Raw genomic sequence first — 55637 nt, 5'->3', positions numbered from 1 at the left:
GCTGACAACAAGGATAGAATCAGCAATATATTATTTTTCATTCTGAAGGTAAGATCTTTTCGAATGCATTAGTGGTAGATCAAACATTTTTAATAGAAAACCATAAGGCTCCAGGTGCCTTAATTACTCACCTTGATTTTGCTGTGGGTCTTGTCATACTGATCAGTTTTTGCTGTCTCCATTTATTTCTATTATAGTTTTAAAAGAAATCCCTAAAATCTTCATAGCTGACCCATAATTTGCTGCTAAAATTCTTCCGCCACTATTACATCAATATGAGAATGAAAAATAATATGTGATGATTGGGCCAAAGGCATAATAGTAAAGTTAGCCATGTAGGGACCTCTTAATTACTGCAACAACTGGCAAGGTATAAACCACCCATTTTGATAATTCCAAGTAAATTTGTGGCCAAAATATTTATCCGAAGAATAATTGACGCAATCGGTCAACAGCTAAAAGAGGAGCAAGCAGAATTTCTCAAATATTTGCTGTATGTTTCCTCATCGAACTATGCCACAGTGCAGAATGGCAAAGACAGCTTTACATCAACTTTATGGATCTCTCAATATCTAGACCGCTTTTCGTAATGAACAGCAACACACATTTATTTACCAATATTCACAGCACCTGATACCAACAGATAAGACGGAGATATTGCGTTCTCTTTTCAATTATTTGCACTGTCTACTACTTTTCTAACTCCTATTTAAGTGTCGTTATAACATGGAAGAGACAGATTGTAGGTTGTTTCAATTCAATTAATTTATTATCACGTTGTTATTCTGGTGTTTAAAGTTGGACTTTTTTTTTCCTTTTGTCATAGGCATTCATTTTAGATGGGTATTGTTTTTACATTTGCTTTCTGCAATATCAGAAATAATACATGATAAATTTGTTTCTAACTCAAGTTAGTATTGAATAGTCCCAGATGTGTACAAAGTAAGGATGTATTTTTCTGGCGTCTAATCTCGTTCAGGAATTCTTTCCCAAATTGATGTGATATATACAAGTGGAAAATATCGATGAATTCACAAAATATTATATTCAAACTTAAACTCAAATCTCATAAACATGTTTAACCCCACCGCATTTTGCGCCTGTCCCAAGTCAGGAGCCTCTGGCCTTTGTTAGTCTAATGTATTATTTTTAATTCTAGTTTCCTGTGTACAATTTGAAGTTTAGTATGGTGTTCATTATCACTGAACTAGTATATATATTTGTTTAGGGGCAAACTGAAGGACGCCTCCGGGTGCAGGAATTTCTTGCTGCATTAAAGACCTGAATGATTGAAAGATTGTAAATATAATTTTAGATATTCTAATATTGTAGATATACCTAGGGTCCGAACATCAACCTATGGTAAGAACTCTTTTAAATACACAGCTGCTGTTTTATGGAATGATCTACCTGATGATTTTAGAAAAATTGCTAATTTTAGTCAGTTCAAAAATATTTTAAAGTCATGGAATGGAAATGACTGTAAGTGCACAGTTTGTGCAGACTTTTAGTTTATATATTATGCAAATTTATTTACCATCTAGATCATACCCCATTTTTCAAATTTTTATGCTATGCATTTTGCCAGCTTTTTATGCCTAGTTTACACTTATATGCTTTTAGCTTTAATACCTAGCTTATGCTCATATCCTGCTTTTAGTGCTTCATTTTTGTGCTGTGAAATTTATTGCATGTGTATTATATTATGTGTTGTATTGTTATAAATGTTGTATTGTTAAAAATGTCTCATATGTCGGTTAAAAGCTCATTAGAGCTTATGTTTGTCTATGTTTGTATACCTTGCCGACTCTAAATAAAACTTATTTATTATTTATTATTACCTGTTGGTGACCTTCTGCTGTTGTCTGTTCTATGGTCGGGTTTTTGTCTCTTTGACACATTCTCCATTTCCATTCTCAATTTTATAAATTCTGTGAAAAAAATGTGTATTGACAATGAACAGTTTTATTTAGTAATAAAAATGTCAAACCAATCAAGTCAGTCTCTTTAGACAAAATGTTGAGAAAATGAGTGAGGGGTATAAAAAAATATTTTATCAAAATCATGTACATCTCATGTCAATTTTTTGTTTTCTAATTTCTTATTTATGTTTTTTTTTTTTCAATCATTTATATTGTCTTAATTTTGTATGCCATAACCATTTAATGTAAATGTGTTTGTGCGAATAAAATATTGTCTATTGTCTATTTATAACAAAGAAGTGGAAATAATATGCATTTGTTCTAAAAAAAGAGAAAAATCCAAAATTGACAGCATAGGAATTAAATGGGCCAAAAATTTAGAGGCACTTTAATGGATAAAAACAGAGGATACCGAAAATCTGACAAAATGTGAAAAAAAAATTCGTAGCAAACTATCTTTTGAAAAGAGACTCAACTTCTAGGAGAAACAAGTCTCTTGAATTCAGACTACATCAAGTTTTCATGTAGTTGACATTTATTCCCAATATAATTGAAGTACGTTATTGTATATGAAAAGGTTTGGGTATTTAGCAAATTGTTAAGAAGTAATCTCCCTTGTGCAGATAGGAAAACAGCCAATTTGACAATCAATGTTGTTATTAGCGACGAAGAAAGTAGTTCATAAATTTCAACGGATGAATATATGATATAAATGAATGTATTAGGATGTTAATTTAACTATTAATAATAAAGATTATTGTTTTGAATATAAATATTGCTATAAAATATCCCCTTAAATGAATTTTACATGATAATCTGAACATGAAAATGCACTACTTTACCCGCGTAATATTAGCACGTGTCAGTACATCGGCATGTAAACAACTTGCACATTGTAATTTCGCTATCTAAAAAGTCATCATGTCGAGGGCGGCTGGTACACTGATTACAACAAACAATGCAACCTTTATTCCCCCAAGGTTCATGCCTGGGTAAGCAAACATTCAGATATTCCTTTCTTTGAGTTTTAAAATACATTTGAAAGATGATTAACATCCTCATCACTACTCGAAGGATCAATCTGATTGCAATCAGTACAACTTCAGGACAACACCTTTAAAGTTTATGACGTTTTTATGTTAAACTATACTGACTCTAATTAAACTATAATACAGATAAAGGTTAGTCTGCATTTTTAATGGAATATTGTTATTAAGGACAAAAATAAAAAAAATAGTCCAGCTCTATTTTTTTTTATTACTAGGGTTGACATATTTTAGCTTTTGTTATGTTACATGTAACGTTAGGTGTTTAAATAACAGCCACACTGTACATGATCTAATCAGATTTTATTTTTGAAAATATGTTTATGTTTATATTGTTAAGTATATTAAACTGTTAAATATAATTTTCTCATTTTTATTTATTTTTCACATCTCCGTTTACAAATTATTATGCTTAAGTTTTGGGATCCCTATACACCTTATCGCTATTTGTCTCCCATTACTGGATATCACACAGGTTCCCTATAAATTTTGACGTCATAAAACAAAATATCTGACGCCACAATGGAAAAGTGATTGTTGTATGCATCAAAAGTTCAAGCGCCCGGGTCAGCTGGGATTAGCAATAAGGTGTATTCTTTAGGGATAGGATTCATTTTATAATATGGTTGCGGTTGGGTTCTAGGATTGGGTGCAGTTTTAGGGTTAGGTATGAGTTGAGGTAAAGTTTCTACCTCTACACTGTCATTAGGTTGACTTATAATCCTGTCACTGTTTGAGGATAGAATTAAGTATGGTTAAGTCTGGCTCTATAGAGATCCGATATGTCACTTCTAAAGTAAAAGAAGGCCACAAGTTGGTAGTGTAGAAATTTGAAAATAGTGACAATTGTAGACAAGGAAAAAATATACACTTTTTGTCTGCTCTTTGGTCGGGCTGCTGTCTTCTTAACACATTCCCCATGTCCATTTTCAACTTAACTATATGGCTATCTGTAAACAGCACTAAGATTCGTGTATAAAAAAAATTTAAAATTTCTAAAGCCACACTGAATTGTTGAATGATGTGACAGATGCCTAAATAACGATCAGATCATTTAACATATTGTTTGCACACATAAAATTGGTTGTGTCAGTCAAGCATAACATTATTTTACATGGGCATTGTATTTTTGAGGCCTATATTTGGACTATAACAAAAAATTAAGAAAGCACTCTTTAATTTTTAAATTATTAAATATAATAATATAAAGAATTTATGTCATTGAGATAGAAGCCGAACTACAGAAATACCCAAAATACATTAAGAATGTAATCTGGTCTAGATAATATTTTGGTTTTTCACTGTGTCGTCTACTAGATCTATTATACTGTTAAGGGTATGTCTCTGCAGCATGTTTTGACTTTCAATTAATGTTTAGGATCAACAAAAACCATGAGTACAGGGTGAATAATCTAGGCCATTTCTGGTATAAAAAAAAAAAAATAATCTTTTCTTAACTTATTTATTCAACAATGAAATACAAATGCCTAATTATGTCAAAGTTACACAAAACAAAGTGAAATATATAAGTTTAACCAGAGTGGAAAACCGTGGCATTAGTTGGGTTGAGTTGGATATTAAATCCATTGATGTCTTTGACACAGATGTTAAATATACAGAGTCCAATATATACTAAATGTACCTGCTATTGTTTATTTAAACTGGTGTATTTTTTTTTACAGGTACCAAGGTCACTGTCCAACAACAAAATATGATTATGGTGAAACATATGGTGAAGCAACATCAAAGCATTTCCAAGATTACCGTTCCCGAGTTTTAAGTGCATCAGCTGACCCTTACTGTCGCGGCGGTGACTTTCCTACATACTACACACACAGACCAGAAACAGTCATTAGCAATAGAGCAAGAAATAGGGACAGATGGCTATTAACACCAAAATATTCATTAACAAATGTAGATTTTGACAGAAAAGAAGAATTAAAATCATATGACAGGGTAAAATTCAATATACTAAATTTTATTTTAAACCTTCTTTATAAAAATATGCATGAAAAGACATTGTGTTTTAATTTAGACACTATATATTGTTTTATTTTACCAATCATAGGCCCATAAACATTGATTCATAAGACAAATACTTTTATAAAACATACAAGTATATATTTAAATTACTGCACAAAGTTACATTTGTAGGTTGTTGACATTAGACACAGAATAAAATAACCTTTGTGGGTGGGGATGAAATTTGTCTCTTACATTATGTTATAACAGAACTTTATTAACAATAAGTTTTAAATGTGGCAGTTGTAAACTTGTTACAATTAAGTTTTAAATGTGGCAGTTGTAAATCAAAATTGGACACGAGTATTGTAAATGTTTGATGAAAAAAATATTGTTTAGTAAACAGTTTATGTTCTCCCTTTTTTAGTAAACAGTTTATGTTCTCCCTTTTTTAGTAAACAGTTTATGTTCTCCCTTGTTTAGTAAACAGTTTATGTTCTCCCTTGTTTAGTAAAAAGTTTATGTTCTCCCTTTTTTTCAGCTTGCACAGAGACATAGAGAACATTATGTTGACAAATCCGGAACAGTTAAAAGAACTGCACACTTTAATATACCTAGTGATGCTGAAGATCAGTTACGTAGAAATGTTAAGTTGTAAGTTATGGGTGTACAAACTGCTTGTCTTTGTTTTATATATGTATGCTTATTAACTGCACAAAGCTTTAGCTTATGACTTAATATTGAGCACATAATTATCTTTAACCTTTAACTTGCACGTTTTCTTTTCTCAGACACTTATGTTATTTCCTATGGGATTAAGGATTAGATAAAATGTTGGAAGTTGCAAAATTTAGGCTTTAAAAAAAGACATGGACTAGTACTATTACAATAATGAATTTATGATTTTTTTTATTTATGAGTATGACTGGCTGCTGGATGCTTTCTTTATAAAAAAATAACTTATAAATGAGAACTTTTCAGAAAATGAAAGACACTCATACATACATACCATATGTATACTAAATGTTTACTCTTATTCAAGGCCAAAAATGTTGGTTTGTTGGTGTGTGTATCGCCCTTAAAAGGCAAAGCGTAGATAGTTAAGTGTTGCTAATGTTTTATTAATATATAGTAGTTTGTTAATGTTTTGTACGCTTTAGTTCTATTTTTTCTTCTTTGTTGACATTTTTGCTGAGTCTGGTGCAATCATTTGTTAAGTTTTCTAGAGTTTTATCTATGTTGTCTATTATATGTAGCCTTAATACTAGTAGTCTGTACTTTGTAGCTTTTTTCCCACTCTTAAAATTAAATTTGACCAATATGCAATAATACAGCTAAATTCTCTTTAGATATTACTAATAACATGCCAAATTAGTTTTCTGAACATATTAAACTCTAAGGAAAAAATGTACTTTTTCTAGTTATATTCAATAGACTGTGTTGTAGAAAAAAAATAAATATACTATTCTTGTGCCTGCTTAGATAATAATTTAGCCAAAATCACTAAAAAGTAGAGTAGAGTACATTTGTATTAAGGTAATTTGGTAATATATTATGTATATATATAAAATCTACATGTACATGTATGCATGTCTAGCTTATAGATGTTGTAGATTAATGTAGAATAGTCAAATGTACACCCATACGATAAACAAAACAAATCTTTTTGTAAACATTTTTTATTTAAGAATTTAAGACTGAACTTCAAAAGTTAAAAAAAAGCTGTTAAAACATGTATCTTGATAATAAGTGGGAAATAATTCTATATTATAATGTCACACAAATTTAGCTTTTTTTCAAAATATTTCATTTGTTGCACATTTTTAGCATGAGCATTTGAAATGCAATGAACTTTGATTATGAAATCACATTGTGTGTGGCATTGCAAAAGCACTTTTGAGACAAATTTTAATTTATAAAACACGAAGTGTAATATGTTTTTTGCTAACCATCTGTGTGTTTGAGTTTGCACGCTGATTTGATCGTGTGGTGTGTGGTAATGGTCTAAAGAGATACCTGAGTTCACATGTGGTGAGTACAATGGTTAAGTCTGAAACAGATCTCTCATTCTTCTTGTTCTTCTACTTTCTTCTTACCGTCAATTAAAATGATTGGCCTTACAATCAGTACATGTATAAAGCATATAACATGTCACAAGTTCGTTTTCAAAATTAAAAGAAAACACTATCTGGTTAAATAGTTACAATCAGAATAAATAGTATTTCATCAGTTAAGATATCTCAACTAGTTTGGATTATAATAGAAAAAAAAGCAACCATGAAGAAAATTAAATATAGGTCTGGCTACAGGTGAAAAATAAATACTCATGATTGTGCTCAGTCCAAAAGAGCTTTCTAGACTATCAAACTAGAGGTGGCAGATTGCAGAATTTGGAAAAATCTAACTGTATTTTTGAATCGGCTGTAATAAATTCCAACCTTTCAATTCAATGTATTTTATTGTTCAAATATCAAACTCACATTTAAACAAATTCATTGAAAAAAACCTAATCAGATATGATTGATAACAGAGTGAGTTTTTTAAGACTTATTTCTTGAGCAATTTTGAGAGTTTCTGTGTATATATATTATTCATAAACTGAGTTAACCATTGTTTTAAATTATGTTTGATAAAGTTGTCACCTAAATCATCACCTCCTGCACTTAAAATGAGCACCGACAACCACAGGACTGTCTAGACATATTTTTTCAGTCGGTCACAAAAGTTTATCAATACACTTTATTGTAATCTTTTATAGTAAACTAAACTGATGTAAGATTTGACTGAATATTAATTGATGATATCATGTCAACATGTATCATTTGTTTTGCACCACAACCATTTCGGGAGCAAATATAGATGACTATAAATTATCTCCAGAGAATTTTTGTTTGTGGGTATACAGTTAGAAACAAGCAGAATGCAAGGCTGGTACAAGCATTTCTATCTCGTCTCAAGCCAAGTAAAAATAAAATTTATGCTATGAACTTTTGAGAAAATGTATGTTTGTTCTCATGTTATGTACTGCAACTCATAAAAGTGTTCAAAGTCAAAAACTTTGGAAGAAATCAGTAATTTTGTATTTTAAGCAGACAACTTAACAGTAGTTCACACCTGCAATCTTTAGTGTAGCCGAAGATCAAACCCTTAAAGAAACAGGTTACAAATAAGATGGCATAGAGTCCTTAACTCAATAAGCACATTTACAAGGTCAATTTTTACATTGTGAAAAACACTGCAGTGTACTAATGTTCTGTAGAAAATTGAAAGCCTTCAACTGTTACAGTGGAGTGCCTCATCATTTGTTTATAAAAGTGTGTTTCAAACTATTGTGGGACTCTGGTGTTCTTGTTAAATCAATATTCTTTGAATTCTTTAAAATTTAATATCGTTCCAACTGTTGCTGATGTTTAAAGAACAAGATTTTTTGATACAAAAAACAAACTTGTCCCAAAAATATATCTTCCTGATATGTGGTCTGAAATATACACCTTTAATAGTAAATAGTTTCATACATAATTTTATATTTTTCTTCATTATTTATGAAATTTTAACTGTATAACTCTGAAGCAGACATTGGAATAACACATTAAAACCCACGCTGTGGTACTTGTAGTAATAAAACGTATTCATAGTTTAGTTTATGCATAATTTTTGAATACTAAAATAATCTTTTTTTTATTTCTAACAGTGTTATAATGTCTACCCGACATTCAGATAACATCAATCTGCCATACCTAGACCATGAGGCTAGAAGATCACCTCTTATACGAAGATTTGCTGACAGAAGTTCCCAACGAGACAGAGAAATGAGGGATGTTTGTTTTGAAAAGCGATAATAGGATAGACAAATTAGTTATGTTGTTTTGATATCCACACTTTATGTATTTGCTTCATTTCTATAAAAATTCTATAAAGAGATTTGAACTGAAGGCAAAAATTAAGAAAAGCAAGAAACATTTCATATTATCAGCTTTGTAATCTTGCTGCAAGCTTCAGTAGTTAAATTTCTATATATGATCATTAATTGATGAAAATTACAATATGAAAACAGATCCCAAAAAAGTGTATGCTAACTTGTACATGTAGTAAATTATAGAAGAGAAACCTTTAAATGGAAATTATTTATTGTTTAAAGTATTTGTTTATTTTGTTTTTTAAAGAATTTACTATTGTTGAAATGTGATAAGAATTTTTACTATTTTTTATAAATTATATCTTTACAATGAGTTTACAATTTTTTCATAATATATGTTATATACAATCTATCCTTTCCTATACATGTAAATGAGAATTTTACAGTTCAACTGGTGGTAGATCTGAATGTCTCAAAAAGGTCACAATAAGGAGTAATTGTACATTTTATATACTGTTTTTAGTAGATTTGTAATAGTTATATTGTTCTGCTGTTTTGATTTTAAAGGCAAATTATTTTCACTTAAGAAATTTGGTCAAACATATTTTTCGCCTAACAATTTTCGATATTTGACCAAATAATTACTGGAAGAACAATATTAATTTAAGACAAGAAAAATTGTCAGTCATTTACATTGTGCATAATTCTGTGATAATTACCTGTTATATGATAATAAATTTTAAGTGTCTGTATTCAATTGTATTTTCTATCAATACTTTTAATACACAGAAAGGATTACTGGAATAACCTTATACATTGGACAGTACAGCAAACCACGTAAAACACAAAATACTTTGAAAAAATACACCTTAAAAACCACAACACGTGGTCAAGATAGCCTCACAGAGTACATGTGGTGGGGGAAACCATTTTATGTACACAAAACTCATGTGCCTTAATTATCTTAGCCATATTTCATATAATTCCAGAATTCACCAAAAAAAAGTACTATGGAATATAGATGATGGTAAATACTAGGGATGTCAACTCGGTGAATAATTTCAAATGAAATACTTGTTGGTTTTATTAAGTTATACTTGAGTACTCGCTCAGGAATATAATTACAACATGGAAACACAAAAATATGTACTTTACATTCTGTGGTTTGTTGTTCAACATTAAAATAGCTCACAACCAGCTTTTTACTTACTTACTTAATCCTCTTCATGTTCTTGAACACATAAGGCATCAACAAGGGACCTCCAACTCGTTCTATCTTTCCGCGATTTTTTCTATTTGATTCCAGGTGTAACCATGCCTTTTTATCTCTGCTGCTATATCTCTTCTCCATGTGCCTTTCGGTCTTCCAGGCTTTCTTGTCTCTTGTGGTGTCCATGTCAATACCTTTTTCACATGCCGGTTGTTATCCATTCGCAGTATATGTCCAATATATTTCCACCTCCTTCTGATGATCTCGTTCACTATATTCTTCACACCTGTTCTTTCTGATAGTTCACTGTTTGAAATAACATTTGGCCATCTGATGTTAATTATTCGTCTCAAACAGCGTCCTTCGAATCCTCTAATTTGACTTTCTACTTTTTTGGTTGTTCTCCATGTTTCTGAACCGTACAACAGAACTGATCTAACATTGCTCACATACAATCTGATCTTTGTCTTCCTGGATATTTTGTTGTTTTTCCATATGTTATTCAGGTTTTTGAATGCAGAAGCTGCTTTGCCAATACGGATGTTAACTTCTTCTTCAATATTTCCTTCTGCATTTACTCTACTACCAAGATAATTGAATGAGTTTACTTGTTCCAGTTCTTTTCCGTTCACTGTTATTGCTTTATTGTTCTTTGTACCTATCTTCATCACCTTAGTTTTCTTTGCATTTATCTTCAGTCCTACTTTCGCTGCCTCTGATGTAACTTTATCTGTCTTTTTCTACATGTGTTCATGTGTATGAGAAAAGAGGCTGATATCATCAGTAAAGTCCATGTCCTCTAAGAATGTTGTTAGTCCCCACTGTATACCATGATTTTCAGTTGTTGTCTTCTTCATTACCCAGTCAACCACCAATATAAAGAGAAAAGGAGATATTATGCATCCCTGTCTTACTCCAGATGTTATTAAAAACCAATCTGATAGTTTTCCATCATGTTTGACTGCACATCTAAAACCATCATACATTTCCATAATGATGTTAATTATTTTCTGTGGAATTCCATACATACTCATGATGTACCAAAGTGACTCTCTATGGACGCTATCAAAGTCTTTTTCAAAATCCACATAATTTATATATATGGGTGACCTCCATTCTAGTGCCTGTTCTATAATATTTCTCAGTATGAGGATGTTATCTATACATGCACGGTTTGTTCTAAATCCACTTTGTTCTTCCCGTAGAATGGAATCGATTTTGTCTTTGATTCGTTCTAAAATTATTCTACAAAGTATCTTACCAGGCACTGATAGTAAAGTAATTCCACGCCAGTTGTTACAATCTGTAAGGTTACCTTTCTTTGGTAGTTTTATGATGATACCATCTTTCCACTGAGTAGGTAGTATTTCTTATCCCATATTTCATTCAGCAAATCACGTAGGATGTTCACGTTGAGATTTATGTCTGATTTTAGTACTTCTGCTGGTATGCCATCTACCCCAGGAGCTTTGTTGTTTTTAAGTTTTTTAATGGCTGCTTTGATCTCCTCATCTGTTATGGGTCCCATTTCTATTTCTATTGGTCACAACCAGCACGTACTGTTTACAAAAAAGAGTGAGAATTAGAGGTTGAATTTTTCATTGAGGGTAACAAGAGGATGCAACAAATTATTTTGTTTGGATCATTTTCTTGTCAACTATTGTTTGGAATAGTCAGTTTTGCAACTTTGTAAATTTGTCTTGCAGATGAAAATATTTGCTCTGATGGTACTGGTGTGACAGAATGGTTTGCCATGTTATGTTTAAAGTGCTTGCCTAGGTATAGCCCACATATTTTCCCGGGCATTTTGAATAACAATTTAGCACAAGCATTCATAACAAAATGCATGTTATTTACCAGTATTTAGTTTTCCCCGATTTTGGTTGGTTATATAGTGAATCACTGAAGTGTGACAGTAGCAATCACCCTCTTAAGCAGCCAGTGGGCCCCCACTTATGAAAATTTCTAGATCCCGTTCTGCAACTGAGGTGAATACGTCTGTCTGGCAGGTATCATCTGACCTTTACCTCATTTTCATGGTTCATTAGTCAATGTTCAGTTTTCATTGTTGAGTTTGTTTCTTAGATACTATAAGCAATAAGTCAAATATAATTAAATGTATAGATTGACAGTACATGTCATTCTGGCATGGTTCATTGGTCAATGTTAAGTTTCCTTGGTTAAGACTGTTTCTTAGAAACTATAATATAGGTCAACTATTTAATTCTTAGATGGATTGTTAGTTGTACATGTCTGTCTGGCATGGTTCATCAAACCTTGACCTCATTTTCAAGGTTCATTTGTCAATGTTGTTTTTCTGGTTATGACGGTTTCTTGAAAACTTTATTGAATGATTGTAAGTTGTACATGTATTTCTCATTTGGTTTATCTGACCTTGCCATCGTTTTCTTGGATCATTTCAAGTTTATGTGTTCCTTGTAGTAAAACTGTATATTTAGGACTATCAACATATAATCAAGAATTAGTAAAGAAGGTGAGACATTTCAGTGTGTGCATTCTTGTCTTGTTTAATTGTTTTATTGGTCATTTCTTGGCCTTTTTATAGCTGATAATGCAGTATGGGTTTTACTTATTGTTGAAGGCCATACAGTGACCTATAAGTTTTAATTTTCTGAGTCATTTGGTCACTTGTGTAGAGTTGTCTCATTAGCAATCATACCAAATCTTCTTATTTTTATAATTAACTTACCTGAAGATTTATCTGTTTTCCTATTATTAAGATCACATCTATGATTTATGTCTAATGATATTTGTATCTTGTCATATATGTTATATTTTAAAAAGAATATCATGGTATGATTGTCAATGAGACAACTCTCCTATAACAGACCAGTCAAATCAGAGATTCTGCTCCTGTGCCAAGTACACTATATTTAGTAATGGGTGGAAAGCTAGGATGACTCTCCTATAACAGACCAGAAATCAGAGATGATGTTCCTGTGCCAAGTACACTATATTTAGTAATGGGAGGAAAGGTAGGATGACTATCCTTTAACAGACCAGTCAAATCAGAGATGCTGCTCCTTTGCCAAGTACACTATATTTAGAAATGGGAGAAAAGGTAGGATGACTCTCCCATAACAGACCAGCCAAATCAGAGATGCTGCTCCTGTGCCAAGTACACTATATTAAGTAACGGGAGGAAAGGTAGGATGATTCTCCTATAACAGACCAGTCAAATCAGAGATGCTGCTCCTGTGCCAAGTACACTATATTTAGTAATGGGAGGAAAGGTAGGATGATTCTCCTATAACAGACCAGTCAAATCAGAGATGCTGCTCCTGTGCCAAGTACACTATATTTAGTAATGGGAGGAAAGGTAGGATGATTCTCCTATAACAGACCAGTCAAATCAGAGATGCTGCTCCTGTGCCAAGTACACTATATTTAGTAATGGGAGGAAAGGTAGGATGATTCTATAACAGACCAGTCAAATCAGAGATGCTGCTCCTGTGCCAAGTACACTATATTTTGTAATGGGAGGAAAGGTATGATGATTCTCCCATAACAGACAAGTCAAATCAGAGATGCTACTCCTGTGCCAAGTACACTATATTTAGTAATGGGGGAAAGGTAGGATGACTCTCCTATAACAGACCAGTCAAATCAGAGATGCTGCTCCTGTGCCAAGTACACTATATTTAGTAATGGGAGGAAAGGTAGGATGATTCTCCCATAACAGACCAGTCAAATCAGAGATGCTGCTCCTGTGCCAAGTACACTATATTTAGTAATGGGAGGAAAGGTAGGATGATTCTCCCATAACAGACAAGTCAAATCAGAGATGCTGCTCCTGTGCCAAGTACACTATATTTAGTAATGGGAGGAAAGGTAGGATGATTCTCCTATAACAGACCAGTCAAATCAGAGATGCTGCTCCTGTGCCAAGTACACTATATTTAGAAATGGGAGAACAGGTAGGATGACTCTCCTATAACAGACAAGTCAAATCAGAGATGCTGCTCCTGTGCCGAGTACACTATATTTAATAATGGGAGGAAAGGTAGGATGATTCTCCTATAACAGACCAGTCAAATCAGAGATGCTGCTCCTGTGCCAAGTACACTATATTTAGTAATGGGAGGAAAGGTAGAATGACTCTCCTATAACAGACCAGTCAATTCAGAGATGCTGCTCCAGTGCCAAGTACACTATATTTAGTAATGGGAAGAAAAGTAGGATGATTCTCCTATAACAGACCAGTCAAATCAGAGATGCTGCTCCTGTGCCAAGTACACTATATTTAGTAATGGGAGGAAAGGTAGGATGACTCTCCTATAACAGACCAGTCAAATGAGAGATGCTGCTCCTGTGCCAAGTACACTATATTTAGTAATGGGAGGAAAGGTAGGATGATTCTCCTATAACAGACCAGTCAAATGAGAGATGCTGCTCCTGTGCCAAGTACACTATATTTAGTAATTGGAGGAAAGGTAGGATGACTCTCCTATATATATTGAGATAAGACGTGGCACGGTACTTGTCTATCCCAAATTCATGTATTTGGTTTTCATGTTACATTTGTTATTCTCGTGGTGTTTTGTCTGATGATTGGTCTGTTTCTGTGTGTGTTGCGTTTCGGTGTTGTGTCGTTGTTTTCCTCTTATATTTAATGCGTTTCGCTCGGTTTTGGTTTGTTACCCCGATTTTGTTTTTTGTCCATGGATTTATGAGTTTTGAACAGCGGTATACTACTGTTGCCTTTATCTATAACAGACCAGTCAAAACAGAGATGCTGCTCCTGTGCCAAGTACACTATATTTAGTAATGGGAGGAAAGGTATGATGATTCTCCTATAACAGACCAGTCAAATCAGAGATGCTGCTCCTGTGCCAAGTACACTATATTTAGTAATGGGAGGAAAGGTAGGATGATTCTCCTATAACAGACCAGTCAAATCAGAGATGCTGCTCCTGTGCCAAGTACACTATATTTAGTAATGGGAGGAAAGGTAGGATGACTTTCCTTTAACAGACCAGTCAAATCAGAGATGCTGCTCCTTTGCCAAGTACACTATATTTAGTAATGGGAGGAAAGGTAGGATGATTCTCCCATAACACACCAGTCAAATCAGAGATGCTGCTCCTGTGCCAAGTACACTATATTTAGTAATGGGAGGAAAGGTAGGATGATTCTCCTATAACAGACCAGTCAAATCAGAGATGCTGCTCCTTTGCCAAGTACACTATATTTAGTAATGGGAGGAAAGGTACGATGACTCTCCTATAAAAGACCAGCAAATCAGAGATGCTGCTCCTGTGCCAAGTACACTATATTTAGTAATGGGAGGAAAGCTAGGATGACTCTCCTATAACTGACCAGTCAAATCAGAGATGCTGCTCCTGTGCCAAGTACACTATATTTAGTAAAGGGAGGAAAGGTAGCATGACTCTCCTATAACAGACCAGTCAAATCAGAATGCTGCTCCTGTGCCAAGTACACTATATTTAGTAAAGGGAGGAAAGGTAGCATGACTCTCCTATAACAGACCAGTCAAATCAGAATGCTGCTCCTGTGCCAAGTACACTATATTTAGTAACGGGAGGAAAGGTAGGATGACTCTCCTATAACAGACCAGTCAAATCAGAGATGCGGCTCCTGTGCCAAGTACACTATATTTAGTAACGGGAGGAAAGGTAGGATGACTCTCCTATAACAGACCAGTCAAATGAGAGATGCTGCTCCTGTGCCAAGTACACTATATTTAGTAATGGGAGGAAAGGTAGGATGACTCTCCTATAACAGACAAGTCAAATGAGAGATGCTGCTCCTGTGCCAAGTACACTATATTTAGAAATGGGAGGAAAGGTAGGATGACTCTCCTATAACAGACCAGTCAAATCAGAGATGCTGCTCCTGTGCCAAGTACACTATATTAAGTAACGGGAGGAAGGTAGGATGATTCTATAACAGACCAGTCAAATGAGAGATGCTGCTCCTGTGCCAAGTACACTATATTTAGTAATGGGTGGAAAGCTAGGATGGCTCTCCTATAAAAGACCAGTCAAATGAGAGATGCTACTCCTGTGCGAGTACACTATATTTAGTAATGGGAGGAAAGGTAGGATGACTCTCCTATAACAGACCAGTCAAATGAGAGATGCTGCTCCTGTGCCAAGTACACTATATTTAGTAACGGGAGGAAAGGTAGGATGACTCTCCTATAACAGACCAGTCAAATGAGAGATGCTGCTCCTGTGCCAAGTACACTATATTTAGTAATGGGAGGAAAGGTAGGATGACTCTCCCATAACAGACCAGCCAAATCAGTGATGCTGCTCCTGTGCCAAGTACACTATATGTAGTAATGGGAGGAAAGGTAGGATGATTCTCCTATAACAGACCAGTCAAATCAGAGATGCTGCTCCTGTGCAAAGTACACTATATTTAGAAATGGGAGAAAAGGTAGGATGACTCTCCTATAACAGACCAGTCAAATGAAAGATGCTGCTCCTGTGCCGAGTACACTATATTTAATAATGGGAGAAAAGGTAGGATGATTCTCCTATAACAGACCAGTCAAATCAAAGATGCTGCTCCAGTGCCAAGTACACTATATTTAATAATGGGAGGAAAGGTAGGATGATTCTCCTATAACAGACCAGTCAAATGAGCTGCTCCTGTGCCAAGTACACTATATTTAGTAATTGGAGGAAAGGTAGGATGACTCTCCTATAACAGACCAGTCAAAACAGAGATGCTGCTCCTGTGCCAAGTACACTATATTTAGTAATGGGAGGAAAGGTATGATGATTCTCCTATAACAGACCAGTCAAATCAGAGATGCTGCTCCTGTGCCAAGTACACTATATTTAGTAATGGGAGGAAAGGTAGGATGATTCTCCTATAACAGACCAGTCAAATCAGAGATGCTGCTCCTGTGCCAAGTACACTATATTTAGTAATGGGAGGAAAGGTAGGATGATTCTCCCATAACAGATCAGTCAAATCAGAGATGCTGCTCCTGTGCCAAGTACACTATATTTAGTAATGGGAGGAAAGGTACGATGACTCTCCTATAACAGACCAGCAAATCAGAGATGCTGCTCATGTGCCAAGTACACTATATTTAGTAATGGGAGGAAAGCTAGGATGACTCTCCTATAACTGACCAGTCAAATGAGAGATGCTGCTCCTGTGCCAAGTACACTATATTTAGTAAAGGGAGGAAAGGTAGGATGACTCTCCTATAACAGACCAGTCAAATCAGAGATGCGGCTCCTGTGCCAAGTACACTATATTTAGTAACGGGAGGAAAGGTAGGATGACTCTCCTATAACAGACCAGTCAAATGAGAGATGCTGCTCCTGTGCCAAGTACACTATATTTAGTAATGGGAGGAAAGGTAGGATGACTCTCCTATAACAGACAAGTCAAATGAGAGATGCTGCTCCTGTGCCAAGTACACTATATTTAGAAATGGGAGGAAAGGTAGGATGACTCTCCTATAACAGACCAGTCAAATCAGAGATGCTGCTCCTGTGCCAAGTACACTATATTAAGTAACGGGAGGAAGGTAGGATGATTCTATAACAGACCAGTCAAATGAGAGATGCTGCTCCTGTGCCAAGTACACTATATTTAGTAATGGGTGGAAAGCTAGGATGGCTCTCCTATAAAAGACCAGTCAAATGAGAGATGCTACTCCTGTGCGAGTACACTATATTTAGTAATGGGAGGAAAGGTAGGATGACTCTCCTATAACAGACCAGTCAAATGAGAGATGCTGCTCCTGTGCCAAGTACACTATATTTAGTAACGGGAGGAAAGGTAGGATGACTCTCCTATAACAGACCAGTCAAATGAGAGATGCTGCTCCTGTGCCAAGTACACTATATTTAGTAATGGGAGGAAAGGTAGGATGACTCTCCCATAACAGACCAGCCAAATCAGTGATGCTGCTCCTGTGCCAAGTACACTATATGTAGTAATGGGAGGAAAGGTAGGATGATTCTCCTATAACAGACCAGTCAAATCAGAGATGCTGCTCCTGTGCAAAGTACACTATATTTAGAAATGGGAGAAAAGGTAGGATGACTCTCCTATAACAGACCAGTCAAATGAAAGATGCTGCTCCTGTGCCGAGTACACTATATTTAATAATGGGAGAAAAGGTAGGATGATTCTCCTATAACAGACCAGTCAAATCAAAGATGCTGCTCCAGTGCCAAGTACACTATATTTAATAATGGGAGGAAAGGTAGGATGATTCTCCTATAACAGACCAGTCAAATGAGCTGCTCCTGTGCCAAGTACACTATATTTAGTAATTGGAGGAAAGGTAGGATGACTCTCCTATAACAGACCAGTCAAAACAGAGATGCTGCTCCTGTGCCAAGTACACTATATTTAGTAATGGGAGGAAAGGTATGATGATTCTCCTATAACAGACCAGTCAAATCAGAGATGCTGCTCCTGTGCCAAGTACACTATATTTAGTAATGGGAGGAAAGGTAGGATGATTCTCCTATAACAGACCAGTCAAATCAGAGATGCTGCTCCTGTGCCAAGTACACTATATTTAGTAATGGGAGGAAAGGTAGGATGATTCTCCCATAACAGATCAGTCAAATCAGAGATGCTGCTCCTGTGCCAAGTACACTATATTTAGTAATGGGAGGAAAGGTACGATGACTCTCCTATAACAGACCAGCAAATCAGAGATGCTGCTCCTGTGCCAAGTACACTATATTTAGTAATGGGAGGAAAGCTAGGATGACTCTCCTATAACTGACCAGTCAAATGAGAGATGCTGCTGCTGTGCCAAGTACACTATATTTAGTAAAGGGAGGAAAGGTAGCATGACTCTCCTATAACAGACCAGTCAAATCAGAGATGCTGCTCCTGTGCCAAGTACACTATATTTAGTAACGGGAGGAAAGGTAGGATGACTCTCATATAACAGACCAGTCAAATCAGAGATGCTGCTCCTGTGCCAAGTACACTATATTTAGTAACGGGAGGAAAGGTAGGATGACTCTCCTATAACAGACCAGTCAAATGAGAGATGCTGTTCCTGTGCCAAGTACACTATATTTAGTAATGGGAGGAAAGGTAGGATGACTCTCCTATAACAGACAAGTCAAATGAGAGATGCTGCTCCTGTGCCAAGTACACTATATTTAGTAATGGGAGGAAAGGTAGGATGACTCTCCTATAACAGACCAGTCAAATCAGAGATGCTGCTCCTGTGCCAAGTACACTATATTAAGTAACGGGAGGAAGGTAGGATGATTCTATAACAGACCAGTCAAATCAGAGATGCTGCTCCTGTGCCAAGTACACTATATTTAGTAATGGGTGGAAAGCTAGGATGACTCTCCTATAAAAGACCAGTCAAATGAGAGATGCTGCTCCTGTGCCGAGTACACTATATTTAGTAATGGGAGGAAAGGTAGGATGACTCTCCTATAACAGACCAGTCAAATGAGAGATGCTGCTCCTGTGCCAAGTACACTATATTTAGTAACGGGAGGAAAGGTAGGATGACTCTCCTATAACAGACCAGTCAAATGAGAGATGCTGCTCCTGTGCCAAGTACACTATATTTAGTAATGGGAGGAAAGGTAGGATGACTCTCCCATAACAGACCAGCCAAATCAGAGATGCTGCTCCTGTGCCAAGTACACTATATTTAGTAATGGGAGGAAAGGTAGGATGATTCTCCTATAACAGACCAGTCAAATCAGAGATGCTGCTCCTGTGCCAAGTACACTATATTTAGAAATGGGAGAAAAGGTAGGATGACTCTCCTATAACAGACCAGTCAAATGAGAGATGCTGCTCCTGTGCCAAGTACACTATATTTAATAATGGGAGAAAAGGTAGGATGATTCTCCTATAACAGACCAGTTAAATCAAAGATGCTGCTCCAGTGCCAAGTACACTATATTTAGTAATGGGAGGAAAGGTAGGATGACTCTCCTATAACAGACCAGTCAAATGAGAGATGCTGCTCCTGTGCCAAGTACACTATATTTAGTAATGGGAGGAAAGGTAGGATGACTCTCCTATAAGAGACGAGTCAAATGAGAGATGCTGCTCCTGTGCCAAGTACACTATATTTAGTAATGGGAGGAAAGGTAGAATGATTCTCCTATAACAGACCAGTCAAATCAGAGATGCTGCTCCTGTGCCAAGTACACTATATTTAGTAATGGGAGGAAAGGTAGGATGACTCTCCTATAACAGACCAGTCAAATGAGAGATGCTGCTCCTGTGCCAAGTACACTATATTTAGTAATGGGAGGAAAGGTAGGATGATTCTCCTATAACAGACCAGTCAAATCAGAGATGCTGCTCCTGTGCCAAGTACACTATATTTAGTAATGGGAGGAAAGGTAGGATGATTCTCCTATAACAGACCAGTCAAATCAGAGATGCTGCTCCTGTGCCAAGTACACTATATTTAGTAATGGGAGGAAAGGTAGGATGATTCTCCCATAACAGATCAGTCAAATCAGAGATGCTGCTCCTGTGCCAAGTACACTATATTTAGTAATGGGAGAAAAGGTAGGATGACTCCTTTAACAGACCAGTCAAATCAGAGATGCTGCTCCTGTGCCAAGTACACTATATTTAGTAATGGGAGGAAAGGTAGGATGACTCTCCTATAACAGACCAGTCAAATCAGAGATGCTGCTCCTGTGCCAAGTACACTATATTTAGTAATGGGAGGAAAGGTAGGATGACTCTCCTATAACAGACCAGTCAAGTCAGAGATGCTGCTCCTGTGCCAAGTACACTATATTTAGTAATGGGAGGAAAGGTAGGATGATTCTCCTATAACAGACCAGTCAAATCAGAGATGCTGCTCCTGTGCCAAGTACACTATATTTAGTAATGGGAGGAAAGGTAGGATGACTCTCCTATAACAGACCAGTCAAATCAGAGATGCTGCTCCTGTGCCAAGTACACTATATTTAGTAATGGGAGGAAAGGTAGGATGACTCTCGTATAACAGACCAGTCAAGTCAGAGATGCTGCTCCTGTGCCAAGTACACTATATTTAGTAATGGGAGGAAAGATAGGATGATTCTCCTATAACAGACCAGTCAAATGAGAGATGCTGCTCCTGTGCCAAGTACACTATATTTAGTAACGGGAGGAAAGGTAGGATGATTCTCCTATAACAGACCAGTCAAATGAGAGATGCTGCTCCTGTGCCAAGTACACTATATTTAATAACGGGAGGAAAGGTAGGATGATTCTATAACAGACCAGTCAAATCAGAGATGCTGCTCCTGTGCCAAGTACACTATATTTAGTAATGGGAGGAAAGGTAGGATGATTCTCCTATAACAGACCAGTCAAATCAGAGATGCTGCTCCTGTGCCAAGTACACTATATTTAGTAATGGGAGGAAAGGTAGGATGATTCTCCTATAACAGACCAGTCAAATCAGAGATGCTGCTCCTGTGCCAAGTACACTATATTTAGTAATGGGAGGAAAGGTAGGATGATTCTCCTATAACAGACCAGTCAAATCAGAGATGCTGCTCCTGTGCCAAGTACACTATATTTAGTAATGGGAGGAAAGGTATGATGATTCTCCCATAACAGACAAGTCAAATCAGAGATGCTGCTCCTGTGCCAAGTACACTATATTTAGTAATGGGGGGAAAGGTAGGATGACTCTCCTATAACAGACCAGTCAAATCAGAGATGCTGCTCCTGTGCCAAGTACACTATATTTAGTAATGGGAGGAAAGGTAGGATGATTCTCCCATAACAGACCAGTCAAATCAGAGATGCTGCTCCTGTGCCAAGTACACTATATTTAGTAATGGGAGGAAAGGTAGGATGATTCTCCCATAACAGACAAGTCAAATCAGAGATGCTGCTCCTGTGCCAAGTACACTATATTTAGTAATGGGAGGAAAGGTAGGATGATTCTCCTATAACAGACCAGTCAAATCAGAGATGCTGCTCCTGTGCCAAGTACACTATATTTAGAAATGGGAGAACAGGTAGGATGACTCTCCTATAACAGACCAGTCAAATGAGAGATGCTGCTCCTGTGCCGAGTACACTATATTTAATAATGGGAGGAAAGGTAGGATGATTCTCCTATAACAGACCAGTCAAATCAGAGATGCTGCTCCTGTGCCAAGTACACTATATTTAGTAATTGGAGGAAAGGTAGGATGACTCTCCTATAACAGACCAGTCAAAACAGAGATGCTGCTCCTGTGCCAAGTACACTATATTTAGTAATGGGAGGAAAGATATGATGATTCTCCTATAACAGACCAGTCAAATCAGAGATGCTGCTCCTGTGCCAAGTACACTATATTTAGTAATGGGAGGAAAGGTAGGATGATTCTCCCATAACAGATCAGTCAAATCAGAGATGCTGCTCCTGTGCCAAGTACACTATATTTAGTAATGGGAGGAAAGGTAGGATGACTTTCCTTTAACAGACCAGTCAAATCAGAGATGCTGCTCCTTTGCCAAGTACACTATATTTAGTAATGGGAGGAAAGGTAGGATGATTCTCCCATAACACACCAGTCAAATCAGAGATGCTGCTCCTGTGCCAAGTACACTATATTTAGTAATGGGAGGAAAGGTAGGATGATTCTCCTATAAGAGACCAGTCAAATCAGAGATGCTGCTCCTTTGCCAAGTACACTATATTTAGTAATGGGAGGAAAGGTATGATCAACATAATGTGTCTTGGTATGATGACCTGTCTTCCTGTATTATGTTTTTGAGATATTACATTTCCCAAATATATTTGTCAAGGGTATAACAAGAATCACTATAAATACTAGGCAGTACATCAGACTGCATCAACCACCAAAATTCTGAAAAAAAATTACTGAAAAACAACAACACACACAGGGACAGGGTCCAGATAATCTTACTTGGTAAAAGCACATGTAATATACATTTGTATTAACTAATTGCCACTGAAACCATCTAACAATCAATATGCTTAATTTAGACATTCTTTTGTAGGTAACTGAACCTCAAACTTGATTATTTTCTGCACTGATAAGGGACATAACTCATGATTTACAAATTTAAAATATATGTGAAAACCACCTGTTAATTTTACTGGATATTGGCCTAAAATTTCAAATGAATCACTCAAAGCATGCTATAATTCTATTATGAAATATTCAACAAACAGACTGATATCAAATATATATTTATTCCTATTTCATAATCAATAAATAATGGTTGAAAAAAATATGACAAATCCCTCTATTATAACATATAAACAAATTTTTTTAACCAGTTCAAAATGTTTTGTGATAAACAAAAAACACACGATGTATTTGAAAAGAAAAATGTTACATCCCAACACAATGCAAAGAAATTACCAAGTCAAAGGCACTGAGGAATATTGAATATAATACAATGTCATATCACTTGCAATTTCTTGTCTGCTAAAATTAAAATGTACTTGCACAGGTCTAATTTTAAAAATATATAAGCCATTTCAATATGCCACAAAATTAAACAAAATAAACAGTTACAAAAAGAAAACCAGATGCTCCGCAGGGCGCAGCTTTATACGACCGCAGAGGTTGAACCCTGAACGGTTGGGGCAAGTATGGACACAACATTCAAGCTGGATTCAGCTCTAAATTTGGATTGTGATTAAATAGTTGACACAGCATAGGTTTCTGACACAGAATGAATGTGGTCTAATGAACTTAAAAAATTTTTTTTTGCCTTTGAGCAATTCACTATGCCGTTGAATATTAATCCTCTCAAAAAAATGTTTGAAGAAATTTTCTTTTTATTTATGAAATCTGAAATGAAAAAAATTGACCCCCCAATTTTTTTTTCACATCCCCCTTTCCCTTATTTCAAAACTGATCTCAATTCAAATTTCTAATGAAGTTTGCAACAATAACTACTCATTTAAATACATCATAAAATATTAAAATGTAAAAAAAGTGCTTGTTATCACTGAATGGTAAAGATTGTTTTAATCTATCAGTTGGTAGTAAAAGTGAATATACATTGTATATTGTATAAAACAATGATTTAAGTTGATTCAACTACTATTTTGGACAAAGAAAGATAACTCCAATTGAAATCCAATTGGAATTTCTTGCTATTGCACAATATTGTGCAATTAGATATTTCTTGCTATTGTGCAATACTGTGCAATTGAAAATATTTGCTATTGCACAATACTGTGCAATTGAAGATTTCTTGCTATTGCACAATACTGTGCAATTGAAGATTTCTTGCTATTGCTGAATACTGTGCAATTGAAAATTTCTTGCTATTGCACAATACTTAATATAATAATTTTGGATCCTGATTTGGACCAACTTGAAAACTGGGCCCATAATCAAAAATCTAAGTACATGTTTAGATTCAGCATATCAAAGAGGCCCAAGAATTCAATTTTTGTTAAAATCAAACTTAGTTTAATTTTGGACCCTTTGGACTTTAATGTAGACCAATTTTAAAACGGGACCAAAAATTAAGAATCTACATACACAGCTAGATTTGACATATCAAAGAACCTCAATTATTAAATTTTTGATGAAATCAAACAAAGTTTAATTTTGGACCCCGATTTGGACCAACTTGAAAACTGGGCCCATAATAAAAAATCTAAGTACATTTTTAGATTCAGTATATCAAAGAACCCCAAGGATTCAATTTTTGTTAAAATCAAACTAAGTTTAATTTTGGACCCTTTGGACCTTAATGTAGACCAATTTGAAAACGGGACCAAAAATTAAGAATCTACATACACAGTTAGATTCGGCATATCAAAGAACCCCAATTATTCAATTTTTGATGAAATCAAACAAAGTTTAATTTTGGACCCTTTGGGCCCTTTATTCCTAAACTGTTGGGACCAAAACTCCCAAAATCAATACCAACCTTCCTTTTATGGTCATAAACCTTGTGTTTAAATTTCATAGATTTCTATTTACTTATACTAAAGTTATGGTGCGAAAACCAAGAAAAATGCTTATTTGGGCCCTTTTTTGGCCCCTAATTCCTAAACTGTTGGAACCAAAACTCCCAAAATCAATCCCAACCTTTCTTTTGTGGTCATAAACCTTGTGTCAAAATTTCATAGATTTCTATTCACTTAAACTAAAGTTATAGTGCGAAAACCAAGAAAATGCTTATTTGGGCCCTTTTTGGCCCCTAATTCCTAAAATGTTGGAACCAAAACTCCCAAAATCAATCCCAACCTTCCTTTTGTGGTCATAAACCTTGTGTTAAAATTTCATAGATTTCTATTCACTTTTACTAAAGTTAGAGTGCGAAAACTAAAAGTAATCGGACGACGACGACGACGACGACGCAGACGACGACAACAACGTGATAGCAATATACGACGAAAAATTTTTCAAATTTTGCGGTCGTATAAAAAGCATCAAATAAAATCTTCTGACGATTTAACATACAAGAATAACCCTTGTAAAAAGGTGAAACAAAATATAATAATTTAAGCACAGACTGTTTATGAAAGAATATTTTTTACGATCCTCTAATTTCTTCACTTTGTAATTTTATTTTACTCTTCAGAGATAAAATTAGTTCTTTTCTGTCTTTAGGAAGAGTGGCAAAATACTGTTTTTGGTCTTCAGAATATTTTTCAACAGTTTCTGTTAGATCTCTGTAAGTCCAGTCTTGCCAACAATAATTAAACTTTTCCAAAAGTTCTATTCTCTTTTCCCGAGTTGCAATGACATCTATTGGTTTTTCTTGAATGAGACTTGGGCATTCAATGTTTTTAAATATAAGAACTCCTCGTAGAGCAAACCAGCCTCCATATTGTGGATGAATACAGACGCCACACATTTTCTGCAATAAAAAAAAATAAGTTTGTTAAAAGAATCAATCTAGACAAAAAGCATGCCATTTAAAAGAATAGACCACTTTCGAGTTTGTCCTTCACCGGAAAAAAATCATCAATTAGGTGCGCCTTTATGACGTCATTTACCAGACAAAGGGGATCACCTGTATCCCTGCACTATTAACCTTCATCAAGTGTCAATTCCCCAACAAGCACGAATAAAGTTCACAAATGTTTTTGACGGAAATGCATCAAACTCGAAAGTTATCTATTATGCCCTGTATTGAATATACACTATTGCCACATGAACTTGCACAACCAATTTAATTCTTATAAATAGAAGGTAGGATATAAAAGAATAACTACCTTTTTTGTGTCCCATGGATCTTCAGAAACATCTGATCTTTGATAAAAATAAGCCGCTCCAGACACATGGGCTACAGTCTGTACCAAAACTTTTGGTCTGTGGTTTGGATGAAGCTCATAGTCATGTATTGATTCTATGTTGTAATCAGGAAATTTCTATAAAAGAAAAGAAATCAATTATTTAAGGTATTAAATAAACATACATATACAATTTATCAACATAAAATTAGATTGAATTGATATTGCTCCTAGTATAACCTTTAAACTATTTCTTACATCTTAAGTGAGTTCTTACCATTAGAGCCACACAACTTATATATAGATTACAATTTGTACCATAACATAACTAAATTAATAATATAGTTAATGTCTCATCATTGTTCATCTATTACAGAATGAAACTAATTTTATGCCCCACCTACGATAGTAGAGGGGCATTATGTTTTCTGGTCTGTGCCTCCCTTCGTGCGTCTGTTCGTCCCGCTTCAGGTTAAAGTTTTTGGTCAAGGTAGTTTTTGATGAAGTTGAAGTCCAATTAACTTGAAACTTAGTACACATGTTTCCTGTGATATGATCTTTCTTATTTTAATGTCAAATTAGAGTTTTTACCCCAATTTCACAGTCCACTGAACAAAGAAAAAGATAGTGTGAAGCTCAGGTTCAAGTTTTTGGTCAAGGTAGTTTTTGATGAAGTTGTAGTCCAATCAACTTGAAACTTAGTACACATGTTAACTATGATATGATCTTTCTAATTTTAATGCCAAATTAAAGTATTGACCCCAATTTCACGGTCCACTGAACATGTAAAGTGATAGTGCAAGTGGGGCATCCGTGTACTATGGACACATTTCCTTATATAATTTGCCGAATTGTTTAAAAAATTGCATTTACAATTGCAGTGGCTTAACAGTTTGCCAAATGTTTCAACTGAAGAATTTGATACTAACAGTTTATATTAATGACAGAAGGGGACACATATAAACCAGATGCAGACATATTTAGTAGACTACAAGTACACACCCGTGATATCGCGGGTCCGTGACTGAATTAAAGTATATAACTATGCCTATTAAGCCTTATTTTAGTAATTGGTATTGTCGTCTGATAAAGTCATGTCGATTATAAGATACAGTTTTCTCTGCTTTCAAATCTTTCTGTTTGAACCCGTCGACCTGGAACTTATCAATTATTGGAAATATTAATTCTTTGGAAAACAAAATGTCCAGGCTATCCAGGAATGGGGTATTGTTTAATCAACAGCATTGTCCTATATTAGTTATCTTAGAAAGTCTTGCTGATTGCTGAATAAACTACAATAGGGAACAATTTGACAATGATTGAATTTAGTAGTGTCAGCCCTTTGATTATGACCCGTGTATATAGCAAAATCCTAAATACACCGTTTGGTGGTGCGCCTGTCAAATGCGGAACGTACAGATAAGGTAATAGCTAACAGGTGAATATACTATTGGTATCGATATCGGATTAGACCCGGAACTTGTTAATTATTGGCAATATTAATTATGTGGAAAACAAAAGGGTCTGGAGTGGTGTAATTTTTAATCTACACCATTGTCCTATATTAGTTATATATAGAGTTGAATTCTTTGATTTGTCGTTTTTACCCGATGACGGCTGACAAATTGGACCTCGTAATTTTAGTATTATAGATTGTTCTGCTGTTGTCTGTTCTATGGTCGGGTTGTTGCCTCTTTGACACATTCCCCATTTCCATTCTCTCAACTTTTTTACAGTGCAAATTTTAAAATTAAAGGTATAAAAGGTATAAAGAGACAGTAGAACAACAAAAACAACCTCAACCTTATTGTACACAAAGAAGAAGAAGAAGAAGAAGAAGAAGAAGAAGAAGAAGAAGAAGAAGAAGAAGCAGCAGCAGAAGAAGAAGAAGAAGAAGAAGAAGAAGAAGAAGAAGAAGAAGAAGAAGCAGCAGCAGCAAGAAGAAGAAGAAGAAGAAGAAGAAGCAGCAGCAGCAAGAAGCAGCAGCAGCAGCAGCAGCAGCAGCAGCAGGAGGAGGAGGAGGAGGAGGAGGAGAAGAAGATATTATATTGCTATGCAATAATAAGTATTATTGTGTAACATTTCCAACAGAAAGTAACCAAAAGTAAGCGTGCAATAAATTCTAATATTGCACTAGTGCAATAAATCTTCAAAATTCATGACGTCATCAATGACAAAGTCTAATTTAAACCAATTTTTACTTTCAAATATTATATTGCTATACAATAAAAGGGTTATTGCATGAATATTGGGGAATATTGTCCCTCGTAGAACATATATTGCACTCGCAAGCTTGTGCAATATAAAATTCTACTCTGGACAATATTCCACAATATTCATGCAATAACCCTATAATATAACCTAAATGTGAAGCACTACACTGAGTCGAACTACATCTTTTCATTTATCCCATTTGGTGCCAAAGTTATTAATTTTCTTATCCAAAATCTTTCCAGAGCAAGTCTATCCTCCTTAGACCAAGCAGAGTTGTGGTCAATGATTTTAATGGTCAGTCGATTGAGATCTGCCTTAGTGTGGCCAGGGGATCCCAAATGTCGACTGAGAGGGAGGTCTGGCTTGCATTGGTAGTCGCTACGATGGCCGTTCATTCGTTTGTGAAACGGCTGTTCTGACACGCCAACATACTGTTTACCACATTTACACTGTAAGAGATACACAACATTTGAAGTCTTGCAATTAACATTGCAAAATATGGTGTATTCTGTGCCAGTGGAGTGACTGTTAAAAGTCTGGGTATCCAGTATTTGTTTGCAAGTCATATATATATATATAGCATTTATAGGAGTATACATGCAAGCTATATATATATATATATATATAGCATTTATAGGAGTATACATAAAACCTTCGTCTCAGGCACCTCTAGAAAGTAACAAAAAAGAATACTGTGAGTAGGCTGAATATATCAAGCTGAACTGCAGGAGGCACCAAGGGACGGTGCTATATGGCATGGGGGGTGCATATTGAAATGTGTATCGGGACACTAATGATATGGTAAGATATTGTAAGAAGTTGCACATAACTGGTATGTCATCCTCGTGCCTGGTGCAGAGGAGTCAGTACTATTTAAAGTGACACATCTGCAAGAGGCACCAAGGGACAATGCTAATTGACATGCCAAAGTGCACATATTACGAAAAGGATAAAATATTACCAGTTTAATAAAAAATATCACAAATAGAACTTATACGATGTGTCCTATACCCCACCATGCCAACCTCGTGCCTAGTGCAGAAAGCCTGATTTAAATATATATCTTTCAAGTTATATTTTGTCTTATATATATAACTAACCTGTTTAATTTGTTTGAAATAATGAGCGACACACTGATCTAATGGATCTTTGACTCCGGTACATTCTTGTCTACAGATAAATGGTAAAAAGGCATTCTCAAACATAGACGGGGTACTAATGATCAGATATCCTATCGTATCATAGGTCTCGGGCAGTATAAATCTTTTATCCACTTTGTCATTATACCATCCAATCTGAAAGTATAGTAAATATAAAGGCTATTTGTAGATTAAATTAGTGATTTGTATATTATATAAGGCCAAATAAAATAGTATGTGTGGTTCCAGTTACATCTAAAAAAAAAGTTAGGGTAGGTAGGTATGGATTTTTTTTTATTATTTAATAGTTTTTTTTTTACATTGAGTCTATGTGAGCAACATTCTGACTTACAGTGCTTCATGAAAAATGACAAAAAAATCTTTAGGGTAGGTTATTATTAGGACTAAAAGTAGGGTAGGTTGGGTAACTGGAACCACACATATATTTTTATTTGGCCTTATAGAGCCTACAATTTGATACCAGGCTTATCAGCACCATTTACCTTACTGGCTTTTCATAAATGTTACAGTAACTGGATGATATCAATTTTACAATGCATACTTCGTCTTCAAGCCATTGTTCCACAACTAAATTGTCTATTCTTCTTACCAGCACACTTGGTACAATTAAAAACCTGATAATAAATTGTTCAAATAAGGCCTTCGAAAATAGTGGAATTAATTACTTTTGGAGTGTCAAGAACTCGTTGGAAGTACTTGATAAATTGCATGCTTATATTGGTGATTTTGAATCTGTTCAAAGTTTTGATTTTTCTACCCTGTATACCACATTGCCTCACATTCTCATTAAGAAAAAATTCACACACCTAATTAAATGGGCATTTAAAAAGTCAGAATGTGAATATATATGTTCAAACTCTTTTAGGTCATTTTTTAGTAGCAATAAACAAAAAAACTATGTCAATTGGACATGCTTTGATACTATATATGCCCTTGAATTTTTACTAGATAACATTTTTGTTCGCTTTGGGGATTCTGTATATAGTCAGATTATCGGAATTCCAATGGGGACTAACTGTGCCCCACTTATTGCGGACCTGTTTTTGTATTGCTATGAGTTACAATTTATGACAAAAATAAGCAAAGACCCATCGAAACAACATCTGATAAACAAATTTAATAATACTTTTAGATATTTGGATGATATTTTGGCTCTCAATAATGACGACTTCAGTATGTATATTAAAGAAATTTATCCTGTTGAACTTACTTTAAATAAAGCTAATACTAACAATGACCACTGCCCTTTCCTCGATCTTGATATCTATATCACTAACGGAAAGCTGAATACTAAAATTTATGATAAAAGAGATGATTTTTCATTTCCTATCGTTAATTATCCATTTTTAGATGGTGACGTTCCCTTGTCACCATCTTACGGTGTTTATATATCTCAACTTGTACGATATGCTCGTGTATGTAACAATGTTTTAGATTTGAACGAGAGAAATTTATGTATTACTGAAAAATTATTACACCAGGGTTTTCGATATCACAAACTAGTCAAAACATTTAATAAATTTTATCATCGGTATAAGGACATCATTCGTAAATATAGCTCAACATGCAGACTTCTGATACGTTCAGGTATTTCACATCCAATTTTTTATGGAAATATTCTTTATAAAGCACAAAGGTGTCAGTATTCACCTCAAAAACTAACAAAACCTTTGAATAGACTTATTAAGAAGGGATATAGTTACGATACTGTTGTCAGGTCATTAAAGATTGCATATTTTGGCGTTAATATTGATTCACTTATAGGGTCTTTGCATCGGAACCAAACACATTTAATCAAAAAACAGTTGTTGGCATGACACGGGTTATGTTCTTCTCATATATGTTATGATGGTATGATACTAAACCCCTAACGGGAAGGATTGTGCCTGATGTTCATATGATGAAATCATAATCTTTTAGTCAATTTAATTGAAGTCTGGAGCTGGCAAGTCAGTTAACTGCTAGTAGTCTGTTGTTATTTATGTATTATTGTCATTTTGTTTATTTTCTTTGGTTACATCTTCTGACATCAGACTCACACTTCTCTTGAACTGAATTTTAATGTGCGTATTGTTATTCGTTTACTTTTCTACATTGGCTAGAGGTATAGGGGGGAGGGGGGAGATCTCACAAACATGTTTAACCCTGCCGCATTTTTGCGCCTGTCCCAAGTCAGGAGCCTCTGGCCTTTGTTAGTCTTGTATTATTTTAATTTTAGTTTCTTGTGTACAATTTGGAAATTAGTATGGCGTTCATTATCACTGAACTAGTATAAATTTGTTTAGGGGCCAGCTGAAGGACACCTCCCGGTACGGGAATTTCTCGCTACATTGAAGACCTGTTGGTGACCTTCTGCTGTTGTTTTTTTTTCTATGGTCGGGTTGTTGTCTCTTTGGCACATTCCCCATTTCCATTCTCCAATTTATGTTCATTTCTAATGTTCTTGCATTTCAAACCCTCAAATTGGTATTACATTCTGAGACAAAGGCAATATAATGTACCAAACACCTTTTTTTTTTTAGAGATGGTGATTACCTTGAGAAAATCTAATAAAATTTTTGCAAGGTCAGAAAAAAAAGACCAAGCTTTCACCTATAATTGTTAACTTTTTATAATTTGTGACTTGGATGGAGAGATGTCTCTATAGGCACTCATTATATCCACATCTCTAAATAATCTTATTTATATCAAGTCACTTTTTAAACTCAGTTTTAGTCAAAACGGATAAAAATGGATCATTGGTTTATCTAGAAACACGAATGAGTCCATAGTACACGGATGCCCCACTCCCACTATCATTTTCTATGTTCAGTGGACTGTGAAATTGGGGTCAAAACTTTAATTTGGAATTAAAATTAGAAAGATCATATCATAGGGAACATGTGTACTAAGTTTCAAGTTGATGTAACTTTAACTTCATCAAAAACTACCTTGACCAAAAACTTTAACCTGAACTTTGCACTATCATTTTCTATGTTCAGTGGACCATGAAATTGGGGTCAAAACTATAATTTGGCATTAAAATTAGAAAGATCATATCATGGGGAACATGTGTATCAAGTTTCAAGTTGATTGGACTTCAGCTTTATCAAAAACTACCTCGACCAAAATCTTTATGCCAATAAGAATAAATGTGTATCTGTAAAAGTTTTTCTGAAAATTTCTGAGAATTTCTGAACATTATTACTATACTGTCTGTCCGTCTGTTATCACATTTGTAAACACGGTCAAGACTTTTTTTTAAAGGGGAGGGATAAAATCATATTGATTTCAAAAGTCGAAGGAAAAGATCAAGATACCTTGTTAAAGTTGGTGTATTTCCTTCTTGAATAAGGGGAGATGTATCAACATTTAAGCAGTACATACCTACATATGGAATTTATAATTCAACATACTAGTTACTATAGAGCTTTGTCATTGTCAATTCTTTTTGGATAGTGCTTAGCAGGGGTTGGGAGTCCAATGACTTACATTTTTCCCCTTATTTAATTATATGGTCATCCTCACGAACTGATTATCCAATATATTTGCTCGTGTTCTGAAAAAACAACAGACGTTGTCCTTTTTATCGTAGAGCCATTCCCCTGTTTTGAAAATGGTTCTATAATCGTTTAATTTTTTTTCGTACTTATGTTTCTTTTTAAATTTCGTCTATGACCATGCATAAGGAAGTGTTTTAGTTAATTAGATTAGTAAAACCCGGTTGATGTTTTGTGTGCCTGAACCAAGTACTGAAAATGTTGATACTGTGTGGAAATAATGATTCATGATTCGCCTTCGTATTTGATTCCTTTTTAGTTGAACAGAGATTGCTGTTTTTTTTTTATGTTTTTTTCATCTTCTGTGTTTTTTTCTCACAACGTACAGAAAATGAGTTGATCTTTGTTTTTTCTTTCTAAATTTAATGACTGATAGCTAGCTTGCTTTCCTCATGTATCATGACCAATGTCCTGAATAGACTATTCTATTTAGATATAGGACATTTTAAGCCATTTCTTTTTGTGTCTCTAAACAGTCAAGATGGAAATTTCAATCAGTGAATTTAGTTTATATAAAAAGTAGATATATGTTTGCTTCATGGTGTTCTTAATGTGGAATATATTTTAAGTTTCTGATTCCTGATATGGAATTAAAGTGTTTGTGAAATGGATTTTTTTGATAGCCCATCTAATTGCGAATAATTTCTGCAAGATGAATTATGTGTGACTTGGTGTTTTCTAATGGGATATATTTTCATGTTATATTACGACTCGTGAAATGGAATAGTAGTGATGCTAAGTTTCATTTAATATTCAGGATCTGCTTCAATTGGAATTAGTTAAAAATTTATTTTCAATATATCATAAAAAGTACAAATGGCTTAGTGAATAGAAATTTCAGTGCTTTATTCTTCATTATGATCGTGGGATTTACCAGCAATGATTAATTTGTGATTGTTAGCAAAATAAATAAATTTACAATAAATATCTTTATTAGAAAGAACAAATTGTGTCTTAAATGTAAAATGTCCCATACCTAAATAGAATAGTCCATTCAGGACATTGGACATGAGGAAAGCAAGCTAACTATCAGTCATTAAAATTAGCTCTGTCAAAAACAACTAGGTAAATCTACAGGTAGTTAAATGACCACCTGTTGATATTAGCTCTCACAATACCTATTGTACAATTTAAATGGACAATTGTATTGACAATTTTTTAAACTGGTCAAGCAATAGGTAGCTCACTACCACAAAGGTTATTGGATAAGCACAGTAACTAAACGGAAATTCAAACAATAAGGTGAAGTGTTTACTGATGCCGATTTCTAGAGATATACTTTCACCCTTAGAGTACAAATTAAGTGAAAAGGTACATCAAATTAGATATTATACTTTCATAAATACAAGACATACAAATATTTAAATACAGAAACAGGTAACTGTTATAAACTCATTATATAAATCTAGAGTTATCTCTCATGGTCATTCAGAATTTTTTAAAACTTACATAATTAATATAGTCAAATATTATCCTGATTATGAAGTGTTTGATTGTCTGCCTAGAACTAATATGTCTATACTATTCATAGAGGTATATTTTATATTTATAGGCCTTTAATTATATATATATATATATATATATAATATCATGTTTACTGTTTAGAAAGTATTTTTTGAAGACCTTGCACAGTTCCAAAAATGTGTGTGAAGTTTGTTTTGATAGGTTAATGAGATGAAAGGATAATATTGAAAACTAGTTAGCAAACCAGACCTTAAAATGTTTGAGGAATTTTTGACTTTTATTAAAAGATACTCTTTAAATTTCAGGCATGGTTTGTATTAAAATATAAGATACCAGCATAAATGTAAGAATTTATTGAAGAAACAGGATTGATATTTATTCAAACGTTGAAAAGATAATATGAATTTGACAAATTTACTTATTCAAGTACTAGTACAGAAGAAGATGCTTTATTTCCATAAAATGGGCTCACAAGGAGCATATAATATAATATCATTACAATATTATTATTTTATAAATATAATAAACAATACAGTATACATAGTTACAAACACAAATAAGAACATGTATACATAGTTACAAACACAAATAAATAAGTGTACTAACTACAGTTACTACTACACTAAAGACGGGGATAAAAGTTACATATCTTATATAACAGAATTAGAAACTTGTAAAATAAGCAAAAACACTTTATTTTTAAATAGGAAATTTGTCAAGTTCTTAAGGTTCCACTAAAGTCAAAATATAGGACACTTTATAAACATCCAAACTTTGCCTGTATTTTTCAACCTATAATGAATAAAGTCATAAACTATGAGAACATATGTTCATTTAAACATACTTTACATATACACGCTGTGTAAATTGTAAATAAACTTGAAAGTGTTATGTTGTGGCCAAACCGGTTCTTGGGATGAACACTAAATTTTCAAAAAAATCTGCAGGCCTGCAAGACGACTTAATTTGCTTAAAATTGGTATGGACGAATACTATTACATGTAATGCAGGGCAAGCGCATGTTGATTTTTTATAAAATGTATTGATTTTCGAGTTTCAGTTAATTTCATGTATCTAAGTGAACGAATATCGAAGATACAATACAGAAATTGGACAAATATGCCGTTAAAACATATGTATGTGACAAATTAGCATGAGCTTGCCCTGCATTATATGTAACAGTATTCGTCCATACCAATTTTAAGCAAATTAAGTCGTCTTGCAGGCCTGCAGATTTTTTTGAAAATTTAGTGTTCAACCCAAGAACCGGTTTGGCCACAACATAACAATTTCAAGTTTATTTACAATTTACACAGTGTGTATATGTAAAGTATGTTTAAATGAACATATGTTCTCATAGTTTATGACTTTATTCATTATAGGTTGAAAAATACAGGCAAAGTTTAGATGTTAATGAAGTGTCCTATATTTTGACTTTAGTGGAACCTTAAGGTAAACAATCCCTGATAATGGGTTTCAATTTTCAAACGATCCGCCTCTATGAAAGTATTTAGTAATAACAAAATGCTGTATATATTATATATTCTTTTTTAATTTGGTACGTGGCATTACCTTGAAGGGTTTAACTTCGAATCCTGTGCATTCCAGTTCTTTCGAAATAGATTCTGTTAATTTATTCAGCTCAGAAATGTCCATGATTTTGTTTTCACCGGTCATACTGCCCAAAATGTGCGTGTCAGTTTCTTTTTTAAGTCTGACAGCAGGAAATCCTTGAACACGGTTATTTGGTAATAGACTGGATTGAAAGTCGTAAATCTAACTAATGACAACATAATAATATGTACAACGACGGTCTGTGGTTGTTTGTAAATTGTTTTTTCTAGCACAGTTTATATCAATAATAAATGTAGGTCTGATCTTTTTAGAGATCGTCAAAATACCCTCTAAACAAACAACCATAAATGAAAAAAAAAAATTAAAAAATCTGTTTCTTCTCTAAAACAAAACAAAACTTGAAATTTGAAGGGTTTTCTTGATTATACCGCCAAGAAAAAAAAAAAAAAAAACGCAATATATATAGTATATGCTTTTATTTTGATCACTGAAGAACGTTTAGGTACTTTCTTAAAAAAAAAAATGCTAACATCTGGCAGGAAATCTTATCCATCATTTGTTGGGTTCCTTATAGCTTGCTGTTCTGTCATTTAGCCAAGGCTCGAATGACGATCCGTCACGGTAGAAGATGATCGTACTTTGGTCATAAAAATGGTTTACTTTTACAAATTATGTCTTGGATGGAGAGTTGTCTCATGGGCACTCATACCAGACGAGCGTGCTTACAACATATTACATTGGCCGTCTTTGCTTATAACCTTCGATGTCTTATTTTCTTCTATTTTTTTTTTTTTTTTTTTTAACTATTTGTGTAATACCAGTTTTCTTCTATTTCTTAAAATTAAGCAATGTTCTCTCTGCCAGAAGACGTATCCTATCTTTGCTAGTAAAATTGTAAATATTTCGTTTCTTGTTTCTGTCTCTTGTCCCCAATTACACGTTTATACGTTTGTTGTAATTTGGTAATTTCGCTAAATGTTCAAATGCTTCTTGATTTGTCTTTGATTATGTGAAAGATGTAGGTAGTATATCGCCAGCTATTTTTTTTTCATAGTCTTATTTTAGTCAACACTATAAAGTTAATATAATAGTTCCAGAATTTGGTTTTATTTTAAATGATTTAACAGGGTCTTATACTTACATTATAATTCATATAATTTATTTCAACGTATAAGTAAGTCCACAATCTTAACATCAATCCCGATTTTATGGAAAATAGCATATTTTAAAAAAATCTCTAACAAAAAACTTTATAAAATGTACATCGAGTTTGAAAAAGAAATACGTGCTCTTATGCTGCCGTGCCAACATTCAATGATTTAAAGTTGGTCGGGTCTTAGTTCATTTTTTAAAAAGAAAATGTTTTCATTGATTACAATTTTTAAATCAGGATTGTTTTACCAGTCAAATAATTAAGAACATTCATGTTATGTAGTAACCGTTAGTTTTCTCGTTTGAATTGTTTTACATTTGTCATTTCGGGGGGCATTTTTAGCTGACTATAAGGTAAGGGTTTTGCTCATTGTTGATTGCATATAGAAATTATTGATTGGTCTTAAACGACAGCATCTTTTACTTTATTATGAAAATGAGAACGGTGATAATGTATTGTTTTGTTTTTGCTTTCGGAAACAGATTTTACGAGCTATCCTTTCATCTGATTTTCACAAACTCAAGCTTCAAAAAAGGGTCGGCGATCAATACTCTTTTATAATGATTGAAATTATAGAATTTGGCAAAGTATGGAAAACTCTTACACAGACCAATACCTACCTCACTGAGAGTACCAGCGGGTCGAAATGTGATTTTGAATAATACAATTTTAAGTAACTGCTATATATGCATGTTCACATGGATCAGTGTTTTCTCAAGCGAACAACTATAGACCTTGAATGCATTTCATGGACTTTTTATACTATACATTTTTTTTTGGTTCAGCGCTTCCATTTTCAACATATAGCTCAGTATCGGTTTACACTGAATTTTCTTTCACAATTTTTCTTAAACCGTTTCCAAACTGATTATTTTTGTTTTCGGTTTCAATCTTTTTGTTTTCGTTTTTACATTGTTTTACAAGTATAATCAAAGTACTGAAGTACTGAACATTGAATGACCGCAAGTTCTTGGTGATGGTCACAAGCACTTGTCTCAGATAAAAAAAAATCACATTGCTATGATTTTATATATAGTATGGCACGCCTGAACCACTTTAATAGATAATCTAAGATTATCTCAGATAAATTAGGTTTATCTCAGATAATCCCGGTTTATCTCACTTTTTTTCATTAAGCTCAGATAAACCGGGATTATCTCGATTTTTTTCAAATAATCCCGGTTTTTCTCACAATTTTAAGATAAACAGGGATTATCTGAGCTTAATGCATTTTTGAGATAATTCAATATTTTTCTCAAAATATTAGATAAATAATTATCTGGAGATAATCCGGGATTATCTGAAAACTCTGAGAAAAACGATTATCTGGGGGAAAAAGAGAGACTCCGAATCATTAATTCGACCAATAGAAAGACACGACACATCGGTAAACATTTTGCAAACAAGCGCCATTTTTAAAAAACCAAAACATGTTGTAGTCACCATGAATCGTCTCCAAAGATCTCATCAACCTACTGTAAGCAGTGTCTTAGATCGTATCAGTAACACTTTAAGAGGTATTAAAAGACAATATTCTGCCAACACATTGGAACCTGAAGCTGCACATAGACAGGTAGATGAGGTAAGTCGGTTAAATTGTTTAGGTTGTCAGTGTTAAAAGTGGGTCTCTTTGCCATTGGGGGGGGGGGGGGGGGGGGGGGGGGGTTCTAGCGTGATGCGGGATTTCCGATTTTTTGTAAGCGTAACAGTAGTTTAGTTAGAATGTATAAATGTTCTATTGATATTACTTTTGTCTATATGTATACTTACAAAAACTATTGAAAGATATATAACAGTTCATAGTTTGCCAATTTTGCATAGTACACCTATAATTTTTTTTGAATGAGTAAATAAAAAATTGTTATTACGGAAAAAATATGCCTGTAATAACTTGAGGGTGTTATCACTTCAAAGCAGTTGCTCAGGCATACATCATGCTTATGTCACAGGGTACTATGGCCACTTGATCTTCGTAAATAGGGCGTTGAATATGTGACAAAATATAATGTTGCAAACCATTTATTTCACACTGAAAGTACATAATTATAATAAACATTTATTTCAAATGTTAACTTGAAGTTTCCTTATAAATTGAACTATGAATTGGATATAAGTACATGCATGATAAGGCCTAAAAGAAAATGTGCTTACCTGAAAGAAGGGAAAAAGTTAGGTTTCCCTTATGTAGCGTGCTAGTCCAAATAATTATGACGTCTTGAAAGGCTATTATAATTTTTTTCTTTGACGCCTTAAAGCGTGAAAGAAAAAAATTATAATAGCCTTTCAAGACGTAATAATTATTTGGACTAGTAGCGTGCGTGCTAAAGTGTGTGAAACTCGCATTAGTACGAGTTCACCGTATATATAGTGCTAGAAAAAGTGGCGGGGTTGCATGCATAATAACTTCGTGCAGAGTAGTATATAGAATAAAGTCTTTTTCTAACTGTCCGTCAATGAATGAATGAATGTATGAATGAACGTAGTAAATATATAGTACACACAACATATAGTGTAGTACTAGTATATAACTGTACCCTAATAAATAGCTACGGTGACACTTAATTACAATGTATTTTAATTTATTGTAAGAAATAATGACCAGAGCATGTACAAATGTACTGAGGTTCTGTCTAAGATTCTCAGTAATTCCCAAAGGTTTTATATAATAAGTTACATTCCTTTAATAGCTGAGTTTTGTTATCACAGCTAATTTTATCCATTGATAGCCTTGTCTCATTGATTTTCCATGGTAAATAAAAAATGTATTAATTAAATTAAAAATTAGTTATCAAGGCTATGCATTTAGTTTCTGCGCAAAGTCTCAAGAGTTCCCTAGAGCTCACTATAAATTAAATAATTTTACAAATAACAAACATATATAATATGTTATTACAGATTTAGAAAATTTAAGGAATAAAGAGTAGACGACTCATGAAAGTATCTGTAATAACACACACAAGTTATTCTCTGTAATAACCCTATAGAGTTATATCTCTAACTGTGACATGTAAGATGCTTGCTGAATTTTGCAAGTAAACTGATACCCTATTGGCTTTTGAATTGTTACCCATCATGTATACGCCATATTTTATATAATTTTTACATATAAATTAAAGACACTGTGACTATCAGGACTGTACATGTGTTTGCTTTTTTCCTCAGAAAAGAATTTAGTGCACTACAATGTACATATTTGTTTGTATTTAAGGTACTTCGCAACTTAACAAGATTGGAAGGCAGTGATTCTCTACCAGATGCAGATTTAAAGAGAGCTATCAGATCAGTTAAAGAATTTAAAGAAAATTTACCACACCATAAGGAAACATCTGAAGAACCAGAGCTAAACAGATATGGTAAGTTTACATATACTTATGAAAACTGTGACTTGTGATGTTCCATACCACAAAGGGAACGGTTGGGATTTAGTTTTGGGGTAATGACACCAAAGGGGCTTGACACTCATACCACATGAAATCTTCTTATATCTAATAGGGTGTGTTGAAGTGAATGGATCTATTCAAAATTGTACCACAAAGTTCCAATTCACAAAGGGAAAACACAAATTAAGTTTTGTGGTAATGCCCCAAGGGGTGATGAGGATTCATTTTTTTTTTTATAAATTTTTGAAATTGCTGAAAGCACCATTTTGTGCAATACACATCAGAATGCATTGAGTATGTAGATTTGTATAGAATCTTTGGTTAGCATGATCGTTAGATGAAGCGTGAAGTCATTTTGTCGAGCCTTCAACTTTTGTTGAAAAAGCGATATGTAAGGATCCTACATTTAAAATGGTGGTAGTGGCAGCCACAAATATTCACGCTGTGGTTAAAGTTTTTAAAATTTGAATAACTTTCTTAACGACATGAATTCACTTCCTAACTTGGACAGCTTTATTAGCTCACCGGTTATGCCATCACTTGGCATAAGTTGTTTGTCGTCGTAAACTATTTCAAAGATCTTCTCTGAATCTGCTTGGCCTGGGCAAATACCTTCAAACTTTAACTGAATGTTCCTTATATCTAATTTATAAATTATATCCAAAGTTTTGATCCATCGACAAACATGGCCACCATGGCTAAAAATAGTCTAGATGTTGGGCTTATATAAAAAACTAAACTTTTAGAGGAAATCTGACATGGGGTGAAATTGTTCAACATGTACAATGTATCAGTCCTGATATTTTCAAACGAATAGAACAACCCATTGTTGGGTTGCTGCCACTAAATTGGTAGTTTTAAGGAAATTTTTCAGTTTTTTGTTATTATCTTGAATATTATTATAGCTAGATATAAACTGTACCAGCAATGATGTTTAGCAAAGTAAGATCTACAAAAACGTTAAAAAGTCCATATTTGTCAATTGACCCCTTTAATTTAGAAGTAATTACCCTTAAAGACAATTTTACACAATGTGTTCTTCAAGTTTGCTAACCTTTAAAAATCTTCTTTTGTGAAATACAGGTGAGCAATTCAGGCTCTTGACAGCCTATTGTTATGATCTGACATAAGATAGTATCTCGAAGTAAAAAAAATTTAAATCCAATTTTTTGTATGGACTGAATTTTTGATAGGAAACATTACATTCACTTAGCATGCTTAGTAATTTAAGTTTTTAAAATTTTGATAACTTGCTTAAACTATCCTGGATTACAGAAGCTTGTTTATGATCAAAAGCTAGTTTCTAGAAGATAACTTTGTAAAAATTTTGTTCTTTTTTTAGGTATTTTTTTTATAAACAGACTGAGTTTTTTTTCTAGTTAACATTGCATACAGTCTGCAGTTAAAGTTTTGTAAATTTAAAAATATTTACTAGATTCATAAACTATCCTAGATTTTTACCAAACTTGGACAGAAGGTTATTACAATCAAAAGATAGAATAGAGAGAAATATTTTTATTTATTGTTTTCCGTATTAACTCACCTAGCCTGAAAGGCCAAGTGAGCTTTTCTCATCACTGGGCCTCCCTCGTCATCCTTCATGGTTAACTTTTACAAAAATCTTTTCTCTTCTGAAACTACTGCCGTACTGGGCAAAATGATTACTTAAACCAATCTTGGCCACAATCAACATTGGGGTATCTAGTTTAAAAATGTGTCCAGTGATCCCACTAACCTACCAAGATGGCCATCATGGCTTAAAATAGAACATAGGCCTAAAATGTAGAATTTGTCTTATATCTCTGAAACCAAAGCATTTAGAGCAAATCTGACACGGGGGTATACTAAACAGGTCAACATCTACATGTATCTGCTCTAAAATTTTCAGATGATCAAGACAACCTGTTTTTGGGTTGCCCCTTAATTGGTAAAAAAGCAAAATTTTGAGTTGCCTCAACCAAATTTTTTGAAACTTATACACATTTGCTTATAACCACAAAACACAAATCAAGTTGAATTTGGATAGTGTCACTTTAATTATCATAGAGTTATGCCCCTTTATATTATAATTTATTTATTATACCCCACGCAACAGGTTGCAAAGGGTTAATTGTTTTTGGTCAGTCCGTCCGTCAGTCCTGTTTCTTGTCATCGCAACTCCTCTCAAACCTTTTCAGATAATAAGGACATACTATGTAGTTGTGCATATCGACGGGAAATTGCGATTCAATTTTTTTTCTAGGAGTTACGCCCATTTGAACTTATTTACTTTAATGTACTACTGCAACAGTTACGCCCATTTGAACTTATTTACTTTAATGTACTACTGCAACAGTTTGTCACCGCAACTCCTCTCAAACCACACAACAGAATTTCACTGAACCTTTTCAGATAATATGGACATACTATGTAGTTGTGCATATTGACAGGAAATTGCGATTCAATTTTTTTTCTAGGAGTTACACCTCTTTGAACTTATTTACTTAATGTACTACTGCAACTGTTTGTCATCGCAAATCCTTTGAAACCACACAACAGAATTTCATGAAACTTTGTAGATAATAAGGACATACTACATAGATGTGCATATCGACAGGATATTATGATTCAATTTTTTTCCCGGAGTTACACCCCTTTGAACTTATTTGCTTTAATGTACTACTGCAACAGTTTGTCATCGCAATTTCTCTGAAACCATACAATAGAATTTCATGAAACTTTGTAGATAATAAGGACATGCTATGTAGATATGCATATTGATAGGAAATTACGAATTTTTTTTTCTTTCTAGGAGTTGTGCATGTTGTGCTCCTTTGAACTTATTTGCTTCAATGTACTTTTGCAACAGTTTGTAATCGCAACTCCTCTGAAACCACACAACAGAATTTCATGAAACTTTGTAGATAATAAGGACATACTATGTAGATGTGCATATTGACAGAAAATTATGATTCAATTTTTTTTTGTTATACAATTTTCTTTTCTTACACTTATTTCATTTCTCCAATGACAATGTGGGGACGGTGGGGTATGTGAGCACGCTCACTAAGGTTCTTTAATTTTTTCTGTCCTGTAACTTAAGTTTGCCCAAACCAAGGGTTGTCAAATCTATACACAAAACTATGTATCACAAAACTCAAGTATAAGGCCAAAAAAAAATATGTCTGTTTCCTGTTGCATAACTGACAGGGACTCAAAACCCTGACCTGGTATTTTTCTTTAAATTCTGAGAAACGGTTGTTTCCTTCCAATCCCGATTCAGATCCAGATTCCGATCTTACTATGTCTAAACAATCAAATTGGCTGCTCCCAACACAAGTGGGCTACAATTAAGGTTTAAAAAATGGTGACATTTAATTTACCTTGGATGGTGTGATATCCAAAATAATACATGGTAATTCAGTTTTATATAAAACAAATGTTAATGCTGTATGCCAGCAGGGGAATCATCTGTGTCAAAAGGGATGCATTGCCTTTTCTCCATTTGTTTTATATAATACTGAATTACCATGTATGATTTTGGATATCATACCATTCTAGGTAAATTAAATGTCCCATCTAAAACTTTAAAGATCTTTGACCAATTATTTTGTGTCATAAACCTATAATGTGTCAAAAATCTGATCACAATCCAAATCATACATTATCAAGCTTAAATATTCAATATTCAACTGTTTAAGAATTTGAACATGACATATTAATTTTTGAGTTATTTTTCTGTGTACTTATAGACCAAACCATACCAAACCAGTTTGGTAAAGGTAGAAACCAGCTAGACATTGACATGACAAAGTTTCAACAGCTTCTACAACTTGGGTTTACTGTTAAACAGATTGCTGAAGATGGACTTCTTGGTGGTGTTATACATGTTAACACGCTGTATCGTAAACTAAAAGAAAACAACATACAGATAAGATCCTCCTTCTCAAACATGCCAGATGATGAGCTTCAGGGATTAATCTCAGATTATAATAGAGATCATCCAAATGCAGGTTAGTATTATAGTTTTGTATACTGTATATCTTATGAGAGGTAAGTTTATCAGAAAAAAGGTATATGATTGAAGCTGATCGACATTTAGCTATGACTCAGCATTGAAGGCCATACTACAACATATAATTGTTATCTTCAACAACATTGTGTTTTGATGGAACATTGCCTAATTGCACTCATGCCACTTCTTTTTATTTCGACTTGAGTTAGCTACCACCTAAAACATGTGGCATTTAGTGGCCAAACTTTCAAACTTATATAGTATCTGGAACTCTCATCATAAAAGTTTTGTTGAGCCAATGCATTAACAGTAATTATATATATATATAAGCAGGGTAAAATATATAACATTATCTTCAATTTGCATGCTCAAATTAAATAACATTGAATTATTAATACTGGTTAAAGATTAGACTTTCTATTTCGCCTTGTTCAATGTTGTAAAAGTAATTTAAAAGGTTTGTCCATTGTTAAATGTGTTATGCATTGTAGTACTGCATTAGTTTCATTTGACAATGTAATAGCAAAAAAGTATGAAAACCCCTTTACTATTTATTTTAATAGGTGCTTTAGAGGTCCAAGCCTATTTAAAAACTAAAGGAGTAAATGTTCAGCGTCAGAGATGCAGAGACATATTAGGCAGAGTAGACCCACTTGGAACTGCTACAAGATGGTCATGTACTATTCAAAGGCGTCAATACAGTGTCCCCACTGCAAACTCAGTTTGGCATGTTGACACTCATCATTCACTCATCAGGTTGGTATTGGTTATCATGATTATGACTGTGGCTACTGAATAGATATCTTATGTGGATGTACATTTACATGCAGATATAGGTGAACAGTTTCAAGATTAAATGATATAAATAGTGATTTAGTGTGAAGGTCTCTGAATCATGACATGTGAATCGCGATATAGTCCAATCGAAAATATACATTTAACATAGATCATTTTTCAAGGATTTAAAAAAGAAGTTCTTGTTCCTGCTGTACAAATGTACTTTTACATGTAGGTTCATAGGCTGATCCAGAGGGGCCCTGCCCCCTCCCCTTTTTTGGAAAAAAATTATGGTTGATTATATAGGGAATCACTAAAAGTTCAGAAAAACATATAGAAATACATAAAAAATTGTTTATCTTTTTTATGGAGATTAACATGTAACACTATGTACATCCTTGAGATATTTTTCTGCATGTGTACAGGTTACCCTGATTATTCTGTATGTGTACATAGATATTATCAGTGATTTTTTACTTGTGTTTATATAATAAATATATATTTCTAACGATAAAAATATTCATATTATTAATTTATGTTCTTAACAAAAACATTTAAGAAATGAATTTCATAAAAAGCAAATAGAAATTTTATTTTGCACTCAATAATATCGGTGTATGTATAAATCAGTTAACAGTCAAAAACAAAAGTTGTGTATGTAGAAATCTTGCAGAAACAATACATTGGATTGCCCTCATTGTCATAGCGATGTAAAAAGTGTTTGTGTATAACACCTGGCTGTTAATGCACAATTTTTATATATGATAGCTCTGATGGGGTCAAAAGATGAAGAAATTTTGATGCGAAGGCGTTGAAAGGTTTCCTCTTCCTGAGTGCAGTTTGGAAAGAATGAGTTGGCAGTGCCACCTTTTAAATTGTTATCATCAGTCAGGCCTAAAATATCTATTCATTAAATTGGCTTACACACATGGGCACATGCATCACATATAGGAATAGATTTTTATTTATAGATATATAAATAATAGAAAAGATATGAGCTCAATAACCAATAATAAGTCATTCACTGAGATAAAGAGATGAAAGTTTGCAATTTTTTTTATTTAATGTTTTTAATTTTTCAGATGGGGCATAATTGTGCATGGCGGTATTGATGGTCACTCAAGACTAATTCCATTCCTAAGGGCTTCAACTTTCAACACATCAAAGGCTGCTGCATGCTTTTTTGTTCAAGGTGTGAAGAACTATGGAGTACCCAGCAGAATACGAGCTGACCATGGTACAGAATATGCAGACACTGGACGGTTCATGATTTCAGTAAACGGTGAGGGAAGAGGAAGCTTCATGACTGGGCCTTCTGTCCACAATCAAAGAATCGAAAGATTATGGCGTGACATATTTATCAAAGTCCTTGATGTTTTCTACAAACTATTTTGTCTTATGGAAGAACAGAACATTCTTAACACTACAAACAGTATCCACAGATGGGTCTTGCAGTATGTTTTCGTACCACGTATTGACTTTGCTTTAAGAGAGTGGATGAATACCCACAATAACCATAAGATCAGAACTGAGGGTAACAAAACACCAAATATGATGTGGTTCAAATCACTTTTACTAGGGAATCCAGAAAAGAACACCAGCATACGCAACATAGAGAATCCACCCGATGAGCGTGTTGATGAGGTCATTCAAACTTTAAACCTTGAACTGAATGGGACAATCTTCTTAAAACCAAGAGACAACTGCCCATTAATAGAAGATGAATTCACGGAATTAAGGAATACCATTGACATAACAAAATATTCAGTATCACATGGACTAGACGTGTTTAGAGATGTTATGCTCCATGTTATGTCTAAACAAACTTAAACACTACTTTTTCATATACAATGTATAACTGTAAATGTAATATTAAAAGTATAAGCTTTTATATAAATGCAATATTTGATATAGGAGTAATCTCCTTCTTTTGTATTAAAGCATATATATATATATACTGAGATTCAGTGCAAATGTATATTTGGTGTGCAAATTGCATGGTTTCTCCATCAAGTTATAAAAAACGCCTATTAAATTGGTGAGATTAAATTATTTTTGAGCAATGATATCAGTATGTATTCCTTGACAAGATTTAACCCTTGTATACCAGGAATTATGTGTTTTACTGAACAGAATATGAAGTGTATGATCTAAGCTGTCAGTCTCTCTTATTTGTGGTGATGCTGTGATAAATGAATTCCTGTTTTTTTCTCTTTCAAATCTATAGTTTAAATCCTAGTATGCCTAATAAGGCCCTTAATTTTACTGCTAATAATAATTTTGTATACAGCCTTAAACACAGAGCAAAAGCCCACACTTTATACTTAGCTTTGAATCATTCCACAGTGACAAGTGTAAAAAAATGCAAATATGCAAGCAGCATCATTTATATGCACAATTTAAAACAAAATCAAAAGTAAATACTGATACAATGACAACCCCTTATATTGGCTTATGGACACAATATGTCCAGATTGGGAACAGGCACAGGCGTTAATGGAAGGGGTAAAAAAAATGAGTGCCAAACCCTACCTTAAACTGAAACTGTACAAGTGGTGTTATGACAGTAGGTAAAAATTAGTTGAAAAAGGCTCAGATCAATGCACTTCAACAATAAACAAAACAATGAATAATACTCAAAGTTATGATCTTATAGTAATATCCATTTTTGTCGAGTCTGCATTTTTGTTCCATATCTCAGATACTATAAGCAATAGGTCTAGTACATTCAGTGTATGTAAGGACTGTAAGGTGTACATGTCCAACTGGCAGGTGTCATCTAACTTTGACCTCATTTTTGTGTTTGTGTTTTGGTCTTTTTCTTTAACTATTAACAATAGGTCAACTATGTTTGTTGTATGGATGAATTGTTAGCTGTACATGTCTGCTTGGCATTGTTAATCTGACCTTGGACCTCACTTTGATGGTTCATTGGTCAATGTTTAGTTTTCTTGGTTTCTGTAAAGTGTATGTGACAGTTGTAATGAAGCTTTATAGTAAGGACTATCAACATGATATCAATGATTAGTGAAGAAGGCGAGACATTACAGTGTGTGCACTCTTGTTATACATTTCCACATGTACATAATAATTTTCATAAATCAAATCCTAACCAATATTATCCAGGATACATCAATCTTTTGTCAAAAATGTAGATATCTAAACAGTCCAAGAAATCCTAATTATTTGCAATACCAAAATAAAGTCCTGACAGGTGATCGAACCATTTATAGAGAATACAGCTATGTAGATTTCATATTTAGTTCTGTTTTATTTTGGCATTGTCTTAATTCAGAAATGACCACATTTGTGCATTCAAAATGTATATGTGGTTGAAATTTTATTCAAGTCAACATGAGTTAGAACTAGAGTATTAATTTTCTATATAAAATACAATATATTATATACTATAAATCAAGTTGTTTTTTTAATATCTAATTGTATTTTTATTGTGTAAACAGTATGTAAATTCTATGTATTTATGCTAATAAATGTTCTTTTTCTTTATACTTGTATTCTCAATATGCCCCGTGTGGGCCCTTAATTGGTATTAAATTATATCTTATCTTTTATATAAAAGAATAATTTCCTATTCTTATTCTGTAATATTTGAATATTAGGTTCTTTTAAAGTTGAGATACTTTTGTTTCTAAATTTGGTCAATGGTCAAAGATGTAATAACTTGATACTTCATACCCTTTATACAAATACAAATTTTATGTGTTGTATGTCTGTTGTCCAGTGACTGAGACATGTGAGAAAACAGACGGACGGACGAACGAATGGAGGCACAGACCAGAAAACATAATGCCCCTCTACTATCGTAGGTGGGGCATAAAAAAGATAACTACATGCATATCTTCCAAATTGCACATGTTTTTACAGTGGGTTTCACCAAGTTGAGAATTTGTGAATGGAATATCACTTGTGGTAAATTATATGTTTAATACTACAACCACTAGTTCTACTTTATTTGATGTAAGTCTTGATTGTTCATTAGGTTTTATTCCACCTGGTTCTAAATTTTTGTTGAGCCTGAGACTTTTGCAAAAGTGAGACATATTGATCCTACATTATGTATACTTTGGACATAATTTTGTTCTATTTGTAAAGGTCATAACTCTGGAATTGTAAAACATTCATGGTTATGAGAATTGTGAATTCTGTGGATTCATTATTATTCTTTGGATACCAATTGTAATGAACTTAGTGGGTACACAAATGACATATTTTCTAAAGGATTATACTCCAAAAAAAACAGAACTCCCCAATGAAGATCACATACGGTGGATACATGTAAAAAAAAGATGTAGTTACAGGTCTAGCTTTCAATGCAGAGCTTTCACAGATGCCTGTAGAAATCTATAAATGGTCAGTATTTAAATAATTATCAAGACATAACCAATAACGTGATTGAAAGACAATTTCTTCGTTTTCTTTGTTCACTTGACCGGGAAATTGGGGTGAAAACTGTAATTTGGCATTAAAATTAGAAAGATCATACCATAGAGAACATGTGTACTAAGTTTCAAGTTTATTGGACTTCAACTTCATCAAAAACATCCTTGACCAAAAACTTTAACCTGAAGTGGGGCAAACGAACAGACAGACAAACGGACCCACAAACCAGAAAAACATAATGCCCCATTACTATCGTAAAAAACGGACACTAGCGTCAGCAACAAATGACAAGCAAAATAAGAGTTCACACTATTATGAAAAAAAAACTGGATGGGCAACAAAATCAATGCTCTTAAAATATGTGTCTGGAAAGATAATCTTTTAAAGGCATGTCTTGTTTGCTTGGTTACTTCAGTTTCTCAGGTGCTATAGGTTATTAGTCTACTTTATATGTTGTATTAACTTCCCGATTCATATAACTCTTTTGTTCAAACTAAGAATTGTTTCTCTGATACAACTAATATGTTATCTATGTATATGGTGTTAAAAAAACTTAAATGGTGTAACTGTCCATCTATGGACACTCACAACCAATGTGAGCAGTAAACAAACTACTCAATTTTGCAAGTTTGACATGGATATTTAAATAACATAGATAATAGTAACAATTAGTTTGAAGGCTGATAATTTTATTTTTCATCAAGACACAACATCAATGATAATATAAGCAGCAATAGTTAAGAGCCTTGTTATAAATAGTGAGTCAGAACAATAGACTTTGAAAGTGAAATAATTTTATTTATTGTATAGCAATATAATATTTCCCACAGAAAGTAACCAAAAGTTAGCGTGCAATAAATTCCAATATTGCACTAGTGCAATAAATCTTCAAAATTCATGACGTCATCAATGTCAAAATCTCAGTTTAAACCAATTTGTACTTTCAAATATTATATTGCTATACAATAAAAGGGTTATTGCATGAATATTGGGGAATATTGTCCCTCGTAGAACATATATTGCACTCACAAGCTCGTGCAATATAAAATTCTACTCGGGACAATATTCCCCAATATTCATGCAATAACCCTATATTATCACATTATCAACATCATTTGATAAATAAATTAAACATAAAATAAGTATGTACAGTATACTGTGGATTCATTTATGTTCGTGGGTACCAATTTTCGTGGATTAAGAAAATCTTGCATATTCGTGGATATTTAATTTAATGGTTTTGCCGAGTCTGTATATATAAACCTTAATAAAAGTTTGTATTCGTTGAACATTTAATTTCGTGGTTCTGCTGTACCCACGAAATCCACGAACATTGGTATCCAATAAATAATAATGAATCCACAGTATATTTGGAATCCAAATAACAATGAGCCACTTAGCACTAACAAACATATCAAAAGGTCCTAAAAAATAACCCTTTTTTATCATAAGATATATATGATATATAACAAAATTAAAAGTTTAACTTGAACTATAAAGTTATAAACTATGTACAGTATATAAATTTTGGAAACCAAAAAATAATGAACCACTGAGCACTTCCATATAAAAAAGAATCCAAAATAAATTGTTTTTCCAAAGAATATATTTTTGATATATCAGAACTTAAAATTGAACTTGGACCTTTAACTATGTACAGTATATATTTGGAATTCAAACACTAAATAGCCACTGAGCACTATTATTATATTAGCATAACAAATACCTCTTTTTTCTTTAAAGAAGCAACAAAGGTATTTACATATATCTTAACATATCATAATTTTAATAATATCTCTTATTCAAACTGATCATTGAAGAATCTTGAGACTAGAAGCTTAAATATTCCTATCACATATTTCTACTATATATAGTTTACATGTATTAATTAAAAATGTTAACTTTGCCACTGAGCACTACTTTTTTTCTTCAGTTTCATCAAATTTATTCTTCTTTTATTCAAACAAACAGCAATAATGCATTCTTAATTTTCAAATCTTTATAAAAATAAAAGCAGATGAGAATTTTGCTTTGAGAAAATTGTTAGGTTAACATAAATGTCAAGAACATGAAGCAATAATTTTTAGTGTCATTCATAGTAACAGACCTTTTTCTACAATACAATTTATATGGAGTCAAACATTGCACTAGAACTATGTGATAAATACATATTGAATTCTTCTATAAGTTCATCGGCAGAAAAATAAAATCGACTTATTTGAAGAGTAGCTGAACAAGTGTTCGCAATAGGTCTTCTGTTGAAGCCTTGAGTGGAATTGAAAGAAACGTAAAGCCTGGGTATACATAAAATGTCACTTGATGTCCAAAACTTAAGAAAATGGAGAAGTTGTTGGTTGGAAAGGCTTCTGATGAATCTTTCAAAATAAGTCTTGACCTTTTCTTCTAAGGAGCATAGGGTTGGGTCATCTGATGTTGTGTAGGATATTAGGTTGATGACTTTCAAATGTGTCGGTTTGTATTGATTCATTAAATTAATAATCACATGTTCAGTAACACCGTTCCATAACAAATGGTAGCAGTCCATACCCACTTTAATCTTTGAAATAGGAACACATGGGATAACAGTCATATTTATTTTCGCCAAGTCAAGAATAGTCTGTTTAACATTAGTTTTTGTTGGTACCTCAAAACCTCCATATGTAGAGATGAGATTTACAATCTCTGCGTGTAGGCCTTCCCAGTTTGTGTTTGATAATAGATGGTTCACAAGGTTACTATCTGTTTCAGTGATAAATGATGAAAATGTTTGCAGGAGGAGTTCATCAGTATATATGCCATTGCCAGCAAAGATGTAAAGAAGCGGTGAAATTCCTTGAGGAAGATAGTTACACAACACATATGCATGACTGATGATTTTACCTATTAACTGAAGGGTCCCATTAAATAAAGTTCTTGCATCAACTCTAGGGAGTTTATGAAGGTTCCCGATGAAGAACTTCATAATGACGGCCATAAAAAAAACGGAAAACATTTCCCTAGTCACACCCTCTAAGTCTAGAGCATTTTCTTCCCCAACAAAAGTACAGTTGATGTGGTGGTGAATAATGTCTGGGTGCTCTCTGTAAGTAGTTAGTACATCTTCAATGATGTCTTCTCTTCTAATAGTGACATTGATGGCAGGAAGAAGGCCTTCTTGAATCCTGTCTCTTCTTGTTTCTAAATCTGTGAGATCTGAAAGTTACAGTCACAATTAAAATGCAATCAATTGGAATAAATCAAAATATTAGACCCAACATAAAACATCATTTAGAAAAATGTTACTTTTACATTGTATAAATGTAAAACAGATCATTGAATCTTTGTGGGAGTACAAAATGTACTGATTTTGTGTTCTTTGCTGAGTGAACCCTCAATCGTGGTCAAAACCTTGATGTTGCATATATTTTGAACCTAAAATAAATAGAAATGGGGCATGTGTCTCAAAGACATGAACATGACATAGCACAGAAAATCCATGGGTCTTCACAACAGGAAAACCAGCCCCTATAGTTGGCTCATTTGCTAGGCCCTTAATAATGCAGAATGTTTCAGTGTATGAAATTCACTTTATAACATACATCATACCTTAATTTCAACATGATTTTGCCATCATACAGACCAAAGTTTTGATATGGCTATGGTATAATTCATGAGATAACTTAACGAAAATAAAGAGGGAATGGTTTATGTGATACAGATGATGATCCCTGCATGCATTACATAGTAAGTTATACCGGGACATAACTAATGAATGATTAAAGTTAAGCTACTAAAATTTGTACTTTATCTGATTTTCGTGGTTATAAATATTGTGTATTAGTCTCATAACATATGATTAAGACTGACTTAAGGATGTTCGCCGGTCATGTTTGGTATTTTTGTCCGATTTTCTGAATCTGTTTTATCCATCAGAATGCATTAAAAAATTTTGCTCATTGACCCCTATTTTTCTTTTTATAAATCTTTTACATATGTAATGATAAGCCATCTGTAAAGGTCTTACAAAATCTTTGTTATTTTTTATTTTTTTTTACAAGCACATTGACATATCATATATATTATTTCTGCTTTTTTGGTTCCTTTATAAACCCCTATCAATATAAACTCATGTTTTGAAAAGCTTGTTATTGTAAATCTGTGTGGCAAACTTCCTTAAGTCAAAGAACGGAAACTTTTGGATTTAAACACAAATGAACCAAAGGATGAATGTACTGACAAGGATAAAACTTTATGCCACCCTCCGCTAGGGAGGAGCACAAAAATATATAAGATATCAGTTTATGAGATATCTTGAAGTTAAAACAAATAATAAAACAGCTTGCCATATGTATTTGCATTGTTGATGGCAATAATTAAGTTGGGACAAATAACTTTCCTAGCAACTAGGTCACCTTGTCTATAACAGGAATACTTGTAAGTCTCATGATAATCATACCACTACATCTTTGTTTTAAAATGTTCCCTACTGATACAATTTAAAATTTGCCGTCAATGTTTCAATTTGTCATAAAACCATATGCTCCGCAGGGTGCAGCTTTATACGACCGCAGAGGTCAAACCCTGAACAGTTGGGGCAAGTATGGACACAACATTTAAGCTTGATACAGCTCTGAATTTGGATTGTGATTAAATAGACACAACATAGGTTTCTGACTAAGAATGAATGTGGTCTAAGAACTTAAACTTAAAAACTAAAAAAATTTAAATTGGATCAAAACTCCCGAAATCATCCCAACCTTCCTTTTGTGGTCATAAACCATATGTTAAAATTTCATAGATTTCTGTTTACTTATTCTAATGTTATTGTGCGAAAACCAAGAAAAATGTTTATTTGGGTCCTTTTTGGCCCCTAAATCCTAAACCGTTGGGACCAAACCCCCCAAAATCTTCCTCTTACTTGTACCAAAGTCATAGTGCGAAAACCAAATGTCTTTGGACAATATTTGCGGTCGTATAAAAAATTGGGCAAAAACTCCTATTAAATAATTTCTTACCATTTACATTAAGGAGGTTGATAGGTTCTGAATCTTCAGGTTCTTCTTCAGAGCTGCTATCATCAAGGATTTCCTAAAAAATGAAGGTGAAATTCAGAATCTGTCTTCATAGTGTACATAAAAATATTTCCAAAGCGACAAGTCTTTTGATATAGAACCCATACAAATTAAACGAACACAAGTGTGGTCGCATACAAAATGTACAGAAAATAACTGAAATATTGGTTGAATTCTTAATTAACTTAAAAATTATGCCCATTATGTTTTACCAAATCTTATGAACTGCAGACTGACTTCTTGCTTGAGTCAGCATCTTATACTTTTGCATGGCAATACATCATATTTTGAATATTGGGCATGAAATGATCTTACGATTTGTAATCAAGCTTTTTATAGGTTTTGATATAGTGAATACCTTCATACATGATGAACATGCTTAACAATCATAAAATGTAACATGTGATTATTCTGTTCATCTACAAGACTTTAACTAAATGTTGGCAAGGATACATTGAATTCTAGTGAGGCAAATACTTAACATACTAGTTTTTTTTATGTTTTGATGTTGAATGACAAACGGTCCAAAGAAACTTATATCAGTGCTTTGATCATAAATAAAGCAGACATATCAGTAAATTTAAATGCCATGCAATCATTTAAGTGAATTTGGTTTTTACGGAAGTATAAATTATATGTTCTCAATGTTTGAAAAAAAAATACATATTCCAAATTTAAAATATAAAAAAAATAAAAAAAAATATGGGATTTAAATGATTTCTATGATATTTTGGCTGT

General features: G+C 33.7%; 4 protein-coding genes across 4 annotated transcripts; 3 read left to right on the top strand and 1 right to left on the bottom strand.

Annotated features, from left to right (window-relative positions):
* Window positions 1-2758: 2758 nt before the first annotated feature.
* On the top strand, window positions 2759-9375 carry LOC143063979 (ciliary microtubule inner protein 2C-like). Its single transcript, XM_076236463.1, has 4 exons — window positions 2759-2914; window positions 4651-4924; window positions 5472-5584; window positions 8622-9375. Exons 1-4 carry the CDS (start codon window positions 2844-2846, stop codon window positions 8767-8769), a joined length of 606 nt encoding a protein of 201 aa, XP_076092578.1. The 5' UTR covers window positions 2759-2843; the 3' UTR covers window positions 8770-9375.
* A 16014-nt stretch (window positions 9376-25389) lies between these two features.
* Window positions 25390-36338, bottom strand: LOC143063990 (cyanocobalamin reductase / alkylcobalamin dealkylase-like). Its single transcript, XM_076236471.1, has 4 exons — window positions 36141-36338; window positions 29506-29700; window positions 26174-26329; window positions 25390-25815 (listed from the first exon to the last, which is right to left on the bottom strand). Exons 1-4 carry the CDS (start codon window positions 36243-36245, stop codon window positions 25489-25491), a joined length of 783 nt encoding a protein of 260 aa, XP_076092586.1. The 5' UTR covers window positions 36246-36338; the 3' UTR covers window positions 25390-25488.
* A 2247-nt stretch (window positions 36339-38585) lies between these two features.
* LOC143061697 (uncharacterized) lies at window positions 38586-41607 on the top strand. Its single transcript, XM_076233770.1, has 3 exons — window positions 38586-38878; window positions 40505-40649; window positions 41582-41607. Exons 1-3 carry the CDS (start codon window positions 38741-38743, stop codon window positions 41605-41607), a joined length of 309 nt encoding a protein of 102 aa, XP_076089885.1. The 5' UTR covers window positions 38586-38740.
* A 2811-nt stretch (window positions 41608-44418) lies between these two features.
* Window positions 44419-48954, top strand: LOC143064202 (uncharacterized). The gene is made up of 3 exons (XM_076236857.1): window positions 44419-44668; window positions 45234-45426; window positions 46530-48954. Exons 1-3 carry the CDS (start codon window positions 44461-44463, stop codon window positions 47275-47277), a joined length of 1149 nt encoding a protein of 382 aa, XP_076092972.1. The 5' UTR covers window positions 44419-44460; the 3' UTR covers window positions 47278-48954.
* Window positions 48955-55637: the final 6683 nt, after the last annotated feature.

This window comes from Mytilus galloprovincialis, chromosome 1 (genome assembly GCF_965363235.1).
Source record: "Mytilus galloprovincialis chromosome 1, xbMytGall1.hap1.1, whole genome shotgun sequence".
Lineage (NCBI taxonomy): Eukaryota > Metazoa > Mollusca > Bivalvia > Mytilida > Mytilidae > Mytilus > Mytilus galloprovincialis.
The sequence above is the reverse complement of the archived record's forward strand: the minus strand, read 5'-3'. Positions and strand labels throughout refer to the sequence as shown.

Coding starts and splice junctions, on each gene's coding strand:
- LOC143063979 (XM_076236463.1), top strand. CDS start 2,844: ATGTCGAGGGCGGCTGGTACACTGATTACAACAAACAATGCAACCTTT. Junction 4,925..5,471: donor AATTAAAATCATATGACAGG/GTAAAATTCAAT, acceptor CCTTTTTTTCAG/CTTGCACAGAGACATAGAGA. Junction 5,585..8,621: donor TTACGTAGAAATGTTAAGTT/GTAAGTTATGGG, acceptor TATTTCTAACAG/TGTTATAATGTCTACCCGAC.
- LOC143063990 (XM_076236471.1), bottom strand. CDS start 36,245: ATGACCGGTGAAAACAAAATCATGGACATTTCTGAGCTGAATAAATTA. Junction 29,701..36,140: donor TCGAAGTTAAACCCTTCAAG/GTAATGCCACGT, acceptor CTATACTTTCAG/ATTGGATGGTATAATGACAA. Junction 25,816..26,173: donor ATCCATGGGACACAAAAAAG/GTAGTTATTCTT, acceptor TTTTTATTGCAG/AAAATGTGTGGCGTCTGTAT.
- LOC143061697 (XM_076233770.1), top strand. CDS start 38,741: ATGAATCGTCTCCAAAGATCTCATCAACCTACTGTAAGCAGTGTCTTA. Junction 38,879..40,504: donor CACATAGACAGGTAGATGAG/GTAAGTCGGTTA, acceptor TTTGTATTTAAG/GTACTTCGCAACTTAACAAG. Junction 40,650..41,581: donor ACCAGAGCTAAACAGATATG/GTAAGTTTACAT, acceptor ATATTATTATAG/CTAGATATAAACTGTACCAG.
- LOC143064202 (XM_076236857.1), top strand. CDS start 44,461: ATGACAAAGTTTCAACAGCTTCTACAACTTGGGTTTACTGTTAAACAG. Junction 44,669..45,233: donor TAGAGATCATCCAAATGCAG/GTTAGTATTATA, acceptor TTATTTTAATAG/GTGCTTTAGAGGTCCAAGCC. Junction 45,427..46,529: donor ACTCATCATTCACTCATCAG/GTTGGTATTGGT, acceptor TTAATTTTTCAG/ATGGGGCATAATTGTGCATG.